General features: G+C 39.2%; 2 protein-coding genes across 3 annotated transcripts; one reads left to right on the top strand and one right to left on the bottom strand.

The window, feature by feature from the left end:
- Positions 1-24,877: 24,877 nt before the first annotated feature.
- On the bottom strand, positions 24,878-41,214 carry zc3h4 (zinc finger CCCH-type containing 4). Of its 2 annotated transcripts, none has more exons than XM_041807906.1 (14): positions 39,029-41,214; positions 35,937-36,240; positions 35,709-35,813; positions 35,377-35,578; positions 34,838-34,986; positions 34,313-34,406; positions 33,878-34,014; positions 32,980-33,096; positions 32,314-32,425; positions 32,074-32,183; positions 31,481-31,929; positions 30,808-31,094; positions 30,486-30,725; positions 24,878-29,527 (listed from the first exon to the last, which is right to left on the bottom strand). In XM_041807906.1, exons 1-14 carry the CDS (start codon positions 39,064-39,066, stop codon positions 27,855-27,857), a joined length of 4,017 nt encoding a protein of 1,338 aa, XP_041663840.1. In that variant the 5' UTR covers positions 39,067-41,214; the 3' UTR covers positions 24,878-27,854. The 2 variants fall into 2 exon arrangements, with proteins under 2 accessions (XP_041663840.1, XP_041663832.1); XM_041807898.1 differs by having other exon boundaries at positions 40,284-41,214.
- A 347-nt stretch (positions 41,215-41,561) lies between these two features.
- Positions 41,562-70,082, top strand: sae1 (SUMO1 activating enzyme subunit 1). The gene is made up of 9 exons (XM_041807915.1): positions 41,562-41,796; positions 42,432-42,543; positions 43,043-43,216; positions 53,896-54,041; positions 54,687-54,789; positions 57,026-57,131; positions 65,305-65,449; positions 65,784-65,853; positions 69,810-70,082. The coding sequence occupies exons 1-9, from the start codon at positions 41,696-41,698 to the stop codon at positions 69,900-69,902; spliced, it is 1,050 nt and encodes a 349-aa protein (XP_041663849.1). The 5' UTR covers positions 41,562-41,695; the 3' UTR covers positions 69,903-70,082.
- Positions 70,083-72,089: the final 2,007 nt, after the last annotated feature.

Genomic DNA, 72,089 nt, shown 5'->3' with positions numbered 1-72,089 from the left:
TTTATCAGAACTGGACATTTTTTTATAAAAAGGATATCAAAGAACCACACTGAAAGTTTTTACTGGTGAGAAAATATGTTATTATTATTCTTCCAGTTGGCTTTGGCAAGAGTTTGATTTAGCAACCGGCTCCACTCCAGCTTTCTGTCCAGATCTTGTTAACTCCTCTGCATCAGTGAACCTCCAAAACCTCACATCATATGTTTGATTGGCCTGTAATGAATATGACACAGCAAATGTTCATCCACCTCTGAGATTTTTTTTAAAGATTCTGACCTTTCCAAACACCATTCATAGTTATGTTGCCTAGATGGATATGAACTTCATGCCTTGGATACTTAGAACAGATAATCTGTTGCCCACAGAATCGGCTGGACCCCTGACAAACCCAGAGAATGGACCCTCCCCGGTAGGGATTTACTGATAGTATCAATGTATGTGTGTTGGACTAGTAGCATTGGTGCTAGCATTTTGCTAACAGTTTCTTCATTTTGGAGCTGAAAATGTGCCAAGATATTATCAAGTTCTGATGTTGAAATCATTTGTTGTGCCACTTTCAAAACACTTTTCCCAATGATTTTTGCCACTTTTCATCAATTTTGCACACTTCTTACCCATTTTTTACTTATTTTTGAGTCTTATAAATCCAATTTCACTACCTGTCCCATCTGTTTTTGCCACTTTCTGCCTTTTTTTGCAATGGTCAACCTATTTTTTTTTTATGACTTTTCAATCCTATTTTACCACTTTCTCTGCTCATTTTTGCCATTTTAACCAATTTTCACCACGTACCAACTATCGTGCCTCTGTTTACCCATTTTTGACAGTATAAACCACAATTTTTGTGACCAGTATTGCCTATCTTAACAGCATTTCACTTTGTGTTACACCCGTTAATGCCACTGTAGACCCAGTTTTTGTTAAATGGTTACCCATTTTCACCTCTGCATTGCATGTTTTTCTGCACAGTGTACAGTGGCCCAGGGGTCAGCACTGTTGCCTCCTTGGTCAGGGCCTTTCCGTGTGGAGTTTGCATCTTCTCCCCGTGCATGCATGGCTTCTCTCTGGGTACTCCGGCTTCCCCTCACCAACAAAAATATGCTCATTAGGTTGATTGGTGACTCTAAATTGGCTGTAGGTGTGCGTGTGAGTGTGCTTGGTTGTCTGTCTCTATTTATCAGCCCCGCCTCTCACCCAATGACAGCTGGGATAGGCTTCAGTCCCCCTGCGACCCCCAACTGGATAAGCGGTAGAGAAAATGGATCTGTTGCTTTGATAAAAGTGGTTATTATTCAGGTAAAAACAATAAAATATTTTTAACACAGCCTAATTTTAAAATGGACCATGTTTTTTGTCACATTCCCCTGGTTGAGTTAGTTAAGTTTTTATTTTTCCCTTATGTTTCCGGTCTTGTCATTTCCCTTTTTTTTTTTTTTTTTTTTTTTGGTATACTTACCTTGTGTCTCTTTTCCAGATCACTCCTTCCTGCCCATCCCTACCTGTTCTCCGTATCAGTAATCTGTAATCATTTGGAATTTCCCCTTGTGGGACTAATAAAGGAATATCTTATCTTATCTTAATCACCTCATGTGTGTCACCTGCCTTGATTGTCCGAGAAGCTGCACCTGGTGATCCTCGTCTGGATTGTCACAGAGCTTTGTAAATTGTGCTCCATATACTGCTAAATTGTTTTTCTTTGTTGCTATCTTCTGACAATGCCCTTTCAATATTTAGGTAATATTTCATTAATGCTTTCCATTTTTGTAGCGTAGGTGTCTTGCCTGCCTTTTTTTGTACTTTTGCCCGAGATAATTGACCTTCTGTGTACCGAACCTTGCCTCCATTAAACCGATTTTGAACTTTTACCTGTGTCCTTTGTCTGCATGTGGATCCATTGTCTGGCATTTCGTGACAGTTTTACTGACAACTATGGGCCCTCCAGTCTGCCGGGCCCCAGAAAGCTCTTCCCTTTATCCCCCCTTAAGGGTGACTTTGGTCAGGTTAACAGAGAGCCACATTGTATCAGTACTGCAACAGTTTCAGTCCAAAACTGTTTTATGCCTTTATAAGAGAACTCAGAAGGAAATCTGTGCAATAGAGAGGGGAATGACATGCAGGGAAGAAGCTGCAGATCAGACTTAGACCTAGGCTGCCTGCTCAGAGGACTAAAACCTCAGTTTAAAGGGTACTTCCTAATTATTATGCCTTCAGCAGTGCCCCCCCCCCCCCCCCCCCAAAAAAAAAAACTAACTAGCTTAATCCTAAGACTTACTCAAAATATGAAGTGTGTTTTTATCCAATATCAGTGGTGAACGTCATCTTCACAGCTTCACTCAGCAAAGATACAGCAGTTGTACTGAGCATGCTCAGTTTACTGTTGCTGTGCAAATAAACATTCAGAGATCAGCATGCAGACCAGAGCCACACACTCATAAAATCCCCCAAAGTTACACTGTCCAGATGTTTATTAATCTTGCTTCATATAACCAAAAGAGCAACATCAGAATGAAAACAAGTTATGCAAGATTATTACTGACCTATTAAAGTAAGCAGAGCAATGGGGGGCAGCAGGGGGAACTGAGGAAACAATCTCACTGTGTTATGCAGATGTTTACTGTTTCTGAAAATACCCTGCAGGATGCAGACAAACAGCATGGTATAAACTTTCAGTTTAGGGGTGAAGTGACAGCCTTTCACTCACTTCCTAATGATGATGATGATGGTGATGATGATGATAAAACAAAGGAACCAGCGTCAGTGACTCACAGACAGGCTGTCTGACTGGGGCCTCAGCAGGAATAAAATGTTCCTTTTGCCATCAAGAGGAAATCACTGCATTGTTTGGATTGTTCGCCAAGTGATCCATCAAGGAGCAGAGAAGGACCCGTCCCACTCTGACCAGTTTGGAGCAGGAGGAGGAAAACAGGGTGAGATATGGAAGGAATTTGTTTTGATGAGAGTGAGGACAGTAACCAACAAACCACGAGGGGAATAGATGGAGTTAAACTAAAGTAACCTCAGCCTCAGCTCAAAGCGGAGGAAAGGAAAGCAACAAGAGGAAAAGACATAGGCAAAGAAAGGAAAGGAAAGGAAAAGAAAGAAAAGGAAAGGAAAGGAGGAGTCTTCCCAGGATGAGAGCTGTGATGGCTGAAATTCTTTCAACAAGAGCAGGAAGTGGCGTGCAGGGGGGCTTCAACTCTGTGTGTGTGTGTGCATGTGTGTATTTGCCAATTAAGTTTGCATGGGAACATGGGAACAGCAGACTTGACAATCCCAGACTCTTAGGCTGACGGGGATAAACACTGTTATCCCTCCACACAGCGGACATGACACACACACACAAAGGAACGACGCAGACCACATGTTCTTTCCTGAACATTTGTTTGTCACCATGTCTGCAGTAATGACATAACAGGCTAAAACCACACTACAGATCCCTCAGATTATGTTTCCTATCCAGATGCCCAGAAGAATTTGCCTAATCAAAGGAGATCCTAAATTACATAAGTGCTTGCTAAACTTTTAACCATCCTTTTCTGATGTCAAGAAGGCTTGAAGCAGAAATACAGGTATATTAAACACCATCTTGAGGTCATTTTCACATATTTCTCCTGAAAATTTATAGAAAACTCAAGGCAGATGGCATCTGAAATCCTCCAGTGTTAGCTCTTCACGAATACATCCTACAACTTGGAGACTAGAATAGGCACACATTACAAGATAGTCATGCTCTGATTTGGAATCATTAATAATATAAATGTGAAAATCTAAAATCAGAATCATGTTGTGCAGGGTGAGTCATTCACTCCGTGGATTTTTATGTAGAAACAAATGATGACCAATGAGGAAGCAAGCTGACTGAGGAAAGAAGCACAACAAACCCGGATTTAAACGCCCAAACCGAACCAGTCGGGTTTTAATAGTGTAGACCCATACAGCGTATGGGGCTATGCTAATGTGTCATAAGCACAGCGCTGTAGTCATGCTAACAACAGCTGGTCATGCTAACAACAGCTAACATGCTGCACGCCCCAGCGTAGATGTTTGCTCGAGGGCTGCTGCCAGATCCTCTTGTCTTTTTTACTGGAAAAAACAAGAGATTAAATCTTTAACCATGTTTTAGGTAAAATCACAACTCTATAGTAGTACAGAACACGACAAGTTTGACAGCATTATTGTAACTCATAGATTTAAATTTAACATGTTGAACTGTCTGTATTGGTCCACTCTACATATGTTAAACTACACTTTTGAAATTGTTAAATATTTTATAATAAGACGGAGTAGCAGTAACTCTTGAAAATCTGTGGTAAGGTGGGTCTACTTGGGAAATAAAAAAGTAGGGAGTAAACCTCATAGTAAGGCAATGCATACTCATGAACAGTTAGGCCTCGTCCACATGGAGACAAAAACGAGGTATCTCTGTTTCATTTTGAAAAGGTTTTTTGTAAACATGGGATCATTTTAGGAAATATCCATGTAAGCACGGAACCACTGAACCACTGAAACTGACTGAAAACGCTGTAGTATATATGCCAAGCCTGTGAGTGGTGCTGTAACGCTGTCACGGGAATGTACCAAAAGAGAGAAGAAGATCACAGAAAACTGCCACAAGCTTTCTCCTGGTTGTCCTTCTGGTTGTTCTCCACGGTGGATTTAAGAACATCTGGTGTATACTGTTCACCGTGGTTATAAAGGAGCATCAGAGTTTGCTGTAAATGCAATAATAAGCTCAGTAGCTTCTGCAGTACGAACACGACCCTGTAATCCGCAATTGTTGTTTCGGTTTGATTTGCGCATGCGGCGTAAGTGGGCTACGCTACGTATGACGTAATCGTTTCAAAAAAGATGCAATTGGCCATCCACACGAAGACAAAACGGTAAGTGTTTACAGATTTGTTGACTCTGGGACCCGGTTTCAAAAAGTAGCGTTTACGGCCTCTCAAAATGCTGTTACCGTGTAGATGAAACGCCGATACGACAAAAAACTTTTACGTATACTCCTGATTTCGTCTCTGTGTGGACAGGGCCTTAGATTACAGCATGTGTCCTTCAGGAGCACCCACGCACGGGAACTATAACTCAGTGGATAACTTCACCCATGGTGCAAATGTGTCTAACAACAAAAACCATCAGCAATCAATCAGAAACATGAGCAGGGATCACTGAACAACAGGCAACATTCAAACACAAATAAACACATATAAAACACTTTGACAAAGAGCATGATGGGGAACTCTGCCCACAAATTTGAAATCACAGTGTAGTCAATAGAGGTGGAAAAAGTACAAGAGTACTCAAGTAAAAGTACAGTTACTCTGGTTAGTGATTTGAAAATGTACTCAAAAATGACATGAAACAACTACTCAATGACAGTAATCTGAGTACATGTTATCAGTTATTCTCCGCCCCTGCACAGTATTCTGTAAAACAGCAAATCAGCTGGCAAGGAGAGGAGTTACAATGAAATAGCTACTGCTACTGTTAGCAGGTAGCTAACAGCTAGCCACATTTTCCTTGTTTACTTAAAAGTCAAACTTGAGAGATTACTATAATCTCATTGTATCACCCTGTGAAGGCTTAGGGTGAGAATTTTACAAAACTAAAAACCACTTAGACTTTAATGCCTTTACTTCCACTTGTAAAATCCAAAATTTTGTTTTTGTGTCAAAAAAGGGCCCCGGGTCATTTTGGTAGAACTCAAGTGTGCGAATGTTGCCTTTGTCATTAAAGTTCATGTTTTATACTAGAGGACAAGACTTCTTGCCTGCTGCTAATGTTTAATTCTGACTTTAACAGACAAGTTATAACTTTAATACCTTTCCTCTTGCTTTGGAAAAGTGATGAAAGATACAAGCAAATCAGATGTGAGTTAAACCCACATTTTGGAGCAATTTTACCACTGAAGTAGATGAAGATGATGAAGTAGTAGGCCTACTGTTCAAATCATTACAAAAATGTTTCTTTTTTCCATTTTGGATCTGGCAGTGCCCTCAAAGATGACATTGATTTTAATCATCGGTGGCAAATTTGCAAGCTTGACAAAGCATAACATGAAGTAATACATAAATGTGGGTTTGATTGGAAAGACTGATCAGAGGAGAATACAGTGATGACCACCAGCACTGATGCACAGCCTCCTACGTATGCAGTCATACTCAGACACAAATACTGAATTGTGTGACGGTTCAGCTCGGACTTATAGGATCGCATCGACACACTCACAGGCACCACAAGCATGTGGCAGCCACAAAGGCCCCTGTCACATGTGGAGCAGAAACATACCAGCACAGTGATGTCAGTTTGTTCATCTCAACCTCAGACTGCTGATCCATTCATCAGAAACTCTGCAGCCCAAGGACGAATGCGTTAAAGTCTTTTTTCTTTTTTCTATCTGACTCTCTCACAGAAGGTATTCTGATCTCTTACACAGCAACAGGGTTTCACTGTTGTACTATCAAACACACTGGAATATTTCCAAATATTCTTTAATAGTTTGTTTTTTATCGCTTAAAGTTGAAGGTGGGGAGATTTGAACTCTTGATGTGAACTTCAGACAAAAATGGCAAAAACTAGAAAGTTACTAAAAAGAAATCTGAATGCTAAAGCACACAAAAAAATGCATGCAGGAATAATTAGACACAGGTTAAAATAAGTACATAAGCACAGAGGAGGGACACACAAGAAAGACAACTAGACCTGAAACACAAGGGACAAGAATTACACAATAAGACGCACAAAAAGAGAAACTAAACTTCAGTGATACAATAAAAGGAACAGAGGGTAAAAGATAAATAATAAAACAGGAACACTAGAAAATAAACCATGAAACATGAAACAAAGCGTAATACTTCTAGTCCAAATAACTCCTAATTAAACCTCTGTGACAGAATAAGTACCTCACAGTAGATGCCAGTTTGTTCAATTTCCAATTCAGCAGGATGAAATATTTTCCATATTAAAAATGCTAAGTGGATTTTTTTATTATTGTTATCAAAGATGGTCACAAGATATTAGTTACTACTAAAATCAAGTTTTTATGCAGTTTCATTTTTTGTGCAGTGTCCAGAAATTGGTGGAATTATGCAAAATATGGACCCCTTGGAAACATTTTGACCCCTACTTTATATTGTTTTATTCAGAATTTTTTTTTTTTAATTAATTATTTTTGTAATCACCTCCAGTTCTAATCACAGCATCATTTGAAATACCTGATACTCTAAACTTTTGACTTCCTGTTTGGAGATTTCTGATCACTGGGTATTGATGCAGTCTGGCAGTGCCGGCACTGAACATAGACCTGCAGCAGATCCCCAACGAAGCACAATGGAGTGGCGTTTCAGAGATGCAATTTCTCATATCTAACATGCAAAACCCAAGTTTGTATTCATATCAACACCCATAGACATTTTTTATTTAATTTCTTTATGCCTTTATTTCACAAGGCTATAAAAAAAATCCCACAGTAAGTGTGTCTTTTGAGTGCCGTACGGATACACGCTTGGCTCAAAAAGGGTGATGGCAAGTCTAAGGTCCCCCTTCAAAATTGCATCACAGATAATGGTGGTAACAGTGATACGTAGTATTGCAAATTTGCAATCAAAATAGGCAATTATAATGGGTTTAAATGGGCAAATTTTGTCCCCATGTGAGTATTCTTCCTACGCAAAATACCATACAGGTCAATGTAATGATTTGGCTTGAAAACTTAAAAATGAGCAAAAATACACATCTTTGTGCAGATTCATGCCAATCGCATCAACAGAACACAAACTGGTTCAAGAATTCCAAAACAATATGCAATAATACAATACAATAAAAATAATAAAATTACCACAAGGAATGAAATAAACCACAATGAAATCCAGAAATAAAGAGGAAACACAAAGAGTCTGCTAAAAGCACTTTTATGGTGATCAAATGGCACCGCGTGTAAAATCTCAGCTAAACGTAAATATCTTATGATTCTTTATGTTCATTTTGTAAATGTATATAGATGCTTTTGTGTATAAATCTCAGCCCATCATTTTATGCACTGCAATGTAACTAAAACAATTCCAGTGTCCTTTGTATGACTCAGTTTTGTATATATTTTTCAGAAGTTGCATGTTCATTTTCTATCTTAAACGTCTTTTCTGTAACCTGACACACCAGACAGATTTGTTCCACACATCCATCTGGAGAACCTTCCATAGACGGCGTTTAGGAAAGGGCAGAGGCTTTGAAAAAAACTCGGAGGGTGATTGGATGAACGTTCTGTCTGTCACATCTTTACAGGCCAATCAGAGCAACAAAACATGTAAAGTAGCCTCTGCCAAGAGTAAACTCTGAAGAGAACTGCATTACGCTGCGAACCATGGCGACTGTAGACATGTCAGTACACGACTTTTGTCGTTTTTGAAAAGAAAACAACTCACTGCTGTTCTTTGTTCTTCTTTTAATGAAGAAATATCGTCAAGTTCTGATAAAACTGGTACTTTAGCAACATCCACGCTAATCTATTCCACCATAATTGCACCGGCCTCTTGTTGCTGCTTGCTTACGTCATGACTCCACCGCGCCCGAAAGTACTACCCCTTGATGCTGATTGGTCCTGTCACTTTCTAACCGACCCCAAACTGTTCAGATGGGAGCTTTGCAAGATGGATTCACCTGTGAGAAACAAGGAAATGGGCGAATCCATCTGCTTTGCAAGGTTATCTTTTCTGTTCCTGAAGACAGAAGCTCAATCACAGTTGGCCTTGAGTTGTTTTTACAGACAGACTTTAGGTTATAACTTTACTGCCCCACGGATATTGAACAGTTTTACTGCAGACAAAAGGATCTGAAAAACAACCTGGTGTTTAAGGACAGTAAGCTCTGAGATAAGAGTCAGCACGAATCCTGAAGATTGAGGGGTTATGATGCCAGTTTCAAGCATGGATGCAAAATCCAAGACTCCGAAAACACATCATTAGAATCCAAGCATTTTCAAGGATCTCAAGCACCTGTATGAGCCTTGAAGATGGAAGCATTTTCTCAGTTTAGCAGATTAAATTGGAAATGCTCATATTTTTTGCCCTTTTTTGGTCATGACAACGACAGTAGCTGACTTTTTAGGTCATCTCTATGCACTTTCTGCTGATAAAACAGTCAGATCATCACACAGTTATTGTGGTCTGTTGTTTTATCATCTCAGATGTCAGCTCCAGCACTCACAGTTCTTACTCTGACTCTAAATAAGATAATAAAAGTGCTTGAATGCTGTTTAGATATCACACTGTGAAAAAGCAGCATAAGATGTATTTTCACCCGTCAGTGTGCTGTGGGTGGACGGAGCCGTTTTCCAGGATTTGAAGTCTCAACACAATGAGACAAAGATAGAGAGGGAATGAGAAGCAAGAATTTACATTTGTACATTTTTGGCCTTTAACAGCGGCTCTATCCGGAGCAGTTTATAACAAGCAGTTCACAGAGAGACAGACAGACTCCCAGGCTGGAGAGCGTGGGCGCCGCACAGAGAAAACTGACATAGGAAAACAATGTGTTTATTGCTTTTCTTTTCTGTTTGACGCAGATGATGGCAAAGCTGAGCTTACTGTAACTGCTGCTTGATTGTTTTTGAATAAATCAGCTCTTTAAAAGTAAGTGCCAGCCATTTAAGAGGAATAAATATCCAACATTTCCTTAATCCTGGGGTCCTCCTCTCTGTTCACTCCAGTTTGTGGGAACTGTTTGCTCTATTTAGTCATTTATGAAGCTGTTATTCCCAGGATAAAGAGACAGACAGACACAAACAAGCAGGCAGAGACTCTAAGCTTCCTTTGAATCTAGACTGAAGCTGGACATCAGCAGGCGCGTCCACTCACAGCGCCCCCATAAGTGCACAAACAACACTGCGGCTGACAGGTCCTCAAGCTCCAAATCCCAGCCTGTCATCCTCTAAGAGGATCAGATCTCCTATATATACACTCACCACAGGTAGCCTCCCTGAGCAAAGAGCTAAGAAGATTACTGATAAAAGATACGGGGAACACATGAACACACAACTCAGCAAGGAACTCTGGGAAAACATCAGGACTGAAATAGAGCTGCACAGCAGGGTCCATATATTATTTTAAGTTAGAGCTACTTGTTGGTTGTAAAAACTCAAAATTAGTTTCGTATCAGGGTCTGATTATCAATAAAGCCAAGACACTATCATTATAGATCCAAGGATGGTCCACCCTGTCACTTTTCTGCCAGATAATTAAATTAGGATATATATGATGAGGAGCTTTATTTCAAGGAATCAGGATAACAGAGGCAAGATAAGTGTCTTGAGATACCTTTGGTTATAAATGGGGCTATACAAGCAAAGAGTGACTGAGATTTTGTCATGCAATGGAGGTCACAGTAAAGCAGTGATACTCAACGCGTGGCTCTTGATCCACATGTGCCTCTTTTGTGATAATTTGTGGCTCTTTTATGTCTTAATTTGAAATATTATTCCTCCAGAAAACCTTAAAAAAAATGAAAGCTTGACCTCAGAAATTAACTATCGCAAGTCACATTAATCAGTTTGTTTCACTTATACAGTTGGCTTTATTAGCCAACCTTAATTTCTTTGTCTGTATATTCCCATTGCCCGTATTCGCAATTTTTGCCACTTTTAATCCATTTTCACTGCTTTAAGTCTGCTTTTGCCACTTCTATTGGCCACTTTTTGTCCATTTTTACCACCTTTATTCCGTATTTGCCAATTTTTCACAATTTTTTGCCTCTTTAATATTGTTTTTTGCCATTTTTTCTGTTGTATTTTTTTTTTTTTTGGTGGCCATTTTTAGCCACTTTTTGCCCATGTAAGCTGAATTGCCATTAAATGCCACTCTTTTCCATATTTTTTCATTTTTTTCTAATTTTTTCCCCATTCTTCCCAGCTCTTTGCCCGTTTCAGTCATTTTTACACTCATTTTTTGCCCTGTTTTGTTGTTTTTTCATCCATTTTTGCCACTTTTCCCTCCCCATTTTCCCTTTTTACCCATTTTTTGCGATTTTATCTCTACTTTGCCCTAATTTTGCCAATTTTTGCTGATTTTTGACCATTTTTGCCACCATTAGCATCTTTATAATGCCACTTTAACCCATTTTGCCACTTTTCACCAGTTACATTGTGGCTCTTGCAAAGGTATTTTTTTCAACAGTTTGGCTCTTTGGTTGAGCAGGGTTGAGTAACACTGCAATAAAGCCTAATTTCTGCTTCTGAGTTGAAGCGATGCTAAACTCTGTGTAGCCCTGAATCAAACTCAGAGGCGTTTTCCTGGATCCTTCAAGAACTTTTCAAAAATATAACTAGACATCAAAACACTGCAGACATTAAGCCTGTAATTGGTTCGCTGGTTGGCACAAAGGTGCATACAGTGTGTACTATAGAGGGAGACAAATGGCTGAAAATGGTGATGAAACTTGTCAAATCTTCTTGCCGACATCCAAAAACATCAGATGTGCGTGTCCTCATCCATCTCTGTCTATGTAATGAAAACATTCATTCATCCTCCGTCTCAGCTGATTCAGCAGCTGCACTTTCCATATCCTTCAATGTTTCCTCCCTTTCTTCTTTAGTAAATGCAGTAAACAACTGCTGCTCAGTATTTATCTGCTCCATCTCCAACATAATACACTCAAAAAAACTGATTCAGGCCTTTTTTTTTTTTAGATATGACACATCTAATCCTAAATTGTCTAGTTCACTTATTTATATAAAAATAATTTGAAAAATAATGTGATTTAATAACTAAGTGGCACAAAATAGACATGTGTTGCTCCCACACAAAAAACTTCGGGTAAGGTAGCTAAACTGTGAGATACGTCTGAATTCTGATAGGAGGTAGTAGTTAAACAACATCTGTGGTAAACAAAAAGAAGACTAAGCTTATTAAAAGGTATGGTAAATGGTGAATGGACTTCAGCTTATATAGGACTTTTCTAGTCGTCTGGCTACTCAAAGCACTCCTACACGCTCTTTCACTCCGCATTAACACACTAATGGCAGAGGGGGTTATGGAGAGAGGCTGTCAGTATTAAATCTCATTCATACATATCCATACAAATACACACGCCACCTTTGCAGTGGTGTTATAGCTAACTGGGGTTGAGTGACTGGGCAGTGGGTGATCAAACCTATGTCCAAAATAAGACAATTGCAGAATGACCAACTGAGTCGGAGTCGCCCCTCTGGGCTCAGTTACCTGTATCAGCTCTGTGTTGGTTAACAAAGGAAATGTCTTAAAGGTGACATATTTTACTCTTTTAAGACAAGTTTATATTGGCCTCAGAGGCCCTCAAAACATGCCTGTGAAGTCCCATTGCTGAAAAAACACTACAGTATTGAATTTTTGCATGTCTAAAAACCCTCTGTTTCAGCCCTGCTCAGAACAAACTGTTTCTGTGTCTGTGGCTTTACATCTTATTGAATTGTCTGACTCCGCCCCTCTCAGGAAATAGATGTGGCTTAACAGATGTGGCTCTCCTGATTCTCCTCTCAGTTGCCAGCTGAGAGGAGGATTGGGAGAGGAGGGTGGAGCTTTCTTCCAAGAGGGGAGGGCCTACCCAAGTCTTGGGGTGGAGCTAACTCCCCACGTGACATCATGAGGGGAAAATCTGACAACACCTTGTTTCAGAACACATTTTCTGAAGGGGGGGGGGGTTTCTGGTATTTGAGGTGGTTGTGGACAGGCAAGGGGCACATATTTTTGTTAGAAAAGCCTGAAAAAGTGATTTTTTTTCATAATACGTCACTTTTAAATATGTTGGGTGAACTTGATTTGTGTTAAAGAATGTATATAAAATCTTATGTTAAACAAAAGAGCAAAATATTGCAGTGTTGGGGGAATTGTGGGTGGGTTTTCCCATCATGCCCTTGGACAGCATGTTTAGATGTGTTTGGTTGTTGCTTGTTGTACAATGATCACTGTTGGGATTCTTTTGCTCATGTTTCTGGTGGATTGTTTTCATCTTTTACACCATGAGTGAGGCTATCCACTTTGTCACTTCCTGTCTGTATTGTAAGTAATGGGGTCAATAAATATATAATGGAGGTATTACCTCATACTAACAATTGTGTCATGTTTTAGAGTACAATTTTCTCTACCAAGGGAGGCTCACATTTAACAGGACATACATTAGATGAAAAATGACTTGTACTAAAGAATAAATGATGTACATTCATGGAACTCAAATCTGAGTTAGTCTGATTATCTCATCTTGATCCAAAGATCGAACCTTTATTGAGTGGAATTAAAATAAAATTGCCTTGTTTCTGTGACACAAGTCACTTAAGCCATACTAGCTATGCCTTTTTAAATTTAATAACTTAAACTGAGTTCATTCAGTGAGTTAATTTTTCAAATGAAGCTAAGTTTCCTTTAATAGAAGAAAATTCAGACGGTGATCCAGATGACTCCCAAAATCTAATTCGCCGATTACTCCCTCCTAGTTGGGGTGGAGACACGGTGAGGCAAAGCATTGGCTTCACTATGTTGGGACTGTCATGGCAGAAGCACCCATGGTCTCACCAGATGACTGAAAGTCATGGCAGAGGGTGGATTTTCCTCTATTCCTCCCAGCACTGTGAGTATTCTCGCTACAATTCGCTGTCTTTCTCTCTGTTACACTCCGACTCGTCTCCTCAACCGGGCGTGTGTCTTTCCAACTCTATAAACTTCAAAACTTTGAATAAGTTACTCATGTCCGCTATCTCCTTGTGTAAAGTGGTAACAGCGCAGACCTCCGCCACTAGCCCTATCTCCCAATAGTACAGAATCCTTTCAAAAATTCCTGGATCCAGGAGGTGATCTAGATCAGTCCCAAAATCAAATTAGTTCTACCTTATGCCATTTCTGACATTTCCTGAAAATTTCCTGAAAATCCGTCCATGACTTTTTGAGTTATGTTGCTGACAATCAAACAAACAAACGAACAAACCCACCCAATCACATAACCTCCATGGCGGAGGTAATGAAGGTGTCCCTTCTCTTCCTCACTTTTATTGTACATGCTGCTCGTGTATCTGGTGCAATGATTCTTATTCAAACATACAAAACAGCCCGAATCCAGCATTTGGGCTGTCAAAGTAACCACGTATTGTTTCAGTGCGTATCTGTTAACTATTTTAAAGAAATAAACCCCATTCAACAGCAAGGCCTCATCAGCTATCTGTGTTTGTTGTGTATTTAGAGGTCTACAAGCGGTGGGTCAAATATTTCATAATACTGTTTATACAACCAAAATATCGTAAGGTTTCTGGTCACAAATAAGATTGTGCTGACACAAATTTCTACCTCACACAAACAAAAAGGGGGGATTGGAGAATAGCATTACTATAATAAAAACCATGTGATTGACCCTTTAATCTGAATTAAATTATAGCAGAAAGGTAATAGTTTTGATTAAAACAATCATTTTTAGTTATCATTGAAGAAAGCGGTAATACAACCTCATTTATGAAGAAGAAAACAGGTAAACTCCTGTGCAGCATTTTCAGTAAAAATTAGGGAAAAGGTCAGATTGTGCATACGTGCTTTACAGCATGTTATCACACTTTGTTTCTGTTTGACTGTGGTAGACTTTAAGAGACTATTAATTGAAAAAACCCCTCTAAACTCACGAATACAATAAAACATGGTAAACAAATATATTTTTAAACTGTCAAAGTTTATTTTAAAATGTTCTGAACTATCTGAAACATGATCCACTGTGAGAATTCAGCTCCAGTCTGAGGTATTTCCATTACTCTTCACACTTCCACGAAACTGATGGTTGCGCAGTGCAGGAATCCACATTAATTATAGGTCTCTCCAGGATTTGAGCGTTGACTGTCTCATGTGTACGTGTGTCTCAGGTAACCGTGGGAAACAGAAAGATTCATGCAGAAGCTTGTGGTTAATCCTTCCCACAGTTTGTATCATTCATCAGCTGTTGTGACTTGTTGATATGAGACGTGCTCCCAGTCATAATGTAGGTCAGATGCTTTAGTGAATCTAAGCAGCATTTCCAGTATTATTCAGTCATCACATGATAATAATAGGCTACTTTAAGACTCCACACGACATCTTTATGAACCTATTTCATGGATCCACCTGTCTCCAACAGCTCCAACAACTGATATCAGCCTTATGTTTGTCATTATTATAAATGTTAAAATGAAGTAAAAGCTGCTCAACTTCAACTACTATAACTACCAGTTTCAGCTCTCTCATGATCAGTCTATTATCATACATCAGCTGTTGTGACTTGCCGATGCTACACACGCGTTAACGCTTGTGATTAATCTTGAGACCTTAACTCGTCAAAGAAATAATAACGCAATTTAATCATATGACTAAGTTTGACCACATCTTGCTCCCGTAGTCCAGTGCGGATGGTAAAGAGGTGAGGGAGTCTGACACAGCCAGCAGTGATGAGTGAAGAGACAGACCCAGGTCTGCTTAATGGTAATTTTCTTTTTAAAAAGCTGGTGAATGTTAGTGAAGATAAAACCTAAATAGTGGGTACATGCTGCAGTGATGAACTGTCTTTACACTGAAGCATAACGAGTCTTAAGTTCAACCTTCAGGCAAAGCACATCTTTGCTAATGTTAGCAAAGATGCTAACAACAACACGGGATCAAGCCATGGTCATACCACTCTGTTCAGCTGCCTCAGGACAGTTTTCTTATTCAGCTGCTCAGATAAATGCTGAAAAATGCTCCAAAACTTTGAGAAAGTCCTGTTTGTTAACAATATTAATCCAGTGTAGAAATCCACTGTGGAATTGGCAAAATTGAAGTTAATTAGCAAACTTTATGAGTGGAAGACGGAAAATATGATGCGTTCAGGCAACCTCAGTAAATTAGACGACTGTTTTCTATATGTTATGATGTGTTAAAATGTGACATAAAAATGGTTAAATGTATTTATTGATGAGAAACTTCTATAAATACAGTGTGAATATGTGTTTATATTTGAAGGATAAAACAAAAGATCTGACAGACTGAATCATAGCTTTTTAACTCAAGCACTACTCAGCTAAGACCACTTAGTTTGAATATTTACTCTTATTTTATCTTTCCACCAAACTAAAGAAAGTATTGATAGTGGTATCCATAAGGACTCAGATCAGTACGGCACTTAAAAGTACTGTACATAGAATTAAAAGAATAAAAATAAAACACCTGACCATAACAACCTTAAAATCTATTTAAAAAAATATGAACTTAAACGTAAAAAAAATGCTGTGATTAATCATGATTAATCACAGTGTAGTGATGTAATTAACTTGATTAATTTCTTAATATATATATATATATATATTTTATTTATTTGATGGTACTTCAGTAAATTGGTAGCCTGTTTCAAAATGCAAACCCCCTCTTCTTATGCTTATGCTGATGGTGTTTTTTGCAACGTTAAAGTATGTGCTGGTTCATAGAACTTATCTTTTATCCCAGCAAGTCTAGACTGTGTTTGCCATGTCAAGACTTCAAAAATCTGGATGCCATAAAAGAAGAATAGGTTTAGCTGTTTATATATACATAAGAAGGGTTGCATCCTTTGTCTTCAGCAGGATAATGTAATTTTGTTGTAAATGAATAAAAGGCCCAGCGGTTATGTGCAGAGGGTACTCTTACAGTAAATGACCTTGGATCAAGTCTGGCCTATAGCTCCTTTTCCACATTGTCATTACTAATGACCTTTCTCTCCCTGATTTATCACTCTATCCACTGTACTGTCTCTTCAATAAAAGCATTAAAAAGCTCAAATTAAATATTGAAAATAAGTTTAGCTCATTACCGTCAGCCACAGTTTTCAGCCATGAGCCTTTTTGTCATACACTGTGACACACAAACATCAAACACTTTAAAGAATCCATGATAAATTGCCACTGCTTCTTAGGTCAAATGAGATTCAACATACAACCAGAGGTGTGACCAACAAACTGGCAGCTCAGTGTGTGTTTGTGTATGATAGGAAGCCCTTGAGGTACAGGATGAATGGTTTGTCTTCCTGGAGCCAGTGCAGAAGGATGGGAGGGGAACAGGAAGTGAGTCACCACAGGATCGTAACAAACCAGGAAACAGGCTGCGTGCTGCTGTGGTGCTGATCCCAGAGCGGCACAGCTTCAATCAGTGTGGGCCTAAAGATAGAGATGAACAGCATCAGAATAGAGAACAGCAACACGCCTGCATGTGATGAATGAAGAGATCCAGGACTGATTGTGTGTCAAAGGCCATTCATGGTTAAAGTGACGCACCAAACACCCAGAACAATAACACAGAGAGAAAAAATTTAAATAGAACAAGAAGAGAAAAGGTCTACTCACTGAACTGTGGCTTAAACGTGCCTGATTTACCAAACCCCGCCCGTCTGATTCTCTAAGAATGTTAAATTAAGCACCAGTGATTGAGAGCTGTGTATTCAGAAAACATTGCATGCTTTCATTTAGACTGCATATCTTTAGATGACGAGGGAACAAAATCAAACAAAAGTTTATTTTAACTTGAAATGATGATAGACATGAATATTATCACTTCCCTGGCTGGAAAGATTACAACAAAAACTGAATGTAACTGCACCAGAACCAGTGTCAGACTGTTATAGACTTAACTACATTTAAATGAAGTTAACTACATGAGCACAGAGGGAGACAGCCATAGAGGAGCTGACATAAAGGAAGGAGGGAGTTAAACAGAACTACAGCTACCACCTAGTGGTTATTTGCCTGTGTGAGGTTTTGGTATGTAAGAAGAAGGGCTGTGGTGTTTAGAAATGCGTAGAAAAGTTATGAGCAAGGGTGGACCATGAGGCCACTGAGCTCATTAAGCGCCAGAGGGACAAGACAAAATAAAGAGGAGGCCTGTGCCACTCTGGTGAGTAACCTGAGGTTCACAGGCAGGCACTGTTGAAGTTTTCGAATAGTGGATGTTGTTGTTGGATGCTGTTCTGGTCTAACCTGACACGCCAGATGGATGTGTTTCACACATCCATCTGGGAAAGCTTCAATAAGAAATGTTTGAGAAAAGGCAGAGGCTTTGAAAAAAACTCGGAGTGTGATTGGATGAACATTCTGTCTGTCACATCTCTACGGACCAGTAAGAGCAACAAAACGTGTGACATAGCAGCTATCGAGCTGCGCGAGCGCAGCTACTGAGGAATAATGTGAAACATGGCGACTATAGATATGTAAGTACTTGACTTTTGTCCTTTTTGAAAAGAAAACAACTCACTGCTGTTCATTTTTCTTCTTTTAACTGAGATTTGTTTTCAAGTTCTGATAAAACGTACGCTTTAGCAGCATCCACGCTAAGCTCTTCTGCCATAATTGCACTGGCCCCTTGCTGCTGCTTGTTTACATCACGACTCTGCCATACCTGAAAGTACTGCCCCCATCGTCCCAAACGGTTCAGATGGAAGCTCAACAAGATGGATTCACCGGTGAAAAACAAGGAAATGGGTGTATCCATCTGCTTTGCAAGTTTAGTTCTGGTCATAAAAGGTGCAAAACATCTCCCCTTCCAAGAAAAGCATTTACTAATGTTCTTGCTCCTTTTTCAGCGAAGAAATGCTGTGCAGTGCAAGTAAACCAAGCTCGTAACGTCCGCAAATTCATGCTGAGAAAGGTCTAGGAACAAGCAGAAACATCTTGTCAGTGCTGCTCTGTGCTCTTCTTTTGATAAAGAAGTGTAGTTCAGTTCTAATAAAAGTGCTGCTATACTATAACTACATCTGAGCTGAGGCTACATGGGCATGAACCATTGCGCTCTGCTTCCAGTACAACTAAACTCAACCCACAGCTAACGCCTCATTCTTCTTAAATCATTCTGATTGGTCCAATCCGTACTCACACCCAGCACAATTGTTTCAGATTGGAGCTTTGCAAGACAGATCAGCCTGATTACAGACATGAAATCTGATTAATCCATCTGCTTTGCAAGGTTACATTTGTGAAAAGTTTGGATGAATCTTTTAAAGAGTCTTGAAGTTATCTAGTTCACAAGAATACTTGAGGAGCAAGGGATGACCTTAACCATTAAAGGGGACATATTTTCCCCTTTTGAGACAAGTTTATATTGTTCTCAGAGGTCCCCAAAACATGCCTGTGAAGTTAATTGCCGAAAAAGCACTCCAGTATTTGAGTTTTGCATGTCTAAAACCCCCTCTGTTTCAGCCTTTCTCAGAATGAGCCATTTCTATGTCTGTGGCTTTAAATGGTAATTAACTGTCTGCAGGGCTCAACAGTGCGAGCATTTCACTTGCATTTACGCCTAAAAATAGGTGTGTGCGAACTGTAGAAAATGTTAAGGGGCATATTTGCTCCTTGGGAAAAAAATTAGTGTCAAGCCCTGGTCTGCCTCCTCCCTTGACCACACCCCTCTCAGGAAGTGGATACAGACATTCTGGCTGTTTTCGAATTCGCCTACTATACTAGCAGTGCATACTGATTTGCCCAAAATGTAGTATGCAGTATGCGAACAAATGCGAAAGTTGCAGTATGCAAAAAATACCCAGATGACGTACTGATTCTGGAAAATTTTACAGTATGCATCGGACCAGTCTGCTTCGCCTACTGTTACCCACAATGCAAAATGCTGGGTCAGAGTTCGTAAAGGAGAGAGCAGTGGAACTTTTACCGGAGCAGCTGACAGCTCCAAAAAGTGCCATTACCTTTTACCTATCTTTACCTTTTTAACATGTACGATAGCGAAATAAGTTGTAATAGGGTCACTGTTGTTTTTGTTTTGCCTTTACGGCTCGTAACGGCCGGAAAGGTGCTGTCAAGTGTGTCCTTTCACTGCACTATACATGCTAAGCTAAAAATAACGGCTTTAAAAATCCCGAAAAATCAAATAAAAACACTTTCCAGATTTTTTCTGTACATAAATGGATGGAAAACACTGTAGCGTCGTTTAATATTGACCAGGGTATGATGTTCTTCTGTATACCAGAAACCAGCTAAACTGGGCCAAGCATACTACACAGTAACGTCAGACTGGCAGTCATACTGCATACTACTGTCGAACGCAGTACACGGTGCGCAATACATACTGCGTTTGGCAGGAGCATGCAGTAGGCCAATTCGAAAACAGCCTTTGTTTTTTTTCCCAAAGTTTCGATCCAGATTACAGTCAGCAGGGTAACCCACTGAGCTATCCACAGCTCAGCTGGTAGCTGAGAGGATCAGTAGAGGAGGGTGGAATTTTCCTCCAAGTTGGGGAGGGCCAACCAAACCTGGGGGCGGGTGTTTAGGCCCCTGGTAAGGTCACTAGATGTAAAATCTGAGAACGGCTTGTTTTAGCACACATTTTCTGAAAGGTGGCGAAAGAGAAGGGGAGAGGGAATGGATTTTTCTGGTACTTGAGGGGATTGTGGACAGGCCAGGGACACATATTTGTGTTAGAAAAGCCTGAAAAAGTTATTTTTGCATAATATGTCCCCTTTAATCTATGACCTCCAAAGTCTAGTTCATTCTTGTGTCAAAAATGGCCCAGATAAACAACTTGAAAACGTAATTCTTCTGGACTCAGCTATATCCAGCACAGAGGAATAAAAACTTTGAAAATGTCAGGTTAATAGATTTACTGAGACAGAGGGATGAAGACAGAAAAGCAAGAGAGAGCAGGAAGGATGAGAAAAGGAAGTGAAGGACTCAAACTGTCAAAGAGCTTAAGCTGATTTTAGTATTTTGGTCAATTCTGAGTTTGTTTTTTTCACTTTAATGATCCTTGACAGCTGGTGATGGGTCATTAGTGAACAAGCCAGTTCAAAGAGTCAGCTCTTCTATGTTTAAGGGAAGAGCCAGATCCCGTGTGAGAGCCGTTTTATATCATTTTAACATTTTTTTAATTTGTATGTATGTATGTTTGTGTGATATGTAATTGATTTGCAGGAATGATCTTTTCTACATACATTTCCATAGGCACATCTCACATTAGGGACACAAGCTTGATAGTACAATATAATTATATCAGGTGTTTCATACAGCCCAGCCAGTGAGCAGATTTCATTTGACCCACAAGGGGTTTTGGGGGGGACAATAAAGTATATTTTTAAAAATGACAGCATGATATTTTCATCAATTCAAAAAAACTGAGCACAACTGGACTAACATACCAGCACAAATACCAATAATTTGTCATGACATTGCTGAATCTGGCCTGTCAAATGAGCATAACTGGCACCCAAATGATGAGCCGTTTAGGAGCCAGCTCTCCTTGCTGAGCCGAACCAAATGATCTGGATCCCCTAAAAGAGCCTAAATTCCCATCACTATTGACAGCAATGAGGGAAACCTCAGTGCCCTGTGGACAATAACGTTTTGAACTAAGCTGAGGTGGGCAGAAAAAAAAGTGCAAGATCTTTGCCTGTCCCAAGGGGAGTCCAGATCCCAGGTTGGACGAGTGGGTGGCCAGTGAGAAAAATACTTTACAGGGCTTACAGTAATCCTAAAACAGTGATCAAAACTGTAGAATAGGATTGTGGGGCTGTGCATGGGTGGGAATCTTATGTAGCACATAAGACACACAACTTGCATGGATTAGGATGTTTAAATCTCAGTTAGGAGTAAGTAACATATATATCTATTGTTCTAGCATAAAGTTCACTGCAGTATTAGTATATAAGTTAAAAATCATTTATATTTAAAGTAACACTTCTGTATAAATTCAGATGGATGGGGTCTTCATTGTGTTAATCACGTTCTGTGAAATCCAACTTCAGACTTTTTGACCTCTGAGCAACGGTGGGCTCATTAGGTACACCTAGGCACATTCTTTGCATTCTGTTCTGGAATTCTTGAACCAGTTTGTGTTCTGCTGATGCAATTGGCATGAAACGGCATAAAGATGTGTATTTTTGCTCATTTTTTATTTTTCAAGCCAAATCATGACATTGACCTGTATGGTATTTTGCATGGGAAGAATACTCACATGGGGACAAAACTTGCCCATTTAAACCCATTATAATTGCTTATTTTGATTGCAGATTTGCAATACCATGTATCACTGTTACCATCATTATCTGTGATGCAATTTTGAAGGGGGACCTTAGACTTGCAATTTTTACTGCTAACCACTAGATGGCACCATAACCCTTTTTGGGCCAAGTGTGTATCTGAAGGGCACTTAAAGGGGACATATTATGTAGAAATCACTTTTTCAGGCTTTTGTAACACAAATATGTGCCCTGGCCTGTCCACAATCCCCTCAAGTGCCAGAAAAATCCACTCCCTCTCCCCCTCTCTTTCTCTACCTTTCAGAAAATGTCAAGAGGGTCTGGCTGCAGACCTCGACAAAACCTCTACGTTGGGGCGTGCAGCGTGTTAGCTGTTGTTAGCATGACTACACCACTGTGCTTACTAGACCTTAGCATAGCCCCATACGCTGGGGCATGCAGCAGCAGTCCCCGACCCCTACGCTGGGACATGCAGAAGCAGACCCCGACCCCTATGCTGGGGTCTACACTATTAAAACCTGAGTGGTTCGGTTTAGGCATTTAAAACAGAGTGGTTCAATTTAGGCATTAAAACCTGAGTGGTTAGATTTAGGGTAAGCCAGTGGGCAAGCAGCTAGAGCAGAAAACTCATAGCGCATAATATACGTCATCGCCCCAACGTAGAGGTCCGCGGAATCAGGCAATATATGTCACACCCCAGTGTAGAGGTCCTCGGGCTCGGGCAATGTACGTCACGCCCCAGCACACAGGTCTGCCCCAGTGTGCAGGTCTGCAGCTGAACGCCCCGGCATAGAGGTTTATTCGAGGTCTGTAGCCAGATGCCTCTGGAAAATGTGTGCTAAAACAAGCCGTTCTGAGATTTTACATCTAGTGACCTCACCAGGGACCTAAGCACCTGCCCCCAGGTTTGGTTGGCCCTCCCCCACTTGGAGGAAAATTCCACCCCCCTCTACTGATCCTCTCAGCTACCAGCTGAGATGCTGGATAGCTCAGTGGGTTACCCTGGTCTGGGAGATTGATGGTTTGAAATCCCAGTCTAAACTTTGGAAAAAAAATGTGTCTGTAATATTAGGAGTGCTGCATCCATTTCCTGAGAGGGTGTGGTCAGGGGTGGAGTCAGACAGCTAATTACCATTTAAAGCCACAGACAGAAATGGCTCGTTCTGAGAAGGGCTGACACAGAGGAGTTTTTAGACATGCAAAAATCCAATACTGGAGTGTTTTTTCAGCAACAAACTTCACAGGCATGTTTTGGGGACCTCTGAGACCAATATAAACTTATAAACTTAAAAGACACACTGACATTGGGATTTTTTTATAGCTCTGTGAAATAAAAAGAAATGAAATAAAAATGTATGTGGGTGTTGATATGAATATAAACTTAGGTTTTGCATGTTAGGAGATTTGCATCTCTGAAGCGCCACTTCAACGTGCTTTGTTGGGATATGCTGCAGGTCTATGTTCAGTGCTGGCGTTGCCACACTGCATCAGTACCCATCGATCATAAATCTCCAAACAGAAGGTCAAAAGTTTAGAGTTTCAGGTATTTCAAATGATGCCATGATTACAACTGGAGGTCATTAATCATCCATTAAAAAAACAAACAAACAAACAAAAAAACCCCAATATGAATATAACCATAAAAAGTAGGGGTCAAATGTTTCCTTGGGTTCATCTGTTGCATAATTTCCAATTTCGGGACACTGCACAAAAAATGAAAATGCATGAAACTTGATGTTGGTTAGTCTTGATGACTTGTGACCATCTTTGATAATAAAAAAAAATCCACTTAGCATTTTTAATATGAAAAATATCTCATTCTGTTGAGTTGAAAATTGAAAAAAGTGGCATTTAAAGGGTTAAAAACACATAATATGATGACAATGACCAAAGACTTGCTGTGTCATGATGAGAGCTGGAAGTGATAACAGAAAAAAACCAAAAAGTTGTTTTTAAAAATAATATAAACCATGAATTTCAACATTTAAAGTAGGTGCAGAAAATGTCCCCTAGGGAAATGTGTGTCTAAAGGGATGCCTAAGGGTGAAGTCATATAAAAAAATGAAACTTCACAAGTGCAGTAATTACAGCAACAGTGTCACACTAAATTTTTGACGGTACTCAGTTTTATCAATATTTCCATCTTTTGCATATTGTCAAGAGTAGCGTCTTTTGTATCATTTAAATCTTCACTTGTGAATGAGTGAAAATGACAAAAAGGAGTGACATGACACAGGTTTTTTAGTGGTTGATAAAGAATCAACTTTATTTAAATACTTTTTACAACCTCACCTACAGTGTACAGTTAGAAAACTCCACTCCTCCAAAGACAGGATACTGGTCAATTTACAGAGCAAGAAAACAAAACCTTATAAAACAACAAAGCTGTAAAGGAAAAAACAAATCAACAACAATTTCACTCTTGATGTAGCTGACACTCAGCATCCCTGCAGGCTTTTCTGTGGCCTTGTAAGGAGATACAACAGTGAATCTTTTGTTAGTTTGAATCTTTATACACAAACCAAATAAAAAAATAGTCTCTCTCTCTCGTCACACTGCTTCAGGCTGCCTATATCCCACCAAAGTGAGCAGTAATCACATATTTCTGGCATATAAAATGATTCAGTTCAAAAATGTCAAGTGAGGAAGTATTATTTACCTCAGTATAAAAAAATAAATTAAAATGATCAACATTTTTACAAAGACGGTTGACGACTGGAAGTCTGGAAAGTCAGAAACTTTTAAAGCTCCACTACAGTGACCCCACAGTGAAAGATTTTTCACACAAACACCCGTAAAACACGAACAAACTGCTTATTCCACCCTGATTCAGAGGCTCCACCTCCGTCTGACTGCGACTGTGATGGATAAGGGGAAGAAGCTCAGACGGGACAAGCCAGAGAAGAATTTAACATTTTAAAGAATCATCTAATTGTAAATCATTCAAAAGCGAAACTACGTCCATGATGTGTGCATTTGTTTTGTAGCCTTAAAGAAAAACTTGTGTTTTTGCTTCTATCTTCCCACAGGTTCGAATTAAATTTGATTTTTCATCAAAATTGTCCATGCGGCAATGCAGAACCAGCACTGCACAGGTCAATGCAAGATTCATAGATTTGGATGATTCTTACGATTGTCACACTGTAACCAGCCACTAAAGCTAAAAGCTCACACATAAGGCTGCAAGTTATTCTTTCCTCATCCACATAAAGAAATCTGCAGTCTGTTCCTGCAGGTTTACTTTTGTTGGGGGATAAAATTAACTGAAATGTTTGAATACTGAATTCTGGCTCAGTTAAAGTCTCAATCCAATCAAGGTGAAAAAGTTGGAAAGGTGTTAATGAAACCTATGAAATGAACATTTAAGTAGAGTAAAACTCACAAACTTTGAAATCTTTTCCTTTCAAAACTATTACTGAGGGAACAAGTTTCACTCAGCTTACATGTATTGTAAAGATAAGCTGCAGTTTTTGCTCAGTTTGACAATTTAACTAGACTGCTGTTTTTGTCGATGTATACAGACACGGAAGAAGTAAACTGACCAAGCATGTCCACCTGTACGTGAAATGGGGCCCTAGTTTAAGATGGTATACAAAGGCTGACAACTTCCTCTGTTATGCATTTATGCCCATCAGCTTTCAGGACAAACTCCAATGAAGAAACTTTGGAGCATGTGCAATACTCCTTGTCCAGTCTGGGTCAGATTAAGCTGTACACACGCAAGAGTAACTTCATCTTCAACCGCATTAACTAGCTGTGTTAGTCTTGTTAGCCAATTTAGCTCAGTTTCATCCAGAGAAACACCTTTACACATATTTTAAAAAGTCCATTATCAGTCAGACTAACACAATAACTAGACTTTTTTTCTATTTGCATGTAAACATACTGACCGTGGAGTGACATGGGGACATGTTTGCCTTCCAGTTGGCTTCTTTTCCATCTTAAAGCTGCAGAAGTTGTGATTTATAACATTGATGCTCTCAGTTTACAACAAAATATTCATGTGAAAAACAAACTAGTGGTTAAAGAGGCAGTACTGAGAGGTAATAGGCAAGTCCCCTGTTCCAGGTAAGAGCTAATAAAAGTAAAAGAAATGTTATGTGAACATCTAGAGGAGCCACACACATTAAAATCAATAATACAACCCTCTGAGGACACAAATCCACAGTGCAAAGGAATAGAAAAATAAATAATAAAAAGAAGAATACAGATTTAAGTATTTGCTAAAGTTTCTGCAGACATTTTGAGTCGTAAAGATTGAAAAAAAGGCTATTGTGATGTATAACTTGACAGTTTGCACAGAGGATGGTGGATGCAAAGGCAGCAATGCAGATTTCTAGAGGGCAATAAAAAGCCACCGCAGTGCTGTTCATCAAAATGCAAAAACACTAATGATTAGCAGCATCCTGCTGGGAGAAACTGAGATCTGTCTTTGCTTTTATCAGTTTCCAAAAGCAATGCAACCTTTGACCGTCCAAACACAGAGAGGAGCTCATCAAAGGGTTTACAGACGAGAAGAAAGTGTACAAAAAATGAGCAGAGGAACCGAGATAAGGGTGTAAATGAAACAGAAAAAAAGTAATTAGGCTCAATGTTGATGCCTTACGAGTGTTTCTGCTGCAGCCTGAATAACTGTTTACATTAAGCACTGAGATGGAGAGAATACATTTAATTATACATCAATAAGTCTGTTTAAAATAGAGCTTTAAGGATTCTACTTTAACTCCCTCAGTCTTTAATACAATCTAAACACTGTGGTAAAAAAAGTCTGTGTGTGAATGAAACAAGCTATGTGATTAAAGTTTGATCAGATGTTTGTCTTCTTAATCAGTCTTACAGGTCGTGTGCTTCTCTTTCTTCTTTTCACTGTTCAGCGTGGGGCTGGGCAATACATCGAGTTTAGAAAGCAACAGATAGATATCAGTTTGTTTTCAAATGAGAGAAAGGGGAAGCCAATACTGTTGTTGTTTGTATAGTCTCGGTTCATCTATTTGAAATGTTTTGTATAAATGGGAAACTGCTGTTTTATGTATTTCAGTTTATTTAGGAGCAGCTATTATTAGTAATAATCAAATTGTCTTGATACATGTTTAATACCAAAGCTACAAAAATAGAGTCCAGGCACATTGCCTTCATAGAAGCACATTGGCAGCCTTTAGAAAAGGGGTTGAGAGTGATGCAGAATGCTCCTTTAACATGCAACCCTTAATCCCCAACGTTTTATTGTATTTGTGCGATTTAGACCATGATCTTTCTCTATTTTGGTTAAGTATTTGAACAGAGATCTCAAAGTTTCTGTACTTTTTGATACCACCAACATTAAAATAGTGGAGATTTTATCATTTTTAAACACATGGTATTTAAAAAATACAGACAATTTTGACAACTTCAATAAATGTAATTATTGCCAATGTTTTAGTAAAATTTAGCCAATGTGTACAAAATTTGTCTTTCATATGGATAATATGGTTTATCATAGTTTAAGTACAGATCATGAAGCTGATGGGCTGCACAGAGAGTTTATAAACTACTGCTGATTTCCAACTCTTGCCCTTTTTCAGGCCATTTTTTTTAGAAACATAAAACCAAAAAAACTGCCCAATGTTGGGTTTGAACTCCCATTTTAGTTGCCCTGGTATTATACATGTTTCAACATCTTTTCTAATTTTACTGGCATCATATCAAAGGTTATAATTCTAGTATTGTGACAACCATTTCTTTAATCTTTACTAAAAAAGTATACATATATATATCAGGTACTGCTATTCAATAAAAAAATATTGAGATAGGGTTTTTGGTCCATATCGCCCAGCCCTAGTTCAGTGTTCAGAATTTTTAAAACAAGACTACAACTGACCACATACTGGGCTTCAGTGTTCAGTGATCAAGGCGAGGCTGAGGGTTGGGGGTCACTGGCAGAACGGTGAGGCTGTGGGGTCAAAGCCTTTGAAAACCTCCTTGAGAGAAGCATTGTCCTGCTCTGTGGTCGCCTGCTCAGGCTGTACCGGGCTGTTGCCTCCAAAAGGACTACTTGTCCCGCCGGGCTTTGCAGCCTGCTTCACTACACCGAATAAAGAGGACACAGGTAAGTTGTGGACCCCTGAGGGACCCTGGTCTCCTGCAGCACTGGGAGCACCCTGACCTCCAGCTGTGGCTGCCCCGGCTGCAGCAGACACTCCCTGTGCTGTGGAGTTTGGTGAGGGTGCCGGTTTGGGTCGAGGCCTGTTGTAGCTGTTGTATCGATCAGTCCCTTGCTCTCCACTTTTCTCAGGCTCGGGCTGGTCTAATGCAGACTTCCGAACAAACAGCGGCTCCTTGGACTTAGATTTACTGCTAGGGGGATCACTGGGTTTGGATTCTGTGCTGGTTGAGTTGGGGGAGTTGTTAGAGCCACTGCTGGTGCCAGGGCTGCCTGGTTTGTTAGTCCTTGGATCATATAGACTGATGCTGCTCAGCACACTGGCTCCCCCTGGTGACCCAGTGCCCACACCGCGCCCTGCCCCACCGGTGGAGAGCAGCCTTGGATCGTAAGGGGCAATAGTAGGAGGGGAAGAGCTCGATGTTGTTGTTGAGGCGATAGTGGAAACAGGAGGAGGTGCAGGTTCTGATGGTTGCTTCAGCGCTGACTTCTGAGGCTGAAGACGGGGGTCTAAGGGGGCTTTACGGGCCATACGGGGATCAACAGGCTTTTCTACAGGTGCAGATGGCATGGGGGCAGATGTGCCTAGCAGTGACGCAGGAGCAATGGGGTTTGATAAAAGAGGAGGAGAGGGGGTCTGAGATGGGCTGGAGTTGACAGTTTTTAAGATACGAGACAGCAGCTCAAAGTCTGGGAGGGACGAGGAGGAACCAGCAGGGGGGTCCAAGGGGGGAGGAGGCTGAACATGAGAAGGCTGTGGAGTGTGGAGGGTTGGCTGAGCACGAGACAGACGAGGGTCTATGGAGGAGACTGGAGGGATGCCTGGTGGGAGAGGGAGGAGGTCCTGCTTGGGAATAGGAAGTGGAAGGAGGTCTTCAGGTGACCAGGTGACCGTTTTGATAAAGGCCGGCATGTGGAGAATAATGTCCTTCTTGATGTGGCTGAACTGCTGCAGCTGTGAGCGCGGGTCTCTCAGAGCCATCCCCATGAGCGGGTCCAGAGGGATCGGCACTGGCTTGTCCCGTAGAACTCGCTCCGTCTCCTCCTCTTCCGCAGCTGGGGCCGTGAGCGGTGGGGGTTTGTAGACCAGAGGAGCCTCTGGTTTAGGAGCAGGAGGTAACAGTGAGGATCCGGCTGAGGCAGCAGCAGTGAGCCGGGCTAACCGGGGGTCTGCTGGGGGTCCAGAGGAAGATGGAGCAGACATGGAGTGGGTAGAGTCAGAGGACTCTGCAGAGCGTGCCAATCGTGGGTCCCGAGCCAAGCGTGGGTCTGCCGGGCGAGCTGGTGCACCGAGGCCAGGAGAGGCCTTCTGGAGGCGAGGGTCGCTCGGGGGACCGTCAGATTTTTGAGGAGGCTGAGTCTGCTGACGGAGTGTCTTTAGGATGGAGGTCACACTACCACCACCATCCTCATCCTCACTGGAGTACCAGTTTCCTGAGTCACCTGGGAAAGACAGAGAGACATGGTTTGCTCTTATATCTGGAGTAAGAAGTGCGTCTGAAAATATTACCCTTAAATAGAAAGATTTATTGGCCTGATTTTTGGTTTTAAAAACTTAAGAATGAATAAAACCTTTTATTATTAGATTGGCTTTTGAGCTTAAGGGCTGCTAGACTATGACAAAAAACAAACAAACAAAAGAAGACGATTATTTTGATTTATAGTGGAGTCATGATTATTAATCACTATTCATTGATTTTCACATGCATTATTGAACTGAGACAATATTAAAACTTTAATGTTCAGGACAGTTAAAAAGGCAATAAATAAAATAAATTATTGAGGAAATAATAATAATAGAATAATAACGATTATAATAATAATAAAATAATAATAATAGTAACAACAATAATAATAGTAACAACAATAATATTTTTTATTAAACCTAGAATAATAAATGCAACAACAGAATGCAGCACTGTTATTGAATAACATCAATTATGTTTTTTTCATGATTGCCAAAAACATAACTGACCACAATTATGCACAAACTATGAAAGGAATGACCAATTATGCACAATCTAGGGATGCACCATATTGGATTTTTGGTGCTATCCAATATGCTTATATTTAAATTTTAATTTTTGCAGTTACTGATATCAGTATCGATTCATAAACGCAGTTCAGACCTTAAACTTCCATCCATAAACACAATTCAAAATGTATGCATCTATGCAGATGACCGAAGAATGGACGTCAGCTGATGTAGGTCTATTGGTCCTGCCTTAAACTCCTCAAACATATTCACACATATGACAGATATTTACAGCCAATCTAGCAGTTCCATATATCATCTTCTGATACAGATAATTAATATTCTAGGCTACTATGTGCTGATGCAGATATCATGCCTATGATATTCTGCATCCCTAACACAAAGGTGGAAAGGCTCATCTTCTACCTTCTGTGTCTCTGCTTCTCTCTACTCCGCCCTCAGCCATCCTGCGAGCTCTTTCCTCCTCCTCCTGCTGCTTCTGTTGGATCCTCATGAATAGGACACGCTGTGCTGGAGGCAGAAAGTCAGGCACAGAAATGCCTCCCTGATTGGCTGATGTTCCGCTCGCTGAGCCTTCTTGACCAGCTGACTGATTCCCAAATTTCCCTGCTCCTCCTCGCTCATCAAAACTCTGGTAGTTGTCACCTGAGAAGAACAATGAGCATGCTCATCAGTAACATGATATATAATCTCTTTTAAGCTATTATAGTTCAAATATCGTTCTCACCTTCCTGAACAACTCCCTCCATGTTCATCCCTTCCTGCTGGTTGAAGAAGTTATTGTAGAAGTTTCCTCCACCCTGAGGAGGAGGGCCATCACCAGGGGTGAATCCTCCCATCATAGGTAGTCCACCAGGGCCCATGTTGGGCGCTCCTTGGTTCATTCCACCCATGTTCTGCATATCTGGGGACATCATGCCTTGAGGTGAGGGGAAGTGGGTAGGAGGAGCACCAGGAGCTCCCTGGGGTCCAGGGGCAGCAGTCTGACCCTGAGTGGTGGTGGGAGTCTGGCCCCTGATACAGAAGGGAAGCAGAAGTTAAAGATTTGATCTCAAAGGGAGAAATAAGGAATAGTTATACTTGACTTTTTTCATGCTTTTTCATGCCATCTAAAGAAACACAGAGCTTAAAACTTAGATTTCAGTCCTTATAACTTCTGCTGTGACATTTCTATTTTTTCAATACTGCTGGCTTTGTTTTCTTTTCTTAAACATACTAGCTACAAATGTGCAAGACTATCTAAAGGTGGGTATGTGCAATATTTTATAGATAAAGTCTTTGTTCAGTATCAATTAATGCTATAAACATAACGATTGTGACAGTTGCACTCTAAAATCAACAGTGATATTTCTGTATTTTTGGCTGAATTATTCTTGTTGCTTCATTCTTTGATCTCTTACCTGACGGCCAGTTTCTGAGCCAGCTGTCCTGTTGGCTGAACTTTAATCTCAAATAATGAGGGGATCTTTTTTCCGCCGCCACCTCCGCCTGCACCACCAGGAGGTGGGGGGCCCATGTGAGGAGGAGGAGGACAACTAGGATTTGGGGGCCCTCCTTGGAAAGGACTTCCATCAGGGCTGTGGACAGGTGGACCAACACAAGGATTAGGCCCAGGAACAGGGCCTGCCACTGGTCCTTGGTTAGGTCCTGGTAGAGCCCCAAAGTCCCCTACCACAGGACCACCAAAGTCCCCAGCCCCTGTGTTGGTGTCTACAGGAACAGGCCGAGGAGGGGTGGGGAGTAGGCCAACTCCAGGAGGGGGTTTGGGGAGAGGGTTGATCCCCTGTTTCTTCAGCTCCTCCACCTCCTTCTCATCCTCAGCTCCGGCCTCTGCGTCCTCAGCCAGCATCTACAAAAACAAATAATTCAACATAAAACATTTCCTCCGGCTCTAGCTCATCTGAAACCATGTCAGTGATTCAAACCATGTGAAGACCTTCAGAGTGCACAGATAATGGCTGAGTGAAAGTGGACCCAGGCTTAATAATCTTACCTTGTTGAGCAGCTCCTGGGTGTCATCGTTGAGGGACTCATGGGAGAACATACATTCATCACCGTTGACACAGTTTCCTGTGGTGTGGAACAGCTTACAGGGGAATTCACGTATGTCGAGTCAAGGAAAAAAAAAATTAATCACCATGTAATATTTTATGTAAGGCTGGCTTTACTGTACCTCATTTTTCTGAATGAAGAGGCACTTGTAAATAAACAAACAGTCAAAAGTAAAGGATATCATGCATGTATGGACAGTGGTCAGCTCGGGCACAAAATCCAGTGATGTAGAACTTGCAGAGCTCCTTCTTTTTAGGAAGCTCGATGTCATGACTGAAGTTGCAGTGATCCCCCTGTGGATTAAAATATAGGTCAAAATGAAATAGTTCTCATCACTGACAGAATGTGAGAGGGCGGACTAGAGAAAATTTCAAGACTAGCTAGAATAAAACAGTGTTTAAAGAGAAGATTGCAGAGGGATGATGCTCATTGACATGCTTTAAAACATAGATGAGAAAGACAAACAGGAAGTAGCTTACAGTATCAAATCAGCAGAGGCAGTTTCATGGATTAATTACAATTATAAAAATGTATAACAAACAATGTGATTGAAAACTCTCTTCAACCTTACAGTAAAATTCACATATTTCATGCAATACTTAAGACAAAAAATGCATTTATGTATTCTGCGTTTATGTTTGCAGCTCTGATGCCAACTTTACCTGCATAACTGAGGAACTGTTTGAGTTTAAAGGTTGTTTTTGCATATTAATTATATATTTTTCTAATTTTGACTGAAGAAACATGTTAAACAGGCAAGAAAACATTATTTTTTCAGTGTTAATCACTTCCAACAGGGACTGTCAACATAAAGAGCATAAACCCAACCATGTTTTTGCAGTCTTACCCATGTGCATCTCCCCTCAATGTAGTATTTGCAGATTGCTTTTCCTTTCTTATCTTGATGTTTCTCATTCTGATTCCTTCTCCCAATTCCAGGTCCATCACCTCCTCCACCTCCATCCTAAAATAAAACACACACAAACCGACATATCAATAAGATGAGAGTCAAGAGAAAGGAGTTCATAATGTTGATTCCTCATGACTAAGTATTTTTTACACTGGGAATAAAAGTGCAGCTGTCTCTGCTTTTTATAAGTATCAAACTACTCTACATTTACAGATTAATGTCACTTATAAAAGGTCATTTGGCAGAGATCATTAACAGGAGTTATTCTTTCGGTTCCTAAACGGCTCCTTACTTGGTACCATTTTGGCTTTTGTGTCCATTAAAAACAACAAAAATGGAAAATGTTGTTCACATGCAAGAATCAGCTCTTAGAATGGTTTTGTTTCCAAACCGCATCACTACAGCTTGTACCATGCCATCTTTAAGTGTCATTTCTGTCGAGCCAGGTTTATCTGCAGTTCAGATGTTTCCTTTAAAAACAAATTAATGATAATATGAGGGAGAAAATCTCTTCAGCTCAGTACAAAATATGGCACTTTTTCTGTGTAGGTCTGTTATTAGTGCTGTTGCACAGGAAGTTAATATTCTTTTGAGCAATCAAAGGACAGTGGCGTGTCCAGCTCCACCATGTAATGTTGGATAGGCACACCTGGTACTCCAACAGAAAGAAACCAAAAAAGCACAACAGTATGGATAGTTATCTTGGTACTTTTCCGAACTTTTGATGGTGGAAACATAAATAATTCATTACCGTACCAAACTGTACCAAAGAAACACAGCCTTGAGTAGTGGAACCCTTCGGGCTGATTTGACCACAGAAAAACACAAGTCTTACCCCATTGTCCACATCTCCATTATTGTCGTCATCATTTCCCATGTCTCCTCTTCCTCTCCCACGATTTCGACCTTTTCCTCCTCTGATCATGCCCCGCCCTCCTTTACCCCTCCCTCGACCGCGACTGCCTCTCCCACCTGATGGAAATTGAGCGAGGAGAGTTTATCTATACGGTAAAATTTAGCAACACCGCAACTCAAGGTGCTTCTTATAAAACATCAAAAAAATAGAAAAGGTGGATGAAAAACAGCAAAAACAGATTGTTCAACATATCAAGATATTAAAAGGCTTTTAAAGACTAAGAGATGGAGCAGATGTTATTCAACCTAGACAAAAGACACAGGGTCAGACTTTGCCTCAGTTTTAAAAAGAATAATTGATAAATTAATTACACTCATACACAAACATGAGCATCTACCTGAGGTCTGAACTCACCTCTGCCTCTGTCTTTGGACTTCTTGTATTGACTCAGTTCCTTTGAGTAGTCGTCATAGTCATCGTCCCCCATGTTGTCGTAGTCGTCATCATACTGTTGAGACAGATTCAATAAGAGCCGTATTATGAGATGAGGCTCCACAGAACATACTCTAAGCTTGGTATTAAAGGTTTTTAATCCACAAATGTATTTTTTAAATAGTTTATTTTCTATTTAGTGAAACTAAGAGTATTGAGACATTGTGGCTGAAGACTTTAACTGGTGGGCAGAAAATATCTGTAGGAATTTAATTATATAGAAAATAAAAATTCCCTGTGAAAAATACAAATATTCCCTTCAAGTATAACAACTCAGCTCAAGAGTGCCAGCCCAATAAAGGCAAAAATAATCAGTTAAATCAGTTAAGGGAATGTTTTTATGCATTAATTATGTATTTTATATATTAAAATTAAACATTTGACCGACTATACAAAATACATCAAGAGAAACAAGACAAGACATTCAATCTAAATCTAAATCCCTACCTCCATGTCATCTCCATAGCCATCTCCATCATCGTTGTCTCCTCCCATCTTTCCACCTCGACCACCTCTTCCTCTGCTTCCACCTCTCCCTCTCCTCCCTCCCCTCATTCCTCCACGACCTCGCAAACTTCTCAAACGACCACGACCCCCTGTGGAGATAAGGAGAACGATGAAATGGCTTACATATGCAGAAATGCTTCAAACATATCTTAAGATTTAGACTGATAAGAAACGTTTGACAAATAAGCCTCTTTGTACATCCACAGCTGAGCAAATGAAGCTTATTTGCAATAGAAGCAACCACGTGATAAAAAAACCTGCAATCCTCACTAAAGGACATGATTTGAAAAGCAGGTTATTCTCATTTTAAGCTCTGAAAACTTGAAATCTAGTTCTGCCATTGGGTTTATCCCAGCCTTACACACTATATCCGCTCTTTAGTCTCACTTGAATTAGATTAAATCTCAGCTGGGCAAATATTTAGCAGAAACTACGATGGAAAAAGTCTACTTCTCATTCTCAATAACCACTAAACCCACCTCGCCCACCACGGCCTCCGCCTTCCTTAGCTTTGCGGTACTGGTTGAGCTCCTTGGTGAAATCATCATAGTCTTCGTCCCCCATGTCCTCTTCTTCTTCTCCCTCATAGTTGTCATCTTCATAGTCGTCATAGCCTCCATAGCTCTGCTTGTCCATCTTCATGTAGCTGCTCTTCTTTGAGCTTCCATATCCTCCATGAGACTAAAAGGCATGTTCAACATATTAGGTTAATTTGCTTTCTATGTTTAAATATTTAATGAACATCAACTTTTCAGGAAAATGCGTAAAAAAATGAAGATAGGTTATTAAGAATTATGCTTTTGAGACTTACAGAAGAGTACTGTGGACTGTACTCTCTGTACTTTCTTTTCTCAGTGGGACTGTAATCTGAGTCATCACTGTAGTCCGAGTGGTCATCATCAGATGATGCATGGCGCTAAAAGACAAAACACAGAGATACTCAGAGACTTAAAGATTGACATAATGTTGTCTTTTCAGACCGAGAGAGCAGTGCCAATTACTTGGTGTATCTAAGTTCTGTATCCAACAAAATTCTCACTTTGTGTTTGGATTTGCGTTTCTTCTTGGACCTCCTCTTCTCTCTTTCCCGCTCTCTCTCTTTCTTCCTTTTCCTCTTGCGACGGTGGGATCTCTCATCGTCCGACTCGCTGCTGGCATGGCGCTCTCGACTTCGACGAGGCCTCTCTGTGGCCCCTTCCCCTTCTGCTTCGCCCCCTGCGCCTGCTTCATCACCCCCATCTCCAATTCCTGCTGCTGCAGACGTGCCTCCACCCATCTCCTCCTCCTCCATATCTCCCCCATCATCTTCCAGCTCGCCTTCTTCCAGCTCTCCATCCTCTGGCCTGTGTATGTAAATATTGTGGAGGTTAGATATTGCATCTACTTGTGATGTTGGAGAACTTTGCAATGTTCAGTGACTGTTCAAGAAAATAAAAGAAAATCAAAAGATTAAAGTGGATTCAACTGGAAATGTCATGTTTGTTTTCAGTAGTCACAGATAACTCCATGAAAAGCAAGTACAGAGGCTTGTGAAAATCTTTAGTTTGACTCAACATAACCAACACCATGTTTAAAGTTCCATTAATTGTATTTATGAATAAAAACAAGGATTTTAATAATATTTTTCATCAGAAAATCCACCTACTTTAAGGACAATTCATTATAAATTGATTGGTTGCCCACCTTTACATCCTACAAATTTAAGACATGCTACTTACATTACTTACTTACATTTTCAAACATTTTTGGATCTTGGACTAAGCAGTCTACAGGGAATCGTAATTGGTGAAGCATAACCTTCCTTTCTGTCACAGAGATTTATAATACAACATGATGCTACTCCAAAGCCTTATTTCCACTACTTAAACACAGAAAACACTTCACAACCCATCTGGTGAAATCTTCACTTAAAATATGTAAACATTAATAATAAAAGTGATAATAGTCTTTCCTACACAAACCATCAACAAGTCTACGGACTCATCCTTTGGATCATGGCATCAATTATTAACAATCCATTAAAAATAGAGCTAATTAATGGGTTTTTGAGTCTCACGAAACATAAAGCAAACCCCAAAATCCCAAGGTCTGAAGGTATCTCTCATCTAAAAAATATTCCATGCACAGAAATGGAATTAGTAGTATGCGGCTGCTGTGGTCTGACAGAATCCTCACATGAGGCAGTGTGAGCAGAGCCATGAGCTACTAATTTACATGGATCACATGCAGGCATCATCGTGCAGCAACTGTGTTTGGAGCTTAAATGTGATTTCTTAAAAAGCAGGAAAACTAGATCTCCTTTGGGAGTATATTTACACTGACACTAAGTCAGGTTTCAAAGACACAACATATTTTAATATCAGTGTTCTCTGTGTCCCAGGTTTGTCTTTAAAGTTGTACTTGTGTTATTCAAGCACTGGATTAATATCAATGAAAAACCCCACTTAGTTTGTAAAGAGAACACTGCTTTGGGTTCCATTCTACCGGAAAGGATGTGATATGATTTACAGCACATGCCTGGCAAAGTATTTAAAGAATCCCTGTTTGACTAAATAGGTGCTGGCATTGATAAATTAGGTCGACAAGTACCAACTGAAGTGAGGCCTGAGGCCAGTGTTATGTGAGCAGGATTACTTTTATTCACTGGTATGACAACCACCACACTTCTCCAAAAATGTTCTACCCTGTGTGGATCGTGAACTTAGACCAAGCAGGTGCTGGTCTGCTTTGAGAGAAAATGTCAGCTGTGCTCTTTATACACTTCACTGAACCACTAAGCATACAAGGTCCCTATGGGGAGATCAAGGGAATCTATTAAGATAATAATAAAACTGATGTCTTTATATCGCTCTCTGACACTTACAAAACATTCAGTGATTATGTAAACAATTTCAGGCCTAACAAAAGTTCCTAAATCAGTTTCATCTTTGGACGAAAAACAGAAAAGTCTGGGTATTAATATGTAAAACAACTTAATCTCAGCACTGCAAGTGTGTCCCCCTCTAAAGCACTGTAGAGACTAACTGTAGACGGTCTGATTAGGGTTTATGAAGTCCTATGGATGCATATAGAGGGAACTTTTTTGTTGCCGGGACTTTCTAAATTTAACTCAGCAAGTTTTATATGTGTATATATATATATATAAAGAAGTTCCAGTCAAACTGGTTCTTATTAAGAGACCTGGCAGTAATATTCAAGAGCACAATTCAAAATCAATCAACAAAATCTGTGCTCATATTGAAGCACATTTGATTTAGCTCTGCAGAGTAAGCAAGAGTTAAATTACAAACTTGCAATACTCTTTACTTTTTACAAACAACACTCAATCTCTACAATAGCCAAAACAAACAAAAAGAAAATTCCAAAAACCCTGCATCTTTAAAATGGTTAAACTGATTTTAATCTCCCCAGCCTGTGCCCTAAACTCTGTCAGATTCTTTGTCCTACACCAGCCATCAGCTCTGAAGCCAAACACAACAAACTTTGGAGTTCCATCTCAGCAGCCAAGTCTTTCCTCTACCTCGCTGTTGGCATGTGCTAAAATGCTGCAGGTCACAGGGAAATTTTTCCTGACACAATGGAGGGCTCTCTGTCATAGCACAGGGATTTTGCTGTTATAAAAGCATATTGTCATGAATAGGTGGGAGGATGGGTTTCACTAAAGACAGAAGCTTGTTGGCCTCTCTGGCTTGGCCAAATACTGCTCTAACATCCCTGCTCCTAGCAGTGTGCCACTTTGAAAGAAAAAAAGAATATTAACATATTACAGCTTTTACTGATCTCAGACAAGAAGACAACCCATCAGATCACCATTAGCCTTATATAGTACAAGTCTATTAGCACAGAGGAAGAGCTGTTAATAACTCAGCTATTAATTATATTCTGTACATTAGACATACTCAACTCACAACCTGGTGACACCTAGTTTGCCATTCATATAAACTATGCAAAAAGTTGGAAAAACATGAACACTTTTGACATTCTTCAAACCAACAAAATCCAAAAAGCAATAAAGGCTATTCTTGTTTTTTTAAGGATTTACCATGCATTATGGTAAGTTATTAGCTCTGTGAATAAGTCCACAACTTTGTCTACAAGCAAAGGGCCATGATTAAAATGGGGAATACTTACTGTGACAGGTTTTCTTCACATTTTGCATTCAAAGACATAGAAAAGGATTTTCCCTAACCTTTTAGGGACACTAGTGGGGTCTTTGGGACTTGGAAGTGGGGCCAACTGAGTAAATATAGGCTACTTTGCCAACTGGGCACTGTGGTAAAGGGAGTTTGGTGTTTGACTTGAAACACTTCTGGGATGCTTTGCAGACGTTTTGCACTTTTAGGGAACGTTTGTGGATGTTTGGGAGGGTCAGTGAGGGCACGACTGTGAAAAAAGTCACAAGTTAGAAAGATCTGACAAACAAGTAGCAATAAAGCGTTTAAAATAGTTACCATTACAGATCACAAAGCTAAATTGTCAATTATGTAAATGCATGTGTTAATAAACATTAACGATTTTAGGGGATGAAGTCCTGATAATTAAAGTTGCCAGCTATCCAAATTAAGTTTCCTTTCGGGTGTAATTTACTTCAGAAAGGCACCGTCCTCGGCACTTTTTTAAGTGCGTAGAGCTAACGACTGAGCTAGAAGTTGCCGTCCGGCAACATGTTTATGCTAACTGAACAAAGTTTTGGAGCGGAAAAGTTGAGATAATTCATCGGCCCGTTTCGGGCTAACAATGAGTATCAAGCTGGTTCGAAGATATAAGTAATCGCTATAAGTTTATTTAACAATGCGTCGATGACAGGTAAATAATTGTTGACTGTACTATTAGCACTTAGCTTAGCATCTCCCCCCTTTGCCACTGCCTTAGTTGCTAACATTAGCCAGGAGGCTAATAACGCTGCGTTAGCCTGAAAACAGGCCCACAGTTAGCAAACGACGACCGTTTGGATGTTTTTTCGCAGTGACATTAAAATTAATGTCACACCCCAAACAATGAACTGAATTAACGGTAATTAGTACACCAGCTGTTAACAAGGGAGAGCATTTAGCCGATGTTGTATTAGCTACAACGACGGTCAGAGTAAAATTGATCAGCTGTTTCGACCTCGTCGTTTTTTCTTCAGACAGCTCGGCTTGAGTCGATTGATCGTTGATTGTGAAAACGTGATCAAATAAATTGTATAACGTTATCCCAGGTGATATTTGGCCTCCCAGTTGGCGTTGTCGTGTCAACATGGCGTTCTTTACCTCTGTACTCGTTTTCCAGAAAAGGCGAGTTTAATCCCTTTGACAGAAAAAGAAAAATAAACCCCGGGCTTTTTGTGTAAAAGCACAGGACAAATAAATAATATCATTTAAATATGACTGTAGAATTACTCGACCTTTCGTCAGTCAGGAGACTGTTGTGTTCGTGGTTGGAAGTTGGGGAGTTTGGATGGACAGTCATGCTTTCCACAGCCATTTCCTCTAGCTACATTGAGGTGCAAAAAATTACAACTCGACACTGGAATCTACTGGCTTATGCGTCACTTCACTAGGATCTACTTTTTGTTTTTAGGAAGAGTTTCTGTTCATAGTAAGCAATTCTCCACTTAAGTTGTAAGAGAAATATGATGAAATTGAGTCCTGACGTTATCCGTCCTACTGTAGCGATGTGAAATGACGACTACTAGACTTAAAATGGCCGACCGTCTTCTCCGAGGAGGAAAGGGGGCGGTATTCCGAGTGTGTCGTCATCACGGAAAACGTCTCACGGAAATAACCGAAATCTTTACAATGGTGAAAAATTGCCCCAGAGTTTGACTTGCAGGTGCAAACTAGTAGCGCACATGTAGCCCAAGCAGCGATGTCTAAGAAATAATCGTGTGATTCTTAATAGCATAAAATAAAACGCACTTTAAAAATTCACTCAGGATAAATAAATTAAATTAATGACTGTATTAACCGCATCTAAAATATTCAACTTGTTTGCCTCATAACCAGCCAAACTGATGTGTGTGCAGAATACAGAGAAAAATTTCTTAAGACATTTATGTCCGAAGCTACATTTTCGTCAGACGGTCTCACCAATACAGCGTGTGTAGATTTTTTTTTTAATGTTTCTTGAGTATTAAATGCCAGACTGTCGATGGGGCTTATGGGCATTCAAATTTACTAATGTTACATGAAAGAAAATATTTCTAAAAGCTTTTTAAAAATGAGACTAATCAATATTCGCATTACTTACATGACTAGACAATCGTACATAAATAGATATAACAAAATTTACGGGGTGCCCAGGTCCTTCTGTAAGCAATTGAGTACAGAAAGCATCGTTTAATTATTCTAACAAGACAGCATTCACTTGTAGTGTTCAGCTACTGTGTCAGGTAATGTTTCTTATTTTTTGCATTGTATTCTCACTTGAGTAAAAAATAAAAAACGTAAAATGAGTTTTGTGAAAAGGGTGAAAACTGTTCTCAACAGACAAAACCCCGGGGAAAATTACCCATGTTGTCATCTTGTTTGATTGCCGAATATTACGAGGTAAACTTTGTATTTCGGTCCCATAGAAGACTATTGAAAACACGTTATAGTGAACAGTGGATTATGTTATTCAATATAATGACCAAGAGGTATAAACGAAGCTATCGAAAGATTGCATGAAACAGAAAGCACAATCTTTTGTCCTGCTATGTAAACGTCATCAACCGGCGCCCATTCAGCGGGACTGTCGCGGCATTTGAAACATTAACATCTTCAGCTGCACAAAAGGCAAATTTTCAGTGTTTATCTGTTCCCTCTTGGCTTCAACATGATCGATATGATCGAGAAGGAAGACCCGATCATAAGCGAGGAGGAAGCGGCACAGTACGACCGCCAGATTCGTTTGTGGGGACTGGATGCCCAAAAGAGGTCAGTTAGCTTCGTTAGCCTGCTGGAGGCTAATCGGTGCAGCGGCAGGGCTGAGTGAAGCAGTCATGCTGCATAAGTTTTAGCAGGATCAATTTCTAGAACCTGTGAAAAGCAAGGATTTAGTTATGATTTAATGTGTATTATGAGAAGTCTTCCAAGTGATAACGACTCCTACCTGTACGATGCAATCTCAAAACGAAACAAGCTAAAGGAAATTAGAAAAAAAATGCAAGAATTACTGTAACAAAATCTTGTCGAACTTTATTTTCAAAGCACATTTTATTCATTTGGCAACACAATCAATCAGTCAGTTTTGCTATTTAAGCTTTAAGCTGTATGGAAAATGTTTTGTGTAAATAACATACTGAAAGCCTCAATTCAGTCCGTGATTTCTATAGACTGATATTATTCCCAGTTGTTGTTGCTAAACTTTTCTCTTAATGTTATCAATATCTGAAATGCATTTGTTTTATTTGTCAGCAATACAATTAAATTTGATGTTTGTCATTTTAATTGTAACACTTAAACAACCCATACAGTATAAAATCAGTTCTCAAAGTGTAAAATGTGTGTATAATTTTCTTCAGCTTGACATGGGCTTAATTGTCTTCATGTATTGACTTTCATTTTGACAGGTTGCGCGGGTCCAAAGTGCTCCTGGCAGGTTTAGGGGGTCTGGGGGCTGAAGTGGCCAAGAATTTAATTCTTGCTGGAGTTAAGAAAATTACTCTGCTGGACCATGAACAGGTACTCATGCTCATACAGAATGTACAGGACCCTTTGGTGCTCTTGTCCTGTCCTCTTTAGAGTAGATTCATCTACAGAGCAAACCCTTCAGTTTCATGTTAAATGAATCCCGGTTTGCAGTGAACTATTTGTTTGATTTATTTACGGGCAGAAATGAATAATAGAACAACTGGACATTTGTTAAAGGCCAAAATGTGTCCACTAGATGGTGCCTGAGGCAAAGTAACAGTACTCATTTAGTTTTGCCAGATTAACTTTGCTTTAAATCACCTGTTGCAGTAATTTTTAATTAGTAGCATGCTCTTGCCTCCTTTGGTCCTGTATTACTGTTTAAATGGTACTTAAGATGTTCTATTCCTCATAGAATGGGGACATCCAACTCTGTAAAATTTAGATCGACTTGATACAATTTAGATTATCTTCAACTAAATCAAATATAGTTTTCAACTAATACACACTCATCTCCGTGCTCTGCATTCCCCTTTTGTGTGTCATCCAGGTGTCTGAAGAGTCGTGCCGAGCCCAGTTCCTGGTTCCAGTAACAGATCAGGGTAAGAATCGAGCTGAGGCCTCTAAAGAGCGAGCACAGAATCTCAATCCCATGGTGGAAGTTCATGCAGACTCAGGCAGAATTGAAGACAAAGCAGATGACTTCTTTCTGAGCTTCGATGCAGTGAGTAGACGTTTACACATTGCACACAGGCTGTTAAAATACAGATGTTTTTATACACGATAGCGTTTCAGTATATACAAGAGAGGACAAATCTGACTCACTTTAAAGTCAGACGATGAAACAAGTCAAAGCTGCTTTTAATATCTTTGATTTTGAATTTTTGTGCCGGCAGTAGAAGAGATAAATCTTGTCTCATTGCAGGTCTTGTACTACACATGCATACGTTGCAAAATCCTCATTAGTCAAATTTTTTCACTTACTGTAAATATTTTGCATCAGAAATTTCAAGGCTCAGGACATTCATACTGATTCTGTGACGGTGTGATATTTGGTGTCAACGTCTGTTAACTCACATTGTGTGATTGGATTGCGGGAGCACAAGACACAGACACATGCTGGTTTAAATTACCCTGTTCTTGCCTCTGTAACACCTCTGTTAGTACCTATACCCCTCTTTACACCTCTGCAACATTCTTTGTTAACTACAGCTCTACAACAATGCTGTTAAAGAGGCTATTTAACATGGATATTAATATGCTGTCTCATAGGGGTGTAACAAAATAGTCAACTCATGATTTGATACAAAATACGATATAGGGCTCACAATACCAAATACTCACAATACGATATAAAAAAATGAAAAAAATTACCCAATGAAGATCTGTGTAAGGAATTTTTGTTTATGAAAAACAATTTGACTGCAAAAGTTGGAGACAGTGTGTAGGAGTGTTTTGCTTCACAAAGAAAGAATGAAAACAAATTTACCAATCTCACCAGTTCTTTTTAATTATTTCTTAAACATAAAAGTTTTTAAAAGCTTTTGTCTTAGGGCCTTTATACTTTCAGCTCAAAATGCACAAACCAAAATCGAATCTTTTAGCTTATAACAATTATAACAATTCTGTTTTTAACAAGTAGATCACTACCTTGCTGAGGCTGAAACTACAGCAAAAAGACATTATCTAAGAAACAAACAAAAAACACCTGAGCCAGGCAGGCCACAAAACCTGGTCTTTTTGGTTTTTTAGTCTTTTCCTAACTATGTGCACAAAACAAGCATTTTGCCATCTTCTGTCATTCACCTGTGCAGAATGTTAAAATAAAATGTTATTTTGAGTTAACTTAAGACTAGTGCAAAATACAAGCATAAAATTCTGTCTCTCCAGAGGTAAATGCAAAAGTTTTTTTTTTTTTTAGTTTCTCCCTTATGCAGACTTCCAAACATACAAAAGTTATTGCTGCCTGTCTTCAGTACTAAATAAAAGGCTCTTTGAAAAAATTTATTATTTGTATTTTTTTACTTATTCAGACTACAATTCAAAATACAAACATACAATCTCAAGCTATTCACTAAAAAGTGCTTTGTTGTAAACAATGAGGACCACTCCATTCTTGAAATGAAAAGGCAAAAATAAGAAATTAAATTGTCCTCAAAATAAATCTAATTATGTCCTCATTAAGTGTTAGGCAGTCTAGATCTTTAAATGAACTTAAGTATTTTTGGCCTAGAACAAGTGCATATTCTTGTTTAAGAATATCAACATATGAACATTTGCATCATTCATTCATTCATCTTTGTGATAGCGTTGTAAATGGTAGGTCATGTTCGTAGTGCTTGCCGTGGTGTAAGCCATACTGTACCGACAGAGTTTGCAGATAGACTTAGTTCGGCCCACAGTCTTATTACCATCTTCTTGCCTCATTGCTGGAAAGCCAAAATGACTCCACACAACCGACTTATGAGTCGACGGAGCATCCACTATCTCCACGTCGTCCTCCATCTTGTAAACACTGCAGCGCTGCTATCTCATCGCGCCTCTTTGCGTTCTTGAATTATTTTTTTTTTGAACTTGATTTTATTTTGTGCATCTTTGAATTTTATTTTGCCGTGTTTTTCACACCCATACTGTCTCATGAGGTTTTAGCTTGCTCTTAGTTATGTGTTGACAAACAAGTTTAAAAGTTACTGATATGTGAGGCATGTAACCTTGCAAATCAGATGGATACACCTGTTTCCTTGTTTCTAACTGGGGAATCCATCTTGCAAAGCTCCTGTCTGAACCGTTTGAGCCCAGTTAGAAAGTGACAGGACCAATAAGCGACAAGGGGCAGTACTCTCAGGTGCAGCGGAGTCGTGACATAAGCAAGCAGCAACAAGAGGCTGGTGCAATTATGGTGGAAGAGATACTGCTAAAGCGCCAGTTTTATCAGAACTTGACGACATTTCTTCGTTAATAGAAAAACAAAGAACAGCGCTGAGTTGTTTTCTTTTCAAAAACGACAAAAGTGTATAGTCTGCATCGTTCACGTTATTCCTCGGTAGTTGCACACGCGCATCTCGGTCGCGGCTATGTCACGTTTTGTTGCTCTGATTGGCCCGTAAAGATGTGACAGACAGAATGTTCACCCAATCACACTCAGAGTTTTTTTCAAAGCCTCTGCTCTTTCCCACACGCTTAGTATTGAAGGTTTCCCAGATGGATGTGTGAAACACATCCATCTGGCATGTCAGGTTATGAGGCATAGTGATAGTAATAAAAACAAAAACCTGAAAATAATAATTTTTAAAACCAGGAAATGACAACTCTTTTAACAAAAGAGAATTAAAGGATTGATTAGAAATCCTGTCAGCAAAGATTTGTCACACATCTTTACAGAAAAAGGTGGGCACAGTGAGGGTTGGGAGAAGACATAAGGACAACACTCTTACCAGACTTTCCGGACTGAAAAAACACTTAATAAACAAACACTCTACTGAAAAAGCTTGGTCACCCCTGAGCTTCAACCTTGACCTCAGGACAGTCAGAACACACTGGTCAGAGGATGTGAGAGTTTGAGATGAAGTATGGTGTTTTAAAAGGTCAAAAAGGTAAGGGGGAGCCGGCCTGTTTGGAGATTTATAAGTTAATAACAAAATTTTAAAATCAATCCTACAGGAAGCCAGTGAAGAGAGGCTAAAATGGGGGAAATGTGGTCATATTTATGTGTACCAGTTAAAAGACGAGCTGCAGCGTTTTGAAAAAGCTGTAAACAATTAAGAGGGGTTTGGCTGGCACCAAAATAAAGTGCATAACAATAATCGAGACGATTTGTAAACGTCGTAAATGCATGCACAACCTTTTCAAAATCAATAAACGTAGAAAGGACTTGACCTTTGACAAAAGACGAAGATGATAAAAATGGGCTTTTACAGCTGCATTTATCTGTAGATCCATTTTAAAATCTCTGTAAATCTTTGTTGTCATGATTCCAAAGTTCAATCCTAATAATAGAAACACATCTTCTCATACCTTGTTTTTGGTTTTTGTACTGTATTTTCAAATAATTCTCAAATTATATTATCTTTCCCAAATTTAAAAGAATGTATTTACAGAGTCCGAGAGTGTCCTTGATTTTGCTCAGAACAGTTTTTGTATTATTTTGTAATAAAATAAGACATAACATCTTATAACACCAGAGTTCAAAATAAGAGGATCTATGTGAGCATAAGATTAAACGACAGATAATACGTTTGGCTCATTTTTGCAGTATTACTGTCAAGTCGATAGTTGTTTTAAAGGTTGATCCCATCATTCCACGCAGTAAGATCTGTTGATTAAAATATTTAATTTCAGGTCTTATAATGTAATATATTTCTGGATTCATACAGAATTGCAACTGACTTTAAATTTTTCCCTCTGATATATTGGATATGTGGTTTCTGTGTTTATTTATGGTCAATCACAGCCCCAAGGATTTTGGTCTCAAAAAATAATATTTAACTAATATTACCATCAGTTTCCTTTTGATTCCTAAAAACATTAGACAGTTTATTTTCATCAAACCAAGTTTTGAGATTTTCCAGCTCCCTTTTAAAACCACACAAAAGTTCTTTTAAATTCTTGCTGGAACCAAATACATTTGTGTTATCTGAAAATATTATGCTTTAAAAAAATCAGCAACATTACTGACATCATTGATCTAAAGCAGGGGTGTCAAACTCAATCACGGCAGGGGCCAGATATGGATTCAGGTCTTACCTGAGGGCCTAACAGGGTCATCTTTTTAACCAGAAACTATCAACCTCATTTCACCAGTAATAAAATATGAATAAAAAGCATTGAAGATAAATGATGTTGACATTTAAACAGTTAAAAAGATAAGTTTAAAGGCTCACAATGTGAGAAAAGTAAATTTATTTGTTCTAAATGGTCAAAACATTAAATTGAAATTAAAAAATAATGTTTTTTTTAAAGCAAATATTAGAATGAAAGTCAAAATCATGAGTTTAAAAGGTCAAAATATGAAATGAAATTTGTCATCATGAAATTAAAAGTCAAAGTATGATTCAGAATTTAAATTGTGAGTCTTAAAGGTCAAACTATGGGATTAAAGTCAAAGTTTGTAGTTGAAAATATGAGATAAGATACAAAATAATTGGTTAAAAAGATCCAAATATTACTTAAATTTTATAATTGTGAATCTTAACGCTCAAAATACTGTATTGAAAATGTGAAATTAAAATGCAAATTAATTTTATTTCCCCACATTTCTGACTTCTTATCTAAATATTTTTACTCCTTACTTTTTAAGATTTTGTGACTTAACAAGGATATCTTAAATCATCAATGATAAGTTCACATTTTTATACTGGAGGAAATCTACAGACCTCATGGGCCGGTTATAACAGAAATATGAGATCATATTGCGGACTGGATTTAACTGTTCCACCTGCCAGATTTGGCCCCCAGGCCTTGAGTTTGACACCCCTGATCTGAAGTATAAGCAATTTTGGACCAATCACCAATCCTTCTCTAACAGTACAAAGTAATACGAGTTTATGTCCATTTGTTCCAGTATTTTGTAATGTTTCAGAGTAGAATCAATGTTTATTGCCATTTGCACAGGTACTGGACAGAGTCAGTACAAACTTTAGTGCATTGATTTGAGAGTCATCTCTACAAAGAACAATGTAGGAAAATATAAAAGTAGAACAATTAAGGGGAAAAGAGCTGTTAGATTAACTTTTATTACAAAAATACAGCTGAAATACACACTGTACAAGTACTTTTCTTATAAATATAGAAAAGCACTGTTCTATATAACAAAAGATGTAACATTAAATATTTACTTGCAGTCTCTTGCAGTCTTGAGGGAGCTGGTAGTTTCTCCATGTGTTGCATTTCATTGGCAGTAACAGTCCAGTCATCCTTCTTTGGTGAGGTTGTCTGCAGCTACTTTCGTCTAATGGTGTTCTTTAACTGTGATAGCTTGAGGGGCAGTATGTTGGCGTTGTATTACCCAGTCTGACCACTAGATGTCACTTGAAGCTCATGTCAAACATGCAAAGCTCTCCGTGTTTACTCTGTCAGGCTGCACAGCAAAACTTTTGTCTCGTTTATTTCTATCAAAATGTTGCTGCAGTACTGGCATTAGCTCAACTCTGTTCTCTATTGAATATTTGAATTTGTCTTTATTTATCTTCATTACTACTGCTAAGTTATGTAATTAGCCTCAGAGGACAGAAACTGTTAAATGCCTGCGCTTGCCTTATATGGTTCTGTGGGATTTACAGCTGTGTTTAGTGGGTGGAGGAGAGTATAAATGACACAGTCACACCTTCAGGAGAAAAAAAAAACAGAGGGAGCAATTTTTGGTTGGCAGTTAAAAACTTTTACTGAGCTGAAAAGTCAAACAGGAAACACAGATGATATTTAGTTAAGAGATTACATATTTTGATGCTGTAAGGTGTTTTGATGAAGTTTAACTACAGATCCTTTATTTTCTTAAAATTTGTGTCCATATTGGAGGACCAGTGTGGGGAATCTATCCCTGTTAGTTAAAACAAAAGGATAATCAAGTAAAATCCGTTTCTTTAATTCTGCATATTGTGTTATGTTGTCTATATGCTTTGTAATGTATGGTAAATAGAGTGACCCTCCCTTCCTTTACAACACTGCATATTAAGTAGCAGCTTACAGACACATGACATCTCTTACATTTAACGCCCTCCTATATTAGCCAATTTACACGAACTTCCACCCAGTAGTGAAATATAATTACATTAAAACACATACTTAAATTTAAAAATAAAAACTGTACTATAACAAAAAAATAATCAGAAAAATTTAAAGAGAACAATTAAAAGTCTTGGTAGAAGAACACAAATAAGCCTATATACAACTTAATGCAAAAATACATATCTGCCTGTATAAGAACAAAAACTGTCAGAAAACTTACAGCTTAGTACAGCAGTGTTTTATAGAGGAACAACATCAGATTTGAATATGTACAATCTCTTTTTAGGTATATTTTTCTAGTATATACATGTCCTTGTGCATTGATAGTGTGTTGCAAGATGTGCAAAGGGTGCAAAAATGCTGACTAACCATAATCAGAAGTATAAAGTATGCTAGGATGTGGGAAGATTTACATGTGGTAGGTAAGATAGTGTAAGATAGTTGTTTAGTGCAAGTATGCATATAAGGTGAGATATTTTACCACAAAGGGCCTTCTTACTGTATTTGAGTGGATAGATTACTTTAAAAATAAGAAGATTAATCAGTGCAAATATGCATATAAGGTAAAGCTTTTACCACAGTGAGCTTCTTATTATATTTGAGATGCAGTTAAGCAGTAAGAGAGAGTAAGGAAAATTTTACATTAAGCAGGGAAAAGGTGCTTATTAAAATAAAGTTCTAGTTTCCCCACACTGTAACTGTTGAGTGATCGTCAGAGTGACTCTGTGACTGTTGAGTGATCATCAGAGTGACTCTGTGACTGTTGAGGGATTGTTAGTGACTCTGTGACTGTTGAGTGATCGTCAGAGTGACTCTGTGACTTTTGAGTGATTATCAAAATGACTCTATGACTGTTGAGTGATTGTCAGAGTGACTCTGTGACTATTGAGTTGTCATCAGAGTGACTCTGGGACCATTGAGTGATTGTAAGAGTGACTCTGTGACTGTTGAGTGATTGTCAGAGTGACTCTGTGACTATTGAGTTGTCATCAGAGTGACTCTGGGACCATTGAGTGATTGTAAGAGTGACTCTGTGACTGTTGAGTGATTGTTATAGTGACTCTGTGACTGTTGAGTGGTCGTCAGAGTGACTCTGTGACTGTTGACTGATTGTTAGAGTGACTCTATGACTTTTGAGTGATTGTTAGAGTGACTCTGTTACTGTTGAGTGGTCATCAGAGTGACTCTGTTACTCTTAAGTGATGTTGGAGTGACTCTGTGACTGTTGAGTGATTATTAGAGTGACTCTGTGACTGTTGGGTGGTCGTCAGAGTGACTCTGTGACTGTTGACTGATTGTTAGAGTGACTCTGTGACTTTTGAGTGATTGTTAGAGTGACTCTGTGACTGTTGAGTGGTCATCAGAGTGACTCTGTTACTCTTGAGTGATTGTTGGAGTGAATCTGTGACCGTTGAGTGATAGTAAGAGAGACTGAGACTTTTGAGTGATGGTCAGAGCAACTCTGTGACTGTTGAGTGGTCGTCAGAGTGACTCTGTGACTGTTGACTGATTGTTAGAGTGACTCTATGACTTTTGAGTGATTGTTAGAGTGAATCTTTTACTGTTGAGTGGTCATCAGAGTGACTCTGTTACTCTTAAGTGATTGTTGGAGTGACTCTGTGACTGTTGAGTGATTATTAGAGTGACTCTGTTACTGTTGGGTGGTCGTCAGAGTGACTCTATGACTGTTGACTGATTGTTAGCGTGACTCTGTGACTTTTGAGTGATTGTTAGAGTGACTCTGTGACTGTTGAGTGGTCATCAGAGTGACTCTGTTACTCTTGAGTGATTGTTGGAGTGAATCTGTGACCGTTGAGTGATAGTAAGAGAGACTGAGACTTCTGAGTGATGGTCAGAGCAACTCTGTGACTTTTGAGTGAATATCAGCGTAACTCTGATACAGTTGAGTGATCGTCAGAGTAACTCTGTGACTGTTGAGTGATTGTTAGAGTGACTCTGTGACTGTTGAGTGGTCGTCAGAGTGACTCTGTGACTGCTGATTGATTGTTAGAATGACTCTGACTTTGAGTGATTGTTAGAGCAACTCTGTGACTGTTGAGTGATTGTCAGAGTGACTCGGTGACTGTTGAGTGATTGTTAGAGTGACTCGGTGACTCTTGAGTGATTGTTAGAGTGACTCTGTGACTGCTGAGTGATTGTTAGAGTGACTCTGTGACTGTTGAGTGATTGTTAGAGTGACTCGGTGACTCCTGAGTGATTGTTAGTGACTCTGTGACTGTTGAGTGATTGTTAGAGTGACTCTATGACTGTAGAGTCATTGTCATGGTAACTAGGGTAATTAGTTATATTTATTAGTTATTTCTAGGGCCAAAACATCCTCAAGTTATCTGCATACCTCACTACACTATAAAAGTTATTGTTGATGTTACTGTTGCATTATTTTACAATAACTTTGTAGAGTATTGGAGGTTCTGTAAACAATTTTAATACCTCTACCGAGGTTATGCAAGAAAAATTGAAGCAACTCAGTAAAACAAAAGGTATAGGGGTATAAGGTGATAAAAAATGGGGGAATGGGAAAACGTCCTCACAACTGCGTTTGCTCTACTCTTACTAAAATTGCAATAAATGTTTTGTTGTGTAAAGCTTTGGGGGCTGGACCTGGTCCACAGTTCACGACTCGGGAATCACTGCCTTGCAGCATTTAGGAGTTCTGAATTACTGTACCACTTCCTCTTATGATTACAAAACAATGGTTATCAGAGCAACAACCTCCAAAGTAACTTATCTGTGCAGCTGCAGATGCAGAAAAGTCACACGTTTCGGCTCTCGGCTTATGAACGTGACATAATTTGGCCCTTAGGATAAACTGTCTAGGAACCTTGTTTTGGTCTTCATAGGAAACACAACAAAATTTTCTTTTTTGAGTACTTGGTATTCACTTCCACATGCAGGTATAAACATAGACTGGATTAAAGCTTTCTATCCCCTCTGAAGGCAATAATGTTTTTAACATATCATCAGAAGAATAACAGAGAGGTTTTTTCTATGTCTGTTGTGTCTGAATTGTCGGCTTTCCTTCCCTCAGGGGGTGTGAAGTAAAGGTCGTCAGGAGGAGGGAGGGAGAGTGTTATGAGAGGAAGACGGAGGAGGATAAAAGTAGGACGAAGTGAAGTGAGGACGGTGTGAGATGGATGTTAGTGGGACAGAGAGGGCTGGTCAAAAAAGTAAAAACTAGAAAGCAGAGGGGGGTGTCTGTCTCTCTCCGCTGTAGACCACTCATCTCTTTTATCTGCTTCCTCCGATGTGTCTGTGCAGCTCTGCAGGATGATGGAAGGCGATGAAAGTGGAGCAGTTGGAGTGTGGTCACAGTTTTTATCCGAGGGATCTAATTACAGAGAGAGACGGATACAATCAAGAAATACAAAGTGTCCATCTGGATACTTGCAGAGTACAGCTGACTAACAACACACACTCTGATGCTCTAGTTGCATGTTTACAGACAACACTTTATTTTCAACTGATTATTTCAGGAAGGAACACAAGAGGACCACAAAAATAAAACCAGGACAGGCCAACTGTAATGTTAATGTTAACTCCTGAAGCACATCTATTAATCCTTGTTATTCTGCCATAAAATTCAGTCATTGACTCAGTTTCAGTGCACTCCTTGACCCTTCCACTCATCCCTACACTTTTTCTACTGCTAGTTTCCTGTAGTCTTCCTCAGAAGAATCATGTGATGTTGCAGTGATGTGTCTTGTGAGCTTATTTTATTTAAGTTTGGCCATCGTGTTAGGTCTGACAGGACCACAATGCCTCTTACTGTCCGGCAGCTTCTTGAGGACAGCATCCCTGGTGTGGGTCAACATGTAAGCCCCTTTGTCTTGTCACAGTTTTATACGCCATGTTCAGATCTCAGTGGCGTCCCCTTATTCTTTAGTGGTATTTTTTGCTCTCTGAACAATTAACCTTGATGTTTTCCCGGTCCATTATGTGATTTCCCGCAAACCAGACAGGATGACCCAATCTGTATTAGATCATCTGATAAGACACGCCACAGCAAGGTGAATCTTCAAAGAAAGACTACAGGAAGGAAGCAGTGGAAACTGGCCAAGCTAAACAAAACTTAACTTGTATATCAATAAGAAAACAAAACGTTTATAAAGGTTTATGGAGACAGCATGAACCTCTTTGGAAAGTCCTGATCCTTGATAGAATGGAGGGGTAGGGTGAAGTGTGTGGGGTTCATAGCCCTTAGAACAAGGATTTTCCAGAAGAAAATTCCTGAGTGATATGAGAAATCTCCAAGATTTAAATGCAATTGTGCTCAATTGCAGGATACTTGTCATAGAGTAGAGCTGTAAAGGCAAATACTGAACCTTTGCTGTTTCTTCAGAAACATGGTTCACAAATGGTAGAGAGTCAGGACCTACCACCACCTCCTTAATTTTGCTCTAAACATCTTACACTTTTCAATCATAACTAAATGTTTTTTTAATGAGGAGTGGGGCCATTAGGACTTCAGTTGGAGCAAAAGGTGTACAGGAACAAATAGATGGAGACATGCCCTTCAGAATAAAACCACATCATCATAGACTTTTTGCCAACTATTTATTTCTGAGCTGAAAATGGCTTTTGGGTCCTGATCCACCAGTATAGATGGTATTACTGATCAAGCTTTTCTGACCAGCTGTACTTGTGTTCTTCATCCCTCAGGTGTGTCTGACAGGCTGCTCCAAAGATCTGATGGTTAGGGTCGACCAGCTCTGTTCTCAAAATAAAACCATGTTCTTCAGTGGGGACGTCTACGGTTACTATGGCTACATGTTCTGCAACCTTGGCCCAGAGCACAACTATGTGGAGTGAGTGTGGGCAGAATTTTAAACAGTTTTTAACTTGTGACAGTCACACAGTTACACAACAGGCGTAATGAGTAGATGAGTGACAAAGACACAAATGTAATGCTGTAATCACTGACTTTATATAAGAAGTGAGCAGCAGTGATCTGGCCACTTGGCTTGTTTCTTATTTTGTGTGTCACTGTCTTCCCTAAATTTGATCAAGGGATGCAGTGTAGACATCCGGCAGAAACCTACTATCACTCAAACTGGCCATACATCCATTTATTCTTTTTTTTTAAACAAAGAAAACCCGTAAAATATATAAAAATCAGCCTCAGTTTAGCTGTCATTAATGGGAGGACTTGGATTGAACAGCTTTTGGGATATTAGCATGCTTAATTCTGCTCCAAAGATTGATATTCAGTATGAAAGTCCATGGGAACCAACTTTTTTTTTTGAGTCAAAATTCAGATGGTCATTAGCTTGATTGGTATTTTTTCCCCAAAGCTGATCAAGTCACATCAGCTTTTGTAAAAAAGAAAATCTCCAGTGTGTAATGTAACGTACCAAAAGGTAACGTTACACCTTTTTGTGAACATGTTTCCATTGGTAAATGTGTCTGCCATGTTTTCTGATAATGTAGCTTCCTCATTTCTCTCTTTTTAGGGAAAAACCTAAAGTTGTTGCAAAGCCGAGTGAAAATACTAATGATGGTCCAGAGGCGAAGAAGGCCAAAATTGACGCCAATGAGACCACCATGGTGAAAAAGGTGAGAAGAAGACGATCTATTGAGCACAAAAAATTCAAAAGTCAGAGTTGTAAATCTTTAAAGAAGATGCTGGAGCTCTTCAAAAAATATGAAGACACAGGAGTGGAAAAGGTTTGAAAAACTTTCATAGCTTAAAAAGTCTTAGCACACACAATCGGTTCATATATACAGTATATGAATATTTATATACACAGTATATATTTAACTACTTTGCAATTTTAAGTTAATATGGAGTATAACAACACCAAATAAAGCTATTAAAAATACATGGCCTTGCATTATCTCGCATTTTAACTGTCTTTGTGCAATCTGAAGCTGAGGATTTTCCAGACTTGTTGCACTGAATTAAAGTGCTGCCAGAATTTTTATTTTTTAAAGAATAGGGTAATAAATCAGTATAGAATTTTTCTCCAATAGTTTATATTTCATGTTGTATCAGTATTTATGTCATCACATAATAACAAGGTGTCTGTGGAGGGAGACTATGGGAGATGAGCTGATCCTCATGTCCAGCTTTAAAGACTGATGGACTGTGTTGTGCGGAGGGCATGACGTTACAGGCCAGTGTTTTTTTAAATCGTATTATGTTTTACATTCCTAACGACACACAGACAGGTCAGGTCCTTACTAATAACACAACATGACTGCGTGATTATGGTTGCATGAGTAGAGACCAGCCGTAGCTTCACGTTACGTTTCACATTAGCTGTTAGTGAGTATTTATCTTGCAAATGATTTGACTTCTGTCTAAGTTTGTACTGTCTGTAATGTTTGGAAGCCAAAATAAGTCCACATATCCACTCTGAATGCTGCTAGGTAGGCACAAGCAACCGGCAGTGTTACGAAATACAGGTGATAGTTCCAGCCCCAAACCTGATCAAAAACTGCCAGAATACACAAAGAAATGCCCAATAATCAATATTTAGTGCTGTCTTTTTCTTTTGACAAACGTGCAGTTCTCCATAAAAGTCTACTGACAGCGTAAGCACAGCAAAAATAACTGTAAATAATGAAAAGCAACAACAGTCCAACATCACATCAGACTGATTTCACCAACTGCAACTCTATTCCTCAAAAAACAGCAGATCTTTCATATCGTTGATACATCAACTAGCTATATAATTTGCTTACATCTGTGCCCCGTTATACTCATGCACACACTCCACTTACAGTGGGATAAATAGGCTTGTCATCACAATTATTACATTTTACAGGAAACGGGCAAGATTGTATTTGATATGTCACTGTTAATGCTGGGGGTTACTCTAACACGATGAAGAGCACAGAAACATCTGATCATAACATCTGTCTCCATCCGCGTATGTGGCAGCTGGGTTTGCAATACAATAACATGAGGCTAATTCATAACTCCTCTCACCAGAATGTTTTGCTAACTATAATGTTTAATACTGAAGCGTTCAACTATTTGTTTATTTTGTATCAGTTTCCTGTACAATAGCACGCACATGCACACATACAAACAAACACGGCCCGACGTGCACACCCATCTCTCGCACGCACTCGCTCTCAAATCACAACACGGCTCCCCCCATTGAACTCTACAGGACACTCAGAGTGACTGGCAGGCTTCAAAAGGGCTGCTGTCAGTTTGCTGCTGTCCCTCATTGTCATAACTGTCATTTTTCTTAACTAAACAAAACAATTAAGAATGTAATCCAGTCTGTTAAGATGCATTTCAAAACCCGTCAAACTTAATTAAAGCCAGCCCAAATTACATCAACCCACCAAAGCCCATTTTTACCCACACAAGCCACCGTAAAACCGCCCAATCTGGCAACACTGGCAATAGCTTGCTGAGACTGGAAGGCTCACGCAAGCGGCAACCTCCAGTCCTGAAAAATGAAGCCAATACAGAAGTGCAAAAATTGCAATACAGCAAGTGTCCACTTAAGTCTGGCTGCAGGAAGGCCGGAAGTCGCGTCTGGACACATGTTAAACAGCCGGTTTTTAACCCTAGAAATAAACGGGTTTACATGCTGGTTAATTAATTAATTAAATACTAATTCTGCATTTTAAAATGCAAAAAATGCATAAAACTATGAGTTCATAAAATTAACTTTTACATGATATTATATTGTTAAATGCACCTGGACATCCATGTATAGATTTAATAATTTCATTAAATAATCCAAAAAATGCCCCCCCCCCCATCAAATGAACAACAGAAGCTTATTTTTTGTTTGATTGTTTGTTTGTTTTGTCTCCAACCAATTAGACGATGAGCTTCTGCACCCTTAAGGAAGCTTTGGAGGTGGACTGGACGACTGAGAAGGCCAAAGCTGGCCTCAAGAAAACACCAGTGGATTACTTCCTGCTTCACGGTACATAAAGCATGATTTTATACTATAAAAGCAGAATGTTTAAGAAATGCTGCTGAAGACAGACATTGATGTTTTTTGCCCTGAATTTATAGGGGTGGGAATCACTAGTAGCCCCACGAAATGATATTATCATGATACTTGGGTCGCAATTTGATATTATTGCAATTTTAAGCATTTTTCCATACTGTGAGTATTGCGATACCATATATTGCAATCTATACCATTTTTTTCAACTGTTTAGCTGATTTAGCATTGGTCTTGCCCTCATGTTTGTCGTATTTTCGCAATATTTTATTTTCATGTAGTACTTCTTGCAAACCTCATGTCCATCTCGTTCTTGCCCTGATTGCATTCCTAATGTCCTTCCCCTGGTGCTGCCATGTTTGTTGTACTGACTTTCTCCTGCTCTATGACCATCACTTCTGCAGACCTCACTGGATAAAAAATCGTCCAAACAATTGATTTTTTTTTTTCCATTATCATAGATTGCAGTTTGTATTAGTAATTAATTTGAAAAATTCAATACTTGGTGGATGAGGATATGATGTATCACCAGGAAAAATATCTAGATACTATGCCGTATCGATTTTTTTCTCCCACCCCTACTTATTTGAGGCTTATGTATTCATAATTGGGGATGCATCATGTATCAAACACATAGACAGATATTTACATGTATCAGCACTATGAGTCCTGGTTTTGGTCATTATATTTCGTTTTCAGTTTTTACAATCAACCGGTACAGAAAAAAATCTTACTCTGGCAGTTAAAATTGATATAATAAGCGTTTTCAACATAACCCAATTAGATAATTGGTTTTTAAAAGCTTAAAGCTTTAAAAAGCTTGGTGTAGACATCTGTTCAGAACTGTTATTGTTGAATGTTGACCATTAGTTTTTATTTTTGTCATTTTGAGAATCAAAAATAAGTTAAAGTATTAATTTGTCAGCACTATTATACTTTAAATGAACAAAAGGTCCTCTGAGATTTCTGTGTAGGAAGGTAGGAAAGAAACAAACAATATTTTCCTATAGAGGACTGATCTGAAATAACAAATATATCGAAAGGTCTAAAAAAGATCAGAAATTTGAAACTGAAAATGTGTAGGAACTCCGCAGGGCCACTCAGAGTCGCAGCTCATTGACTCTCAAAGCTGATCAATTTTTACTGAACACACACTGACAACTTTGGTATGAAGTGTGCTGAATTGTTTGATCACAATCTTTAAAAAAATGAATAAAGACAGGAGCTTTTTGAAATTAGGGTGCTTCACCTGGTTTGGTTTGGTTAAGTCCCACGTCCCACAGTTCCCACGTTAGTGTAGTTCATTTGTGCTGGTGTAAAGCTGTTAGTTAAATCCAAGTCTCAAAGGTGAGTCTCGGTCTGCTTTTCTTTGGACTGTGGTGCCGTTGTCTGTGTAGTGGTACATTAACTGATCTCAGTCCAACCTAACTCAGGACGTATTGAGCTTTTTCAAATCAAACCAGCACCCGAAGCCAGATCAGTATGTGTTGAAAACCACAGGCAGTTCTGATGGTTCTTTGGTGACAACTGTGTAAAGATTTTTAAAAAAAATGTTTCTTCTACTTCTGAGGCTGCTGGCTGTATGAGAAATATTACAAAGGTAATGAACATCCAGCCTTCCCAACACGTAGACTTTGACCTTGGCTTATTTTAATAGTCAATTATTGATCTTTTTTGGAGGAATAACTTGATCTGAAATCGATTAATAAACACATATCCTCCATTCACTCTGCCCCTCACTGTTAAACACACAGTGTGCTCAGTATGTCTCTCTTTTACATAAACTAGTTTTTTTTTTTATCTCTCCAGTTTAAAATCATCTTCTGCTGTTGTTCAGTAAGTGCAGCTGGATGTAATCAATGTAATTTGGTAAAGTTATCACATTGACTTTGACTTGGATTTGAAACATAAAGCAATTGAGATAATTAATACTCCTTATGCAATTTTTTAAAGATTATTTTTGAGCTTTTGCTTTTATTTTGATAGGACATCTGAAGAGAGACAAGGGAGTTGTAAATTTGGGCTTGTATGGGGAGAGACATTAGGGGAGGACACTAGGGCTAGGCAATTAATCGCAAATTAGATCCACGCAATATAGCCTGCTGCAATGTACAAATCGCAAAAATTGCAAAATTTCTTCAATACTTTTTTGCAGCAGAGATTTTATGCACATAATGCAAACATTCACATTATTTAGAACTGCTTTACTTAATGTATATGTTTTTCTTATTTAAAATGCGATTGACATGAAAATGATTATTCCCTTCAATATAGCAAAAGATATCAAGCCAAAATAATCACAATTAGACATTTGTTTTAAATCATTTTCCCTAGCATATAATATGTAATAGTGTGTTCATTATAATTCATAATGATTTCTTGCTTGTATTTATTAAAAAATATATAAGATGAGGAACCTAAAAATAATCGTATATTAAATCGCAATCGCAATATTGGTGGAAAAAAAATAGCAATTAGATTATTTTTGCAAATTGTTCAGCCCTAGAAGACACACACCAAACAGCGCCAGAATCTGGATTTGATCCTGGGACCAGTGTGCAAAGAACTATAGCCTCTGTAAATGGGATCCTGCTTCACTGATTGAACTGAACTGGTGCTCTTTTCAAAAAATGTTATTTATTTATCTTTAATTGTGACCCATAATTATTTGTTTGGCATGTATTTATCTCAGGTTGAAGTATAGAGTTGCATAACTGAAAATTCCAACCAATTAGAGGGCATTTTCCTCTTACATCACAACTTTGGTCCTCTTGTTCGTGTGCATAGGCCAAAGTTGACATATTATGCAACAGTATGATGGATTGGTCCATGATTTTAACCAGAGCAAACTACAAGTGGCTTCACACAGATAATCATGCGTGACCAAATGTCAAATGTTTGGGATCGTTAACCCAAAGGAACGGTTTAACCCTTGAAGTAAAATATGAAAGGTGACTTCCTGTTTTCAGGTTTATTTATGTGCGATGACCTTCTCTGTAGGGTTGTTATTGTTCCTTCTGTCACCTGCCCTGCACCATCCTCACCCTCCACACGCTAGTTTCCACCACAGGCTGTCCATGACCAGTCATGTGCATTGAACAGAGAACAGAGAACAGCCTGACACCTACAAGACAACAGACAGACAAGCAGGAGTTAAATTGAAAATAATTAATAGGTTGTTCTTTTACAGTGAGTAATGTTTCTTGTGCATTAATTTATTAGATCACAACAACTCCAGTAACTATACAACAAATTAAACAAAATCATTCAGAAAGTTTTTATCATTTTCTAAATCATGTAAAACTTGAAATATCGGTCAGTTCTGGTCCAGGATTTCTTTGCAAAAGGTAAACTACTACTTAATACTGTTGACTAAATAAAGACAGAATAAAACCATGGGAAACCATTTTTAAAGCTTTACAATCAAGAAGCATGCATTAGAAACATGTTTGAAGATTTATTTTGAAGTCATATCTTAACCTTATCAGTCCGGGATCTTCAAGCTTTTTATACAAACAGAAGAGCCAGTGTAAAACTGTTGTTAGGGGTTAGGTACTGTGATTCGATGAGGTGAAAAAGCACATTAATTGCTTTTTAATTTTAGGTCCGCTAAGTGTGAAATACTTTAAAGGGCTGTATTTTTCCACCCACGTGTCTGTTTTGAACATCTTGTCCTTGACCTTCAATCTAATCCCTCCCACCTGAACCCCCCCACACCACTGCAGCCTCGCCCTTTTTATAAGAGGAGTTAATATCTGAGTGGAAAAATGTTTAGTTGGTTTTTTTTTAATTCGTGAATGAAAGACAGGAGGGAGGGTTATTATTCCTTCACTGCTTCTATAAATGGAGCTAGCGGTTGTTGTTTTGGGGCAACCAATGAGGAAGTGGCTCTTCCTCTGTTACAACTGCTTCCTGTCTCACTAGGAACAGTCGGATGATCAGAACCGCAGAACATGTGTGATTGAGTGTGTGTGTGTGTAATCTTAACTTTTTTCTGCTTTGGTTTGTTTGTTTTTTTTTCTTCTACAGCAGCCTGATGGGAAAAATTTAGGCTAGTATGAGAAAATAAGAGACTTCATCTGCCCAATACCAACTTAAAGGGGACATATTTTATCCTTTAAAGACAAGTCTATATTGGTCTCAGAGGTCCCCAAAACATGCCTGTGAAGTTTGTTGCTGAAAAAAACACTCCAGTATTGGATTTCTGTGTGTCTAAAAAGCCCTCTGTTTTAGCCCTGCTCAGAACGAGCTTTTTCTGTGGCTTTAAATGTTAATGAGCTGTCTGACTCCGCCCCCTCAGGAAATGGATGTGTGTTAGAAAAGCCTGAAAAGGTTATTTTTTTGCATAATATGTCCCCTTTAACAGTGAAGCAAGGTGGTAGAAGCATCATGCTGTGAGGATGTTTTTCAGCAGAAGGGACCGGGCGACTAGATATTCTCAATGGAAACCTGTTCCTCAGTACACAGGACCTCAGACTGGGCTGAATGTTCACCCTATGACAGTGACCTTAAGCACACAGCCAAGACAACACAGGAATGGCTTAGGGACAACTGTGAATGTCCTAGGGTGGCCCAGCCAGAGCCCTGACTTGAACCCTCTGAACATCTCTGGAGCCCTGGAGATAGCCGGTCTCCATCTAACCTGACTGAGCTTGAGAGGATTTGCCAATAAGAATGGCAGAAAATCCCCCAGTCCAGGTGTGTGAAGCTTGTTGTGTCATATTTAAAAAGACTCAAGGCTGTAATTGCTGCCAAAGGTGCTTCAACTTAGTACTGAGTAAAGGCTCTGAAGACTCATGTCGATGATAATTCAGTTTTTTCTTGACAAACAGAAACTATAAAATAAGAATAAGTACAATACAAAAAATAACATACAAAACGTACTTGACAACATACTTGACAGACAATGGGAACTAGACAGTGAGTCTGAGCGATCCAAACAGGTTATAAGGGATCACCTGTACTCTTATGGGAAAACTCGTGGTATTTCAATCTTGAAAGATGCCGTGATTCCTTTGGTGAAATGTTATTTTTTCTAAAGGTATAGAGCTGCTAACTTCAGAAAGCCACAATCCTACAATTATAGAGAGATTTGCTCTCTAATTTAATTCTTTAGCAATGGCAAGCAGAATTTCTGAGTTCATTAGCGTCCTTACTGTTCAGAGTAGTGTTTTGAAAGACCTGAGAGTCCACTGGGAAAGACAACACCGTGGAATAACATCACAACCTCCTGCCAGAACCTCTGAAGTGAAAAGAACTGCCAGGTTGAATGATTAATGTTCCTTCCTCTGAGCCACATCTAAAACAAAGGGGTTGGGGTTGTATCTGTGCAGTTTATGTGGGGTCATATAAAGTTGATGCAGAAAATTCAATTGTATTAATCTGCATCTGGAGTTTCTTCATCTGTTGCATAAGTTCAGTTCCAGTTTCAGCTCCAGGTCTTTCTCCCAGCCAAGCCTGGAACTGTCAAAGTCTGCTATCGCTATTTAAAAGAAAAGAGCTTCATCCATTTTAGAAACACTTTTAGGTTATGGCTGGTCACTGTAAGGCAATCGCTCCACAGATGTCAGAGTGGGCAAGGTCCACCTGCCCTTGTAATTCACACTTATGAAATAAAAAAATTGGAGTTGAAAAAACATTAGTTAAAGACTATCTTTCTGAGACAGGGGTCTTCCCAGTTCAGACCATTCAGTCGTTTTGGACCAAATTTGGACTGTGAAATAGAAAAGAATTATTAGTTAAAGATGTAATTGAATTTTTAACCCCATGTATACAGCTGGCTGTGAACTCATCCCTATTTCTATGTCAATCCATGTAGGGGGAGAGTCCTTATCAAACATTTGTGCCAAGAATCTAGATTGAACAGTATAGTTATAAATTTTAAAATTTGGGATTGCCAGCCCTTCTTAATCATAATTCAGAGTTGATTTACCTAAACTGACTCTCAGAGTCGGGCAGATATGAAAAATTCTCACAATAATAACATCCCCTATTTCATCTGTAAATTAAACCTGTATCAGCTGGAACTATTATCCATTATGGCTTTATATATGGGCAAGTAGTATTTGTAAGAATGAGCCTGTTTGTCTGTTGATAAAGACAAGAATCATCTAGAACTATAGACCTGTATCTTCTGTAAATTTGAGCCTGTATCGTCTGTAAATATGGGCCTTTATGGTCTGTAAATATGGGCATGTATCGTTTGTAAATATGGGCCTGTATCATCTGTAGAAATGGGCCTGTATCGTCTGTAAATATGAGCCTGTATTGTCCGTAAAAAATGGGCCTGTATTGTCCGTAAATATGGACCTGTATCGTCTGTAAATATGGGCCTGTATGGTCTGTAAATATGGGCATGTATCGTTTGTAAATATGGGCCTGTATCGTCTGTAGAAATGGGCCTGTATCGTCTGTAAATATGAGCTTGTATTGTCCATAAAAATGGGCCTGTATTGTCCGTAAATATGGACCTGTATCGTCTGTAAATATGGACCTGTATCGTCTGTAAATATGGGCCTGTATAGTCCGTAAATATGAGCCTGTATCATCCGTAAATATGGGCCTGTGTCGTCCGTAAATATGGGCCTGTATCGTCTGTAAATTTGGGCCTGTATGGTCCGTAAACATGGGCCTCTATCGTCTGTAATTATGGGCCTGTATGGTCTGTAAATGTAACCTTTTTTCTGTGAATATGGACTTAATCAGCTGTAAATTTGGGCTTGTATTGTAAGTAAATACGGACTTTTAATAGCTGTAAAAATCTGAATAAAGTTGGGATGTTTTAAACTCAGCCAGCTAATGTTCATCAGCAAAAAGTGAGTGGCTGAAGTAGGTTTGGTTTATACTCATACTGTTTTGATTTTTTTTTTGGCTTAGATTAATTTCTAAATACTGGCATATCTGCAAAAATCCAATATTATACATTCCTGGAATTTTTTTCTATGGAGCCTGAAACATCAATGTCGCAGCCTTTCCTCTTTGAACACAATACTCTTACTCTTTAAATGAGGTTTTATTTGTGTTTGGTTCCTTATTCATTCAATGATAGATAATAGAATAACTGTATGAGCCTGTCATTGACAAAACAAGCACCTTAGTTGGATGAGTGGCTTCAGCTTGTTTATTTTTCAGCCCTTACAGCCCAAAATGTTTGTACCTATCAGTCATTTTGAACCCAAAATGTGTTGCAAAAGGGCCTTTGTTTTCAAATACAACCATTATCATCTAATGTGCTGGAAAACAGACAGCATAAAGTCTATCATGTTTGACCTATTGTATTTGACCTTCTTCTGCAGTTTCAACATACAGGGTAATCTGGTACATTTCCTTTCCACTTTATTTTGTGACACTGGCTCTACATATGTGGGCCTAGAGATACGATCGTTGTTCCATCCATGTTCTCATTAATAGACACTGTTATGAAACTGCTTTTATTTTATTTTGGCTGAGAATGATGCCATTTGTGCCAGCTTTCAACTTTCTACTTTCTACTCAGAAAGTGTAAATGATAAAGGGCAGAGCTGGGGTGCTAAAGTGATTCACTACTATAGTTTGTGTTTGTGTGTGCCACAGTGGTGGAAATGGCCGTGGGAGGACTTCCTCTTGTGGTTGAAGTTAATGGACGAACAGGAAATGTGGGGGCGAGGTGCTGATGTGCGTGCGTTAGAGAAGTCTGTTATTCTTTGAAATCTTGTTTATGACCAAATAAAGTGCAAGTTTTTTGATTTCTCAGTCGACCCTGCAGCCGACTCCGGAAAGAGTTTTTGTTTTTTTGTTTTTTTTTTTTAAGCCTAATGTTTCCTCACTGAACATGTGCAGGTGTTTGTGTGCAGTGTTGTTGCATGCACCGTTACATGCATATTTTAATTTGATGTACATATACGTATGAAATGGTTGATGGTGCAACCACACGCTGATCTTATCATGTTAAAAGAAAGCAGCAGACGAGACAGGGCGTCTTTCCGTGAGATGATAATTAAGTGTGGCACTCGCTTAATGCGTGATGAAATTATATGAATGGCATTAGCGCTGCAGATTACAGTATGTGGAAAATATTGCTCCAGAAAAATGTTTCAGACTTGTTTCCAGCCTCTCAACAGTTCTTTATTTCCCTCTCTACATCCTCTCTGCCCTTTATCCGTCTCCTCAGTTCTGCTCAAGTTTCGCACAGACAAAGGCCGTGACCCCGACCCACAATCCTTTGCGGAGGACAGTGAGCTCCTGAAACAGATCCGTGATGATGTCCTGGAGGCTTTGGCAGTTAGAGGCGACCTCCTGAACGATGACTTTGTGAGGTATGAAGCATCTTCACTTGTCTTCTGACTTCAATGAGTGAGAGACAGAAATAATCTGACTGAGAGGCTCATGAGTAATTCAACAGATCATAATATTCAGGAGCAAGATGACATACGCTTCCAGCTACACTTTCCCCACTTTACCTGCATATCTACATTAGCATAGTCTGTCTCCATTAGTGATTATAAACTGTCCAAACAAAACCCATACCTTCACTGCCTTTGAAGCGTCCTTTAGTTCATCTCTGCCTGGCAGCTGAGCCAGGCAGAAGATTTTTTTAAATGTAAATTTCTGCATTTCTCAGCTTCTTCTCTGTGTACTGTTTGTCCTCAGCTTCTGCTTCTCTGAGTTGTCTCCAGTGTGTGCTGTTTTGGGAGGAGTTCTGGGGCAGGACATTGTAAAGGTAATTTTTAATTTTAGGAATCTTTCAGAAAATCAGTGAATCTCTGCAGTTACAAAGGAGCATCAAAACTGAAGTTAGCGCTATTGATTCATTCAAGTTAGGAATATAGCCTGAAATATATATCATTCCAATGCATGACCAATGTATTTCAATGCATATTCAGTTATGATATGATATCCGCTCTGCTGTAGTGAAAGCTGAAGTCCAGTCTGGTGCTTGAGTGAGTCCGTCAGCTGACAGGTGGCCACTCAGCTGGTTTCTGGGTCAGCTTCAGAGAGACGGTGGCTCGGCTCTGTGTGGAGAAGATTTTTAATGTGACCACAGAGAAAAACAGTGTGATGCTCTGACTGCAGCCTCATGACAAAAGAAACAATTTTATTTTGAAAATAATAACCTCATTGATAATGCACGGTTGCATAAAAATATGGGACCATTTGAAATCCATTAGATACAAGTGACTACGTAACAACATGTCAACAGTTTGTCTGCTTAGAGAAACAAGTTCAAGGCTGAACTGATGCGATCTTTTCACATTTTAGAGTAAAAAAATGAAGTCATGTTGGTAAATTAGTCACACTCTTAAAGTACCTCATGATAAAAATCATGTTGTTTACCTTGTAAACATTTTTGTCTGGTGTTTTTTATACACTATGACACACTTTACAACTGAAAGTAGAAGTCAACAATGCAGCTGAATTTCAGCTTTGCAAACTACCAACAATGGATTTCACAACAGAATTGCACTTTTTCAATTTGTACTGCATTTTAGATATTGACAAATCTGTACCAGGTTGCAGTGACAATAGTTTATTCAGATTTTGAGTATAATACAAGTACAGTATAACTATTGATAACATGCATCCAAGCCTTGTCTGTACCACCTTATGCTGATACTCAGGACAGTAAAGTACAGTTTTTAAAAATGTTAAGTGATACTTCAGGGTTCCTACACATCCTTAACTTTGTAAAGCTGATGGATTAGATAGATTTCATGTCCGTCATCTCAGTGAACCATCTTGCAAGGCTTCAAGCTGAAACACTTTGTCCGGTCTGAGAATGAATGGACCAATCAGTGTCATTTTAGGAGAATGAGGTGGCAGCTATGGTTGGGGTTTTGTTTAACTGCAGACCTGTAAACAATGGTGGCCAATGAAGAGACCAGTTCAGATGTAGCTTTAGCAGTAGTTTTATCAGAACTGGACCCCATTTCTTCATTAACAATGAGCACATCATGTCTGAGAGTGAATATGCCTCTTGAATGTTTTTAGTCATCCAGGTCATAGAAACATAAAGCTTGATCTTTAAGCTTACTGGAGTTTCAGCTTTGAATCATAACTCCTCTTATGTCATGTGATGACTTTGTTTTTGTTGGATATTACGCTGTTTTTGCTGAATTATGGAAAAGTTCTTAAATTAGACTTTGATGTCTGACCTTGATGAGTGAGTTCATGATTTTCCTCTGATGGGATTCACAGACCGTCTGTTCATGGAGGTCCTTAGGACTGTTTGAGATTCCCCTCACAGTTAAAAACAGCATAATTATTTAATGCACATAGTCTAACGCAGAAAGTTTTCCCAGTATGTGACCTGAATACCTAATTTCACAGACTACACTGCACTGTGTGCATGCTGACCTCAGATGAGGTAAAGTTCAGTTCAGAGAAGAGAGGGGGAGAGTGTGAGAGAAGGAGGGGACAGACGGGAAAGAATCAGACTGCATTATACTGGCAACAGACCAACTTACCATCCCCATGATGATGATGATGATGATGATGAAATCTGCTGTAACTGGCAGAGTGGTGTCTGGCCGGGTTAATCTGACTGATTTCACTCATACAAAGACGTCTGAACTGCTGACGACTTTGAAGAGATTTCTGTCTGTGTTTTCTGTGGATGTTCAGTCGTTGTTGATGATAAATGTAGTCGATTTAATCATTTAATTCCTCTGTGTATCTCTGATCTAGAGGGCGGAGCTCTAATTCTACTCAGTGCCAGCAGTGCCTACATATCCCAGGATGCATTTTGGCCATAGACTGTAGAAAATATTGGATGAGGCCTGAGTGACATCAGCTATTTGGTTTCTGAAGGGGGCTCAATAATGGTTATTATCAAACAGTATGGAATGTAAACTCAGATTCTGCATCTATTTATCATGGCACGAATCAATTTTGCAAAAATAGTGCAAACAGCAGAAACAATCCCAGCCGTGTCTTTCAGGGGCTTTTTGTAACAACGAGTGCAAATACAATATAATGTATTATATATATATACTATAAAGTAAGAAACATTAAAATTACAAACAAGATCACTGAAAATGAAACAGTGATGCACTATTAAAATGTAAATAAAGGTAGCAGGTAGCTCCTAACCTTGCAAAACAGATGGATACTCCTGTTTCTGTGTTTCTCACTGGCAAATCTATCTTGCAAAGTTCCCGTCTGGACCGTTTGGCCCCGGTTAGAAAGTGACAGGACCAATCAGCGTTGAGGGGCAGTACTTTGAGGCACGGTGGAGTCGTGACATAAGCAAACAGCAACAAGAGGCCAGTGGAGTTATGGCTGAAGAGATTAGCGTGGATGCTGCTAAAGCGCCAGTTTTATCAGAATTTGACATTTCTTTGTCAAAAGAAGAACAACAAACAGCAGTGAGTTGTTTTCTTTACAAAAACGACAAAGGTCATGTACTGACATGTCCACAGTTGCCATGGTTCGCATCATTCAGGTCTCTAAGGAGTTTACTCCTCGGTAGCGGCTACGTCACATGTTTTTGCTCTGATTAGCCTGTAAAGATGTGACAGACAGAACGTTCATCCAGTCACCCTCCAAGTGTTTTTTCAAAGGCCCTGCCCTTTCCTAAACGCTGTCTATGTGAGGTTTGGGAGCTGCGAGTTCGTTGCAGTTGATGACGTATGTTTTCGCAAGGGTCGCACAGACGTCATCAACTAGAAGTTATCATTATTATTGGAGACCACCATTTTCTCATCGTGGACAGTTTTTTTTTTTTTTTTTTTTTTTTAAAGATTTATCGCAAATGATAAGATATTGCCCAGTCCTACTGTACAGTGTTCCTACCTTTTTCCTTAAAGCTTTGGCACTGATTGATCTTAATTATGAAAACCCTGTCATATGAAACACATGGTATCAAAAGTAGAGGCAGACAGATTATCGGCGTGGCCGATTATTGATGGAATTATTTGGCTTTTAGCCAATTATCAAATCAACTCTTTATTTACTGATAATCAGCAAAAGCATTGAATTCAAGGGTGTGCTGCTTTGGCTTCACTGCAAGGTTTGTCTTCAGTTCTCTACAATCTCGCCTAATTTCCTGCCAACAGAACCGTCTGAGTGGCTTGATGTCACACAAATTCGAGCCAATCAAAACTAAAGTCTGGGTGGTAGGGACACAGAAAGTGTGTGGCATCACTTCTTGTTTGCTGCCTCTACAGTGTTGCTCTTGGCTGTTTCTAGTGTTGACAGAGCTCATGATAAATTATTAATTTTCCTGCATGCAGTTTTACTTTTGCCATGTTAGGTACATTCTCTTTGTCTTAAATGCAAATCAGTTGCAAATATCAGTTATTGGTCACATGCACTTCTAATTATTAGTATGGATATCGACCCTGAAAATCAAAGTATGAACATTTTTGACAACCTTTAAAGATACTTCAGGTAGTTGGAGATGAAGTTGAAATGTTTATGAAGAATTTGAGGCTCAGAATACCTGGAAGGCTGGCTAAAGTTTGCCGAAACATTTTGTTAAAGTTTTTATTTTAAAAATTGTAACTTGTAGATGATAATACATTTCAGTGGATGTATAATAATGTTTTTTTTCTTGTTGAGGTGATTTAATCAAACGATGTCTAACCAAATAAGAAAGTAGACATTTAATAACAGTCTGACCTTTTGGATGAATCATCCTTTATCTCTTCTCTTTCTGTCTCTCTGTTTCTGCTTCAGGCTCTGTCCAAAAGAGACCCTCCTCACAAGAACTTCTTCTTCTTCGACGGCCGTAAAGGAAATGGCGTGGTCGATTACTTTGGACCAAATTAAAACCTATTTTACACACAGAAAGCAAACTTCTGTCTCTCTGGTTTGCTCTGTCAGATTATTTATATCACTTCTTGTTCCAGGAATCATAAAATAAATCTGTTTTCTGTTTTTGTTGTTGGATCTCAAGTAAACTGTTGCGTTATTTTTTACATTTGCTAATAAAACATTGTTTGAAAATGATTCTCTCTATGGCCCTGGATTTATTCAACATGAACACATTGCTTCATGCCAGTTGGTCTCATTTATAGTTTGATAGTTCCTACAGTAATCTACATCATCTTGCACCTTGTTTACACTTTAAACTACTATGCTTTTATTTCTTGACATCACACCTAAAAAGATTTAAGCAGGTTAAAAATTCTGGTTTTCACACATATGCCTCTGTCCTTATACTGTCAGTGATATCTGGTGGATTGTGTGTTTTTCCATCTATTTAACCAAGCTTTTTGAATGACGAAGCCTGCTGAGTTGTACCTCACTGTCATGCTGCTACTTGACAGGGGTTAAATGTGACGAGACACTCTGTCTCACACCGTCCAGTTCTGCCCTTCTTGGATTCTGGTCAGATATATCTGACTGACACTCCAGGGTCTCTCAGGCTTTTTCAGCCCGGTGCTGGACCCACCATCTTCTGCTGATCACTGACAACTGAAGGCCTGCTCACATGTTCAATGTTTACTGGCAACCACCAAGAGACTTATTCTGGGAGATTTACCAGAATGGTGTCCTGTCTCATGGAAGTCTCCCTGATTGAAGGAGTCTGGGACTCCCTTAATTGATCTGGGATTGTGGGAGGAATCTGGAATACCTGGAGAAAATCCACATACAGTTGAAACCAGAAGTTTACATACACTATATAAAAAGGCACATAAACTTTTTTTTCTCACTGTCTAACATTAAATCAGATTTAACTTTTCCTGTTTTTGGTTAATTAGGATTCCCAAAATTATTTCTATTCGCTAAATGCCAGAATAATGAGAGAGATCATTTTTTAGACCATTTTTTATTATTTTCTTGAAAGTCAGAAGTTTACATACATTTCATTAATATTTGGTATCATTGCCTTTAAACTGTATGACTTGGGTCAATTGTTTTGGATATGCTTCCACAAGCTTCTCACAATAGTTTGCAGGAATTTTGGCCCATTCCTCCTGGCAGAACTGGTGTAACTGAGCCAAGTTTGTAGGCCGCCTTGCTCGCACATGCCTTTTCAGCTCTGCCCATAAATTTTCAATGGGATTGAGATCAGGGCTTTGTGATGGCCACTCCAAAACATTGACTTTGTTATCCTTCAGCCACTTTGTAACCAGTTTGGCAGTATGCTTAGGGTCATTGTCCATTTGGAAAACCCATTTGTGCCCAAGCTTTAACTTCCTGGCTGATGTCTTGAGATGTTGTTTCAGTATTTCCACATAATGTTCTTTCTTCATGATGCCATCTATTTTGTGAAGTGCACCAGTCCCTCCTGTAGCAAAACAACCCCACAACATGATGCTGCCAACCCCATGTTTCACAGTTGGGATGGTGTTCTCAGGCTTGCAAGCTTCCCCCTTTTTTCTCCAAATGTAATGATGGTCATTATGGCCAAAAAGTTGAATTTTAGTTTCGTCAGACCACAGAACATGTCTCCAAAAATTAAGGTCTTTGTCCCTGTGTGCATTTGCAAACTGTAATCTGGCTTTTTTATGTTTCTTTTGGAGTAATGGCTTCTTCCTGGGAGAGTGGCCTTTCAGCCCATGTCGGTACAGGACTCGTTTGACTGTTGATAATGACACACTCTTACCAGCTTCAGCCAGCATCTTCACAAGGTCTTTTGCTTTTGTTCTTGGGTTGAGATGCACTTTTCGGACCAAAGCACGTTCATCTCTGGGACACAGAACCCATCTCTTTCCTGAGCGGTATGATGGCTGGACATTCCCATGGTGTTTATACTTGCGTATAATTGTTTGAACAGATGAACGTGGCGCCTTCAGGCATCTGGAAATTGCACCCAAGGATGAACCAGACTTGTACAAGTCCACAATTCTCTTCCTGATATCTTAGCTGATTTCTTTTGATTTCACCATGATGTTACACAAAGAAGCAGTGTGTTTCGGTGTGCCTTAAAATACATCCACAGGTGTGCCTCTAATTAACTCAAATGTTGTCAATAAACCTATCAGAGGCTTCCAAAGACATGACATCATC

Source organism: Cheilinus undulatus, linkage group 2, assembly GCF_018320785.1.
Source record: "Cheilinus undulatus linkage group 2, ASM1832078v1, whole genome shotgun sequence".
Lineage (NCBI taxonomy): Eukaryota > Metazoa > Chordata > Actinopteri > Labriformes > Labridae > Cheilinus > Cheilinus undulatus.
Note: the sequence above shows the minus strand (reverse complement) of the source record. Positions and strands in the feature narration are given on the sequence as shown.

Bases quoted from the DNA above. Each gene is read 5' to 3' on its own strand.
- zc3h4 (XM_041807898.1), bottom strand. From the start codon at position 40,363: ATGGCTGTGGAAAGCATGACTGTCCATCCAAACTCCCCAACTTCCAAC. The intron at 35,579-35,708 runs GTAAGTCTCAAA...CATGCCTTTTAG, and splicing joins ACAGTCCACAGTACTCTTCT to TCTCATGGAGGATATGGAAG. The intron at 32,426-32,979 runs GTAAGACTGCAA...TTTAATCCACAG, and splicing joins TTGAGGGGAGATGCACATGG to GGGGATCACTGCAACTTCAG.
- sae1 (XM_041807915.1), top strand. From the start codon at position 41,696: ATGATCGATATGATCGAGAAGGAAGACCCGATCATAAGCGAGGAGGAA. The intron at 41,797-42,431 runs GTCAGTTAGCTT...TCATTTTGACAG, and splicing joins GGACTGGATGCCCAAAAGAG to GTTGCGCGGGTCCAAAGTGC. The intron at 54,042-54,686 runs GTGAGTGTGGGC...CTCTCTTTTTAG, and splicing joins CCAGAGCACAACTATGTGGA to GGAAAAACCTAAAGTTGTTG.